Genomic DNA, 61,587 nt, shown 5'->3' on the forward strand with positions numbered 1-61,587 from the left:
CCCTGTGTAGCACGGCACTCCTTGCGCGCATCAGCACTGCGCATGGCCAGCTCCACACGGGTCAGGGAGGCCCGGGGTTTGAACCGCGGACCTCCCATGTGGTAGGCGGACACCCTAACCACTGGGCCAAGTCTGCTTCCCAGTAATCTATATTTTAATAAGCACTCCGGGTGGTCATCATGCACTCTAAACTTTGAGTACCACTGATTTGTAGAAACTTAAAAAAAACACCAAAAAAACCCATGACCAGTTGTCAAAAATTATAGCACTCTTCCCTAAACAAAGCTTGATAAATACTAAAATTTTTTTCCTGTCTAATCCATTCTCCAGACTCTGTTGGCACTGGATATTAACTCTTATAAGATCACAATTTACCAGTCAGTATTTTATTGTCCTTAATATTTTAGACTAACCCCTGATGAGATCCTAGAGATGCTCTAAATATCAACACACATTTTTGCAAATTGTCCCTTCCATTGGGTTACTTCAGCAAGGATTTCCACAATGAACAATGCCATATATTGATCTGATTTGTTACCTTAAAGTAATACTTCTTAGCCTTGTCCCAAATTATAAGACAGCATCGTACTTGGACAAAGTATGGATTTCTTCTGTATTTACTATGTTAGGCGACCATACTTTTGCTTGGATCTAATAGATGGGAATATAATTTTCTCTGCAAAAACAAAAGAAAAACACCATACACACATGAAGAAACAAAACAACCCCGCAGAGTAATTTCAAGTGGGAAGAGTTTGCTAGCTTGGTGGATAAAGACTACACATAAATGGGAAATGCAGAAAAGGTGGAAAATAAAACTTCAACTGCATACAACATAGTTTACATCTATCTAGTGGTTAATTCTGGTTTTCCTGAGTAACAACAATGTGCATTACAGATGAGGAAAAGAGGTCCAAGATTGAGTGGCTTATCCAAGATGCTTCAGGAGTGAATTATTAAGGATTTTCTCTTGGTGCTAGGGCAGCCAGGAGTCAAATCTAAACAGGGATTCCCAATAGGAGACTGATAGGCAAGTCAAGAAGTAGGCCTCAGGGGAGAAAGAAGACCCAGGATTCTCCCAAAGAGGTTAAGATCCTGGAAAACGAGGAGGAGGACTTTTTAAAAAATTTTTCTAACGTTAATCTATTTTACCCTGGGTTTCTCCGTTCACACTTTTTCTTTTCCCAAACAAAAAAGTCACTTTGGATCTGTTAAAGTTGCTAAAACGTCAAGTCTAAATACATTTGCGATTATCTGGCAATCACTGCCCTTTTACTTCCATAAAGTTTCTTATTTCCAAAGTTTCGAAATTTCCTGCACATTTGCTTCACTAGATCCTTCGCAGAATTTCCATGTGTGGGAGGTGGAATTTCCTTCAGTCCCAGGCCCTGGCGAGATGTTGGGGAACCAAGGACCTTTTCCTGAGCGTGGCAAGCGTTCGCGCGCGGGCGTGGGCCAGGCCAGTGGGTCAAATCCGCCGGACCGGGCAGCCCTACTGCAGAGGCCTGCAGCGCGTCCGCCCCTGGCGCCCAGGCAAAGGGTAGGATGCCCGTTCATCCTAACCAGGGACCCCCAACGGCCACCTTGGGCGGGTAGGCGGGGTGGGCCGCTGCGCCTGGTTGGGGCGGCGGGAAGCCCCGCGTGCGAGCGGAGCGCGGAGAGCCGGCGGGTGTCGGAAGGCCGCGCGGCGGGAGAAGCGGGGCGGGCCGCGAGCAGGCCGCGCGCGTGCGGTCCTACGGTCCTACGGACTGCAGGGGGCGCTGTGCGCGCCCTCGGGCCGGCCGCCGACCGCAGCTCTTTTTAAAGGGCCAGCAGGGCACGTGGCTCGGGACGCAGTTCGCGGCCGCCCGGCAGGAGCTCCCGAGGCTGGGCGGCTCCCGTTCCGCCTCCGCCGCCCAATCGAGCCAGGCCAGACAGGCCCGGGTTCCGAGCAAGATCGGCCCGAGTGAGGGGACGGCGGACAGCTATGGCCGAAGCGGCGCCCGCTCGGGTAAGCGCTTCCCCGGCCTGCGCGGACGCACAGGCGGACTCGGCCGCCCGCGGCCCCGGCCGCCGCAGCCGCGTGGGCCAGCGCGAGGGGCTCCCGGCCGGGAGCTCAGGGGACTCCGGGCGGCGCGCGAGGGCCTCGCGGCAGCTCGTCCTTCTCGTTCGCCACTTCTGGCTCATTTCCTGTCCCCGCGCTGGGCCCGCGTCGGGCTCCCTCGATCTGACTGTCCGCCCTCGTCTTGGCGTCAGGGTGGGTCTTTCAGGCCGACAGACTGGGCGGCCCAAACGCCAGGCCCCACCGGGCGGGGCCGCGACGCGCCGGTGCACCGCCGTCAGGGGACAGGCCGCCCCGGCCGCGCTTCGCGGCCCTGCCCAGCCGGGCTGTATAGTAATACTTAAAGACGATTATAATACCCTACATTTGAACAGAGTAGCTGTTTTGCTTTTTTTAATTTTTATTTATTTTTACCCCATTCATTGTCTCATGTGAGGTGAGGTGCCCAAATGTCCCGGAGACAGAGAGGAAGCAGGGGTCGCCAGCCTTCTGGGACAGCTGCAGAGCCTGAGGCCCTCAGGGAAGGGACTGGCCCAAGGTCACACGCCTAGTTGATGCTCGAGCCCGACGCTAGGCCAGGACTTTTGAATTGAAACCACTTAAAAAATACTTAATATTCTTCTTTTACCGAAGGAGAAAATGAATGTTTACCAAGGGAATTATATAGGTGTTTTTGTTTTTCTTCTTTAAAGGCTAGTTTAGATTTTAGAATGTTGGCCTGATAGTGTACAAATACTGTCAAATTCGGATAAAAATGATCTTTTGACCTTTTCTAACATGCTTGGAAACAGTTGTAGAAAGCTAAATAAACGGTGTCTGTCGTTATAAATACATCTCAATGAAGTTTTTGTAGTCCTGATTTTTCTATATGCTTTTTAAAAGAGGGAATCCTCTTTTTCCCTTTGTTTGTTTGGTGTGTGCTTCTTTTTTGGGTTCTCTGAGTGCAAAGGAGAGAGCGGTGGTTGGGGCACCTAGTAGGCCTTTCTGTCCCTGTACTGGTAAAGTCAGCAGCTCCAGCCTAGCCCAGTGCCCACTTCGTTCTGACTGTTCCAGGCCACCCTGCTCTTTTCCCTCTTGTAGTCCCTGAGAGCATAAGAAACTTTCCAAATAGGAAAAGGTTACCCTCGACTTGTTAGCATGTCTTATCACCCTGTTGTTTATTTTTTTATTTTTTTAAAGATTTATTTTTTATTTATTTCTCTCCCCTTCCCCCCCCAGTTGTCTGTTCTCTATGTCCATTTGCTGCTTGTTCTTTTTTGTCTGCTTCTGTTGTCAGCAGCACAGGAATCTGTGTCTCTTTTAGTTGCGTCATCTTGCTGAGTCAGTTCTCCCTGTGTGCAGCGGCATTCCTGGGCAGGCTGCACTTTCTTTGGCGCTGGCGGCTCTCCTTATGAGGTGCACTCCTTGCGGGTGGGGCTCCCTGCGTGGGGCGGCACTCCTTGCGGGTGGGGCTCCCTGCGTGGGATGGCACTCCTTGCGCGCATGAGCACTGCGTGTGGGCCAGCCCCACACGGATCAAGGAGGCCCAGGGTTTGAACAGCGGACCTCTCATGTTGTAAATGGACGCCCTAACCACTGGGCCAAGTCCACCTCCCTGTTGTTTATTATGGCTATTTCTATACAGGGTTTTTCTCCTGGAGGAGGAACCACACCCAATTTTTTCTGTATTCCGGTTTTACCTTCACTATGATAGGCATTCAATGAATGTTACTGAATGAACTTATTGTTTAATTGTTTAGTATTCCATTTGTTCCATAAATATTTATCGAGAATCTGCTATGTCTGAGGCACTATTAGAACTGGGAGTACAACTGCCAATAACAGATACCCCCATGGAGTTTGTGTTCTCATGGAAGAAACCAGAAAACAAGCAAACAATGAAGGGAGGAAACAGCAGGCCATGATAGAGGCTAACAGAGCTCCTACTTTAGCCGTGTCAATCATCCAAGGTCCCTATAAGGTACTCTTTGAACTGGAGCCTGAAAGTTGAGTGAGAGGCATGCAGATTTGTGGAGAAGTACTAATGCAAAAATAAAAGAGAGCCAGCTTGGTGTATCCTAGGAATTCATGCAAGGACAGCATGGCTGAAGCATGGGAGGGGGGGCCGTAGGATAGAAGATCAGAGAGGTAGCCTGGGGTATGGTAAGATTGGATTTTGTTCTAGTATAGTGGGAAGATCTTAAAGGGTTTTACGTAGGGGAGTAAAATGATCTGGTTTGTGTTTTTAAGGGATTATTCTGACTAATCTGTGTGAAATGTTGATGGAGAGAAGGGATGGAAGTGGGGAATCAGATGGATAGTCCTCCAGTGGCCCAGATGAGAGTTAGTGGTAGCAATGGAGATGGAGAAAACTGTATGGATTTGAGATGAGTTTTTGGAAGGAATACTGACGGGACTTGATGGTGATTTAGCTATGAGGGATGAATGAAATGGTTGCAAAGCTTTTAGTAACGTGAATCAGGTATTGTGTCATATCCTGTACAGGACTGGGACTATTACAAATGTTCAATGAAGGCTTGTACATCAGGTACCATGGTAAGCTGAGGCACTCCAGAGATTCTTTTCCAAGGCTCTGGAGGACAGTGAAGAAGATGGAGGAAAAAAAGCACTGTAAACTGTTTTCTGCTGCAGGCCCAGCTAGAACCATCACCATCAACATCATCATCAGCATTATCATCTTAGCTGTGCTAACAATAGAGCTCATATTTATTAAGTGTTTGCTGTGTGCTAGGCATTGGGCTAAGTGCTTTTATAAGGATTATCTCTTAATTTTTACAATCCTGTTCATGTAGGTACTATTATTATTTCCATTTTCTAAAAGGGAAGTGAAGTTAAAAGATGTTAAAAAACAAACAAAAACTCTTGCCCAAAGTCAGGCAGCCTGAGTGGCAGGGTTGTGTTGCACCCATGCTCTCTGAGTGCAGAGCTCATGTCTTATCTGCTGTCTACAAAGCTGCAAAGGGAACTAAGACTAAAGAAGGAAAATCATTTGTCTGACACTGCATGTGCTTGTTCTCTTTGATCATATTTTTCCTCTTTTTGCCCCCTTGCTAACACCTAGGTCCAGCCAGTATCCCTCTCACTGAGGCTCCTAACTGCTATCCCGGCTTCACTGTCCATCCCACACACTGCCACCTGAGGCAGATACCATTCTGGGGTTTCTTTGTGAGGTGGAAATTTTGATTGTATAATTCTAACATCCTTTTTCTCTCTTCTTGTAAATAGGCTTCAGAGAGGGACAAACCAACAGAAGACCAAAGGCCTTCGACGCCTTCTCTATCACCTCAGCCGGCTGCTGAGAACAACTCCTACCTGTACTCCACAGAGATCACACTGTGGACTGTGGTGGCCGCCATTCAGGCCTTGGAGAAGAAGGTGGATTCCTGCCTAGGTCGCTTGCTGACTCTGGAGGGGCGAACGGGGACAGCTGAGAGAAAGCTGGCCGACTGTGAGAAGACGGCCTTGGAGTTTGGGAACCAGCTGGAGGGCAAGTGGGCTGTGCTGGGGACCCTGCTGCAGGAGTACGGGCTCCTGCAGAGGCGGCTGGAGAACATGGAGAACCTGCTGCGGAATAGAAACTTCTGGATCCTGCGGCTGCCCCCAGGCAGCAAGGGGGAGGTCCCCAAGGTAACCCCTTGAACATCCTGGGGTGGGGGGCCAGAGAGGCCGGGGCTGTGTGTGTGTGAGCGTGTGTGACACTTGTGGTTCCAGGTGCCCGTGACCTTTGATGACGTGGCTGTGTATTTTTCCGAGCCAGAGTGGGGAAAGCTGGATAATTGGCAGAAGGAGCTCTACAAGCACGTGATGAGGGGGAACTATGAGATGCTGGTCTCCCTAGGTAAGGCTGCGTAGGTAGAGATTTGGCCTCTGTCTGCAGATTGGTCTCCTACAGTCTGACTTTGGTTTGATTTCTGTTACTTGGGACATCTCCACATTTGTGTGGGCACCTGGGTGTCTGCTGTCAGGTCCTAAGCTAGCTCTCTCTCCCCATTCTGTACACAGATTATGCCCTCTCCAAACCTGACATCCTCACCCAGATAGAGAGGGGAGAGGAGCCTTGTCTTGAAGACCAGTGTGGCCAGGAGAAGGAGAATGAGAATGAGGCAGCTCGTCCACAGAAGATGGGTACTGGTGAGTATGGGAGCAAGATGGCAAAAGGCTGGGAGCAAACTGAACCATGTTCCCAGCTTACCCTGGGCTTCTTCCTTGTCCCTGGAGCGTCTCAGACAGTCCTAGGAGGTCAGGAAGGGGTACATGCCCTTAACCCAAAGTGGGGCATGCTCAGTCTAAGGCCACCCTAACTAGGAGTGGTTCCAGGGCTTTCCTCTATAAAGAGGATAATAGCACTTGCATCACATGATTGCTGTGAGGCTTAACTGAGGTGGTAATCGTGAAGCACATACATACTGAGCATGTAAATGGCACCTGATTATTAGTAGTATACAAGCAGTAGCAGCAGTGACATTAGCTTTGCCTCCACCTCCTGGTATCTTCAGTTGTAGCCATGTCCATTCCTTGTCTCAGGAAGCCCCAGTGCTCTCACTCCCTGCCACATCCCTGTTCCCTACCTCCAACCTGTAGTTGTAAGGCCTTTTAATGCATTGTCTTCCCTTTGTGGAAATGGTGAGGAGAGGCCAGGGCATGCTTTGTCTCCATAGCTAGTGTGGGATAGGACAGTGGTTCCCAACATTGACTGCATATTAGAATCCCCGGAAGAACTTTTTTTTTTTAATAAAATTTTTTTCTTAAGATTTATTTTTATTTATTTAATCCACCACCCCCCCTTGTTGTTTTGTGCTTACTGTCTGCTCTCTGTGTCCATTTGTTGTGCCCTCTCTCTGTCTGCTTATCTTCTCTTTAGGAGGCACTGGGAACTGAACCTGGGACCTCACATGTGAGAGAGAGGTGCTCAATCGCTTGAGCCACCTCCTTTCCCTGTTTTGTTGTCTCTCATTGTCTTTACTCTTTGTGTCTCTTGTTGCATCATCTTGCTGCATCATCTTGCCATGCAAGCCCATTGCACCTGCTCACCGTCCTGCTTGTCTTCTCCAGCAGGCACTGGGAACCAAACCCAGGACCTCCTATGTGGTAGTTGTGAGCTCAATTTACTTCAGCCACATCCGCTTCCCTAAAATTTTAAAAATACTTGAAAGTTGAGAGACTAGACAATGAACCTCCTAATGATCATCCCTTAGTTTCAACAATGATCAAGATTTTCCACATTTGCTTTATCCATCTCTTTTTTCCTCTTTTCAAACTATAACCATTGTCACACCCACAGAATTTCATCCCATACCTAATCCAGGTTGCATTTTTCCTGATTATCTCAAAAATGTGTTCCATGTGGATCCTAATCCTAACAAATCAAAGTAAATACTACCTTTGGTTTATATGTCTCTTAAGTCTCTTTTAGTCTATAAAACTACCTCCACCCCCCCCCTTTTTTAACAGCTTTTTGAGGTATAATATACAGACCGTACAATTCAGCCATTTAAAGTATACAGTTGATTATTTTTTAGTTAATCAGAGTTGTACCACCATTACCACAGCCTAATTTTGTAACTTTTTCATCCCCCCCCTCCAAAAAAAAACCCCAATACCCTTTAGTAGTTACTCCTCATCTCTCTATCTGCCATCTCCCAGCCCCTGGCAAACACAAATCTACTTTCTTTCTTCCTGCGTTTGCTTATTCTAGACATTTCTTATATATGGAATCATACAATACGTGACCTTTTGAGTCTGACTTCTTTCCCTGACTGTGTTTTTGTTTTTTTCCCCCAAAAGTGGCCTGTTTTATTTATTTATTAAATATATTTTTAAATTTATTTTTAAAAGGTACCTAGATCACACAAAATGTTACACTAAAAATAATAGGGATTCCCATATGCCCCACTTTTCCCACATCACCAACTTCTTTATTAGTGTGGTACATTCGTTACAATTGATGAGTACATTTTAGAGCACTGCTACACAGCATGGATTATAATTTACATTATAGTTTACCTCTCTCCCAGTCCATTTGGTAGGTTTTGGCAGGATATGTAATGTCCTGCATCTGTCCCTGCAATATCCCTTGTCATGTTTTAAGAGTCTTATGGTTGAATAATACTCCCATGTATAGATTTACCACATTTTGTTTATCCATTCTTTGGTTGATGAATGGTCTCCCTTTTAAATGTCATTTTTTGATTTTTTTAAAAAAAGATTTATTTATTTATTTAATTCCCCCTCTCCCCTGGTTGTCTGTTCTCTGTGTCTATTTGCTGCGTCTTGTTTCTTTGTCCGCTTCTGTTGTTGTCAGCAGCAGGGGAAGTGTGTGTGGCGCCATTCCTGGGCAGGCTGCACTTTCTTTCACGCTGGGCGGCTCTCCTTACGGGCGCTCTCCTTACGGGCGCACTCCTTGCGCGTGGGGCTCGCGGGGTCCACCCCTGCGTGGGGCGGCACTCCTTGCGCGCATCAGCACTGCGCATGGGCCAGCTCCACACGGGTCAAGGAGGCCCCGGGGTTTGAAACGCGGACCTGTGGTAGACAGACGCCCTAACCACTGGGCCAAGTCAGTTTCCCCTTTTTTGATTTTTTAATGTCCTTTCTCTTAAAGTCTTTGTCAATTCCACATTCTGGATTTGGTGTCATTTAATATGTTCTATTTTTTGTAAACTGGTAGGTAAGGCCTAGAGACTTACTAAGATTCAGATTCAGAGTTTTTTGCCAGACTGTGTCAGAGGTGGCACTGGGTACCCCCTATTATATTGCATCAGGAGGCACAAAAGTATGCTTGTCTTTCTATTTGATCCTAGGACTGATCAATGGGTTCCAGTGTTGTCAGCTTTATTCTTCCATTATAAAGCTCAGCATCATCTTTTCACCTTATGATTTTTTTTTTTTTTAAAGATTTATTTATTTATTTAATTTCCCCCCTCCCCTGGTTGTCTGTTCTTGGTGTCTGTTTGCTGCGTCTTGTTTCTTTGTCCGCTTCTGTTGTCGTCAGCGGCACGGGAAGTGTGGGCGGCGCCATTCCTGGGCAGGCTGCTCTTTCTTTTCGCGCTGGGCGGCTTTCCTCACGGGCGTACTCCTTGCGCGTGGGGCTCCCCCACGCGGGGGACACCCTTGCGTGGCACGGCACTCCTTGCGCGCATCAGCACTGCACATGGCCAGTTCCACATGGGTCAAGGAGGCCCGGGGTTTGAACCGGGGACCTCCCATATGGTAGACGGACGCCCTAACCACTGGGCCAAAGTCCGTTTCTCACCTTATGATTTTAATAGCCATTGATGATTGTTGCCTGGGTTTGTTAATTCCTTAAAGGTTTCAGAATTATGAGTTTCTGTCATTACTTCTGCACTTAGTAGCCAACATACTTTTTGTTTGTTTTTGTTTTTTTCTTCTTCACTGACATACTTTTATAAAGAATAATTTCCTTAATAGCTCTTGTGAGACTGAAGTACAGTCTACAGAAAAGGTAGGATAGCTGCTTAATTCTTTCTCTTTGTATCAGTTTTCAGAATGATAAGTTCGTGTCTTAGCAGACTCAAAGGTGACCAGTGATTTTTTTTTTAGTATCATTATGAATTCATAAATTGTTGAATATTTTATATGTGCCAGCCCTTTTCAGCCATTGTTTTCGTGTTTAAATTGTCCCATTATTAGCCAGTAGGAGCCCCTTGAAATTGGTAAATAGGTCATTTTGATGTGACCTCGGTGGCTTTCAGACACCATAGTGTTCTAGACTCATCTTGTGTAGTTCCTATGTCAGACCTGGAATCAAAATTTCTCTATGGAGTTCTGATTCCTTTGAGTGAGAAATGGTATTTAGGGGACACAATACAAGTGTTTAGACCTAGAGATGTTAGTGCGTAGCGTTACTTCTAGGTCTTTTCAGAAAACATGTATGTAAGAAAAAAGAAATGATATTTTATATTGATATATTGATATTTCCAATTCAAATTTATCTGTCTTTGATTTTATACTGGTCTATTACTTTTCTTTTAGATGGAAATCTTAAATTCCTAACTATAACTAGCATAATTACTTATTTGTATTATTTGAAATCCAATCCTGAATTTTTGTTATCGTGCAATATCTTAAAATTTCAAAATAATGAAGCCAACATTACTACTAACAATAAGACTTTTGAATGGAATTTAAGATTTCTTTGCATCTTTTTTTTGTCCTCTGAGTACATCCCACTAGGGACTTATTATTTTCTATATGTGGATATATCACCAACTTGATAAACAATTAAGTTCATTTATTTCAGTTTATTTATCTATATATATATATTTTTAGGAGGTACCAGGGATTGAACCCTGGACCTCGTACATGGAAGCAGGCACTCAACCACTGGGCTACACCCACTCCCCCAGTTTATTTTTAAATTTTTAGAGATTGCTCTTCTTTCTTTTTGATTTCACTTTTTTTTTTTTTCTGGCCCCCCTCCCCCCAATCTTGATTTCACTTTTTAATATATAGGGTATTTTATGTTTGCAAATCAAAGTTATTTAATAGGATACATTCAGGGAAGTTGTGTATCCACCCTTGTTCCCTCTCCCTATAGATTCCCATTTTCATTAGTTTTTGTTCAAACTTCCAATGGTTCTTTTTTGAAATATAAGTAAACTCACAGATATACTTGGTTTTCCCTATCGCTCTCTTACACAGTATTACTTCATATCAAAATATAGAGATCTTCCTCATTTTTTTCTGTGGATACTTACATCTTGATGTGGTATACCATAGTTTATTTAACCCCCCATTGATGGACATTTGGGTAATTCCCAATGTTTTGCTGATAATAGATAATGCTCCAGTGAATACTTTGTGTGTAAGTCATTCATATTTTTGCTGGTGTAAATTGAAATAGATTCCTAGAAGTTGGACTGCTGGGTCAAAAGATAAATGAATATGTAATTTTGTGAGATATCTTCATAGGTTTGAATTATTCTGCATTCCCATCTGCTTTGTCTAAGGTTTCCTTTTTTCCCACAGCCTTGCTAACAGAGACCTTGGTTAGATTTGTAGGATTTTTGTTAATTTAATAGATAAGGAGTAGTAATTTAGTGTAATCTTTTTTTTTTTTTTTATGGCATCTCTCTTATTTGCATGGTTGGATATCTTTATGTATGTTAAGGGCCATTTTAATTTTTTATTCTGTGAACTATTTGCTCATATCTTTTGCCCAAGGACATCTTTTTAAAAATGCATACTTCCTTGGCCCCACCCAGAAGTACTGATGAGAATTTTTTTTTAATAATTTAAAATTCCATTTTTTTATATCAGTAATACAAGTTACTCAGCTAACACCAAGATAATAACTACAGTGATAACTCTGCTTGAGTCAGTAGTTATACTCCCCATTTATTTTTGTTCATTCCTCAATCCTGAGGGATTTGGGACAATGTCCACTCTTACTGTTCAGGCTGAGAAGGGATATAGCTATTATGGGGCAGAGGAATAGAATTATTTTGCTTGCAGTTAAAGATACTCCTTGCTTTGGGGCTGGGGCTAGTCCATCATACTGGGGAGAATCTTGGAAGTGGCCCCCAAGTGATCCTTCTACAGTCATCCTGGTTGAGGGCTTGGGGTTGGGAGTGACCGTTGTAGTGTTCTGAGCCTGGATTCTCTACCTTGCTGTTATGACTGTCTGTCTGCTGCTGTTAAGTAATAAATTACTGTATTGTACAGTAGCCTTGGAGACTTTGCACCAGAATCTGCTCTGTGAAGTTCATTTAATTACAATACCCTGTGCTTGATCTGATGCCCCAGGATCCCGGTTGCTGTTGATTGAGCCTCCCCCAGAAGAGCCCTCCCCACAGGAGGAATCTGCTTGAACCTCCAGGAGACTCCCAGCCACCTGAAGACCTTTATGTTGTACTCAGTGTCCTTGATTTGCATTCCTCAGGCCTCCCTCCATATCCAGAGCACGTCCCCACCCCAATCAGCCCTGCCCAGGAGGAGCCAAAGGACTGGCAGGTCCCCGATCACCATCGAGACTCAGAAGCAAGAGTAACCGCATGTGAGCCAAGCAGCGGTGAGTGAGGACAGTTCAAGGCAGCAGTATAAACGGTGTCACAAGGCAGTACATGGTTACCAAACAAGTGGTGCTGAGAGTAAGTGCTCTAGAAGCTCGGAGGTAGGAGACATGGGTGGGACTAGGTCGGGCTGAGTGGGACAGGCTTCCTGGAAAGGGGATCCTTGAGATAGGCCTTAAAAGGAGTGAAGAGCATTTTCACCATGAGAAAATGGCCCAAACAGAGGCGTGGTTAGGGGCTGGATACACCAGTTTGGCTGGAGTGAGTAGAGGGTCACACAAGGGCAGGTATTGGGCCGCCTTAGGTTTTATATGATGGGTACATTAAATGGAGTGATAAATGTCATATGCTTTGCACAGTGCCAGCATATTGCAGTTCCTCTTTCTGAAGTCCTATTAGGGGCTCTGTGACTTTAGTCACCCCTTCCACTATTTTCTGTCTCCTCTAATTTAAAGGCCATTCCTGTCCATTATTTAATTTAAAAAAGGAATATAACTCAGAGGACACATAGCAAAACATTTTAGAATAATCCAAAGAGTCTTGTTTTCTATCTGAAGACTGGATGCTTTGCTGCCTTGGCTTTTACTGTTCCCCCATTCTTTCTCTTTTCTGCTGGCCTGACATTTCAGTCTGTGTGGGTTGATTTCTCTCCTGTTATTTTATTTTTATATTTATTACTATTTCATTTCATTTCATTTAATTATTTCATTTCATTTCATTTCATTTCATTTCATTTCATTTCATTTCATTTCATTTCATATGTGGGACTTCGTACATGGAAAGCAGGCACTGAGCTATATCTGCTCCCCCGCTGTTATTTTTATGTATCTTCTCCATTTGTTTGTAAACTCTCTAAGATTGGAGGTGATCTCTTCTCCCTTCTGTCTATACCTCCTTCTCCAGGCTGTGTGTAAGTTCTGCTCATGGAATAGGAGAGATTAGACTTTGTCATATAGGAAGGCAGTCATCAGACCTTGGCTCCAGTAGGGCCTCACAATCCCTCTGTCCTTTTGAGGCCCATTAGAGTAACAGTCAGATGTTGAGGAGCAAGTTGTTAGCATTGACCCACATGGGTATTGGGATTGTTGCCTTCTTTGTTCTCTTCTCCCTTCTGAAGCTGAGGTAACCCCTTTTCCTGACAGGTGCTCGTGCATGTCCAGGGCCTGCTGGGGAGATGGCAGTCCTGCCCCTGCAGAAAACCAGTGTCACAGAAAGGCCTAACAGGATTCTCTTTCTCATAGGGCCTCCAGCCAGCACCAATGTTTTACCCTCAGTTAAACAGGAAGAAGAATCTTCAGATGGCGAGTCACCAGCAGCATCCCCTTCCAGGGAAGTCTTGCCTGACATGGGGCCAGGTGAGTGAAGGGAGGAAGCACCTGTGACCTAGCAGACTCACAAAAGCCCCACAACTTCACTCTAATCTGGCACTGGGGGGTGGGAGCTGGCCATGATAGACCTGGTAATGGACTTCTTGAGGTTGCCTCTCCCCACCACTTAGATATTATTTTGCCAGGGGCTCTGGGGACTGAGATCAGTTTATAGTCCTGGTCTTTTTTCCCCCCATTGCTGTCTGGCTTGGCTGGGAAAGTACAGCTTGAAAACAGGCTGCATTCCACCAAGTTTGTGGTCTTAATGATAACAGAATGAACATTCACATTATATTGTTTCGGCCTTATAGCAACCCTGTGAATGGCCCAGTTTCACAGTCTCCAAATGCCTTACAGTTAGTATGTGATGGACCTTGGATTTGAATTCAGGGCCTCCCCCGCTAGACTCTTTGCATCAAGCTTACATCCTGATGAAAAGGAAAAAAATGAAGCAATTTTGCCCGTTCTGCCTTAAGACAGGTTTTCTGCTGTGATAGAAAGGGGTGCATACAGATATCTTCTAGTTACTTTGGTCCCTGCATAGGAGGGGAGGCAGAGATGAGATTTGGGTCCATCTTGGGTGTGTTGCATGGTGGGAGACAATGCTAGAAATGAGATTCAAATGAAGAGATTGAGGAGCTTTGGCCTTCCTATAGAATAGGGCCTGAGACCTTCATTAATCCTTAACTTCAAAAAAACCTCTGTTAGTCCATTAAAATGCAGTGAAGTTTTACCCAAAAGTGTAGGTGGTTCCTATAGACTCTTAATATTCTGTGGCCTTAGGACTAAATTAAAAACAGTTGGGCCATTTCTAGCATAGAAATAAAGTTTTTATCACAAGTTTATTTATGAACATTCCCAGGTAAGCTGCAGTGAGCAGAGAACCAATAAAGTCTTGCAGCTCAGATACTGCTCTCTGGAGGCTCACCAGTTAAGGGGCTCACTCCTCCACAGCAGCCTCCTGGCATGTTAAATTCATGCTTCATAGGATTATAGTTTATTGTAGGCATGGACTTCAAAAGTTGCTCATACAGGCTGAAGATTTTTGTTTTAAGTATACAGAGGGCAAGGTTCAGCTATAAGCTTTAGAGCAGCTGAGCTGCTAGGTGCTGGGGGCATTCAGAGAAGAAAATGGAGCTATACGGTCAGAAAAAGCTTCCAGGAGAAGACCAAAGGAACAGCACGAGGATTTGTAAGAATGCCCAGTATTCCAAATAGGGCTCACTGGCCAAGGATTTTCCTTTCTACCTTAGGGACCCGTGATAGCTGTCTGCTGAGTCCTCAGGTCTCAGGAGCTGGCACTTCACTGGGACCTCCATTTCTGCCTTAGCCCCTCCTTTTCACTGCTCTGTGCTGGAAGTTCCTTTGTCTCAGTCCCATCTCATAGTAGAGTGAAACCCACAATGAGGAAGTACACAGGGTGGTCCTTTGTACCCCTTCATTGACTTCCCACTAGCTGGGATCAGGTCCTAGGTACAGCCTGCCTGTCGCCAGAGCCTAGCATCTGGTGTGTAGTGAGTGTTTGATGCAAATTTAAGTAGATGAGTAAATTTGAATGTGGTATATCACTTACCATCTCCAGGCCTTGGACTTAGGGTCTCTTACCACAGTATGGAGTCAACCTTGGGCCCAGAGGACTCATAGATCATTTAAAGATCATAAGTAATGTCATCAGAAATCTTAGGGACTGGGGGCAGGGGGAGGAGTCCTTCAAAAACCTGTCATGGTCAGTGTGTCTCATTGTCCAGGATTCCTTGCTAGACTCTGTCTCTCAGTCTTCTTCGTTTTCCCACCCATCTTTTTCTCCACCCTCCATCTCCTCCTGCTATCTCTGACCCTTGGCCTCCTAGGCTCCTGTTTGCTGGCCTTTTATCTTGGTCTCCTCTCTTCTGAGGAATGAACCATCTGAGCCTCTTAGCCATATGATAAGCATGTTTAAATGACAGTGTAAGACTGTGTCTCTTGGTGATGTCTCATGAGCAGGACCCATACTAGGTGCTGTGAGCACTTGAAGGAGAAAGAATTCAGTGAAGGCAGGAGTGGGAGTGGGTGCAGATGCAACTAGAGCTGAGCCTTGAAGCAAGGACTGGGACAGAGTGGCCCAGGTTGGGGAGCCTTTGCAGTGCACTTGGAAATCAATATAGGTTCCTTTCACCAGGTGGTGGTGGTGTGATCATCAAGACAGAAGCACAGTCTGAGGATGAGATGATGCCCCAGCAGCTCTTCCTGGGGCAATCCCTCAGCCAGACCAAATGTAGAATCCCCAGAGGGCCCAGGAACAGAACTGGGGTCGCCAGCCAGCATCATGCCGTGGGTGTGGCAAGGGTGCAGGCAGGGGACCCACGTCCACCAGTTGCTGCAGGGGAGCTGCCCCGCATTCTCCCCCGCCGACGAGAGCGGACCTTCCCATGCCCTGACTGTGGGCAGAGCTTCCGCTTGAAGATTAACCTGACAATTCATCAGCGGACCCATGTGGAAGAGGATCACCGGGAGGCCCAGGACAGCTCGCCCAGTGGGTGGGGAGAAGCCCATTCCACGCTGGAGCCAGGAGAGGTGGTGGTACCTGGCCCTGTCATCCGCTGGCTTCCCAAGGAGCCTGAGGGCCGCCGCTCCCTGGCAGGCCGTTCCTTCCTGGGGCGGAGGCCAGCAGCCACCAAGGTATACCATTGCAGCGAGTGTCTGCGCTTCTTCCAGCAGCGCAAGAGTCTGCTTCTTCACCAGCGCCTGCACACAGGCAACAGTCAGGGCTGGCCCTCCTGTCCCTACTGTGGCAAGTCCTTCCGCCGGCCCTCGGACCTCTTCCGTCACCAGCGCATCCACACTGGTGAGCGGCCCTACCAGTGTCCCCAGTGTGGCCGGGCCTTCAACCGTAACCACCACCTGGCTGTCCACATGCAGACTCACGCCCGAGGCCAAGTTGGCCCACACTGCTTTGCTTCCATGGCCCACCAGGAAAGCCCGCCTCGTTTCCACCCCAGCCGCACTGAGGAGGGCTGAGCCAGGCAGCTCGGCAGCTCCCCTGGGGCAACCCCTGGCAGGACATATTCAGAGTGACAGCACATCCCTTCTCTACCTGTGGGGCTTTCCCCCTTGTGCCAGATGCCTGGTTCCTCATTCTACAACTGGAGAGATTTTTTTCCCCTTTCAGATAAGAAACAGCGGTCCTCCTGGTGACAGAGTGTATGTATGTGATCAGAGGCCTCAATTTCATCTTTCCTAAGTTTGTCTGTCACTCTTCGCTGCTCTTCAAACATTCCTGACTTGTAAAAGATCTCTAAAGCTTAAGGGATGCCAGTTTTTGTGGGGGACTTTGGCAGATCCCATAGACAGTCGAGAGGACCAGAGATTGTGGCCCTTCCAACATGAAGGCAACAGTTTTTGGAGGCCAAGTATTCTAACTTTGTACACAAAGGTCTTCCACTTGGTATCAACATGAGAAACAGCAGAGTGGATAGACAGCCTGAAGAAAAAGCACTCGAGTTTGATTTTTCTACTTTATTTTGAAACCTTTTTTTCTCTTAATGGAGGTTTTCTAGTGCTTTTGTTAAGTGCTATGTATTGTTGAAAAGGGGACCAAGAGTTACTGAGGAAGGGCAGGAATTATTCTGCCACCTCCTGTGTATGGGGTAGGAGGGCTGGAAGAGGAGCTGAAGTCTAGACCAGTCTGTGACGTTGATGGGGAGTACCTTAGCTGATACCCTGGAAACAAGGTTGTTTCGTGGCTTAGGGTGATGGCTCATTTTTCATAATCCTTCCCCCAAAGGATATTCCTGTCCATTACTTAGTTGGGTTGGTTATCAGTTAGAGAGCGACCCTAAAGCCCAGAGCAGCTGACACTTCCTCCCAGGGTCTCACTGTCGTTGACTGCACACCATAAGATAGCTTGGTAGGGGGTGCAAGGTGAGCCCAGGAGCCTTCTCTCTGAGAGGAAGACCCTGGGCTTGATGAGGCTGGTCAGCCATCCTGGGCTGTGGGACCTTCAAACTTGCTTTATCATGTCAAGAAGGAGGCTGCCACCAGCTTTTGGGTGGTTTGAGAACTTTGGGCTCTGTGGCAGAGGCTAAGATGAAATCTGGATGAATCTTTTAACCACCTCCAGCCTCTCCACTTCTGTCAAGGAAGACAATGACCCCAATGCTTCCTTCCTAACCTTAGGGTTGTCAGGGTCTTAATTTGGAGGCATTAGGACAAAGGTGAAGCCTGTTCTGATTATTCTTCTCAAGTTCAGGTCTCCCTTTCCCCTCCATGTTGATCTTCTGTTCCTTTACCCTGTTGGAATCCCTCAGGAAGGACCTTTATATTCTTGCGTGAATGAAAGTTTCCACTGGGTTCAGAGTAAGGTAGACTTTCCCTTTGGGTTACCTCTTCCAGGAGCCCATTGTATTTTCATGAAACAAATTCTTAACCCAGGCATATGTTCAAACCGTGGAAGTTCCAGCAGTAGTATCAAGGTCTCTAGGAGGTCTTTAAGACACCTGGTGTTTCTTTTTTATTTTGTTTTTTAAATTTTTTAATTATTTGTAGTGTTTCTTAAGTCATACCTTGTTGGGTGGTACCTGTAGACCCATGCTGGGTATGGGTGATTTTGAAACTGGAGTGATGAATCCCCAGCTACCGTGATAGTTTATTGTGCCTAACTTGTCTGGCACTGAGAAGTGGTCAACGTTGAGGTCTGATTCTGGGTGCCTGGGTGGGCTTTGCCACTTCATGTTGCTCTCTTCTGACCCTGGCACCCCACAGAGTTGGGGGTAGATGATTAAAAACATGCACATTGCCATCGCCTCTGGGCTATGGGGCAAGGGAGAGTGTCATACAAGTCAGTGACAACTTAGCCAAGCCCCGATGGGGTTGGGAAGAAGAGTTGCCACCTTTCTTTGCCGGTGGATATTGCTTTGTCTGCTCTGGCACACCTAGCCCTAGCCACCTGCCCACAAATCAGAGTTGTTGGGGTGTCAATAATTTTTTGGACAGGATTTGGTAAAAGCCCAGTGTAGCTGGTTTAGAGCTTAACCCTCAGAGCTGTTCCAGGCCTGTTTTTCTAATGCTAAATGTTCTAGTAAACACAGGTGCTCTAAAAGAAGCACAAACCATGATGAATAATTATGCAATTCCATTCCATTCCATTTTTTTCTCCTTTTCCCCCCAATCATTCAGTGTGCTTGGCTCTGAGCTAGGTTTTGTGAGTTTGCCAGTCACTCAGGTGTTTAAGGAACGTTTCTTTACGATTGGAATGATTGGAATGCGGCAGTGCAGTCCCGGCGGTGCAGGAGCAGAGCGGCGCTCTGGACCGGGAGGTTGGGACCTGGCCCTGGTTTGGCCCTTAAAAACTGTGAAGGTGGTGGTTTCTTGCTCTATTAGGTGCTCAATAAATATGCTGGAATAAATGAGTGCGTGCATATCGTCTGGTTCCTGGGAGGTCAGCGGCTGTACAGGACAGTAATCGCTGGCGACGCGGGTGGGTAGCTCGGTAAGGTAAAGGCCGCAGGGCCGGGTGCTGCGTTCTGGGCGACGGGCAGCAGCCCCAGGGCCGGCGCTCGCACCTGCCAGTTGCCGACAAAGCGCCGGCGGGCGCTGTGAAGGCGGGGCTTCCCGGGCCAACCAATGGGGAGCCGGGTCCGGGCCCGGTGGGGCGGGGCTGAGGGCCGCAAGCGTCGCTGCCGGTGGGCGGTCTCAGACCTCGCGCCTTGCTGCGGCGGTGCTGCTGCCCCGCCGGCCGGAGTGCGAGAGCAAGCCGCGCCGTGTGCGGAGAGGGCCGGGAAACCGACCCTGCGTGTGGCGGTGGTGACTCCCCGAGGTACCGGCGGAACGGCGCAGGACCATGGCTGAGGCAGCTCCGGTTCCGGTAAGGGCGGCTCCCTCGGAGGATCAGGGGCCCTGGAATCAAGTCCTAAATTCTCCAGGAGGATGTCCTGATCCCTGTCCCCCAAACCGCGCTACCAACTCCTGGAATGGGGAACGGGGGCGGGACCGGAGGAGTTCAGTCTGCGGGTGGAGGAAGACACGAACGCATTAGGCCGACCGCGTTTGAGTGGAGATGTCCTTTATCCTTTCTTGACCCCAGTTTCTTCGTCCATAGGATAGGGAGGTTGGACTTAACCACAGATTTCCGAGACTCCTTCTATCCCTGACATTCAGAGAATCGGGCTCCGAGTCACACTTGGGATGTGGGTTGGGATATGTGGGAAATGGACTGTGAAATTCCTCGTGTCAGAGCTTCCCTTCCTGCACCTGTCTTTTACCCACTCTAACCCCCTGGCTTCCCCGTCCCGCACAGCCTCTCCCCTTTCCAGTTGACCATCCCAGGAAGACACTCTGCCCCTTCTCATCCAGTGGCAGCATCTGGGAGGATGTATTCACTCTGGTCTAGGCTCTCTGCTTCCTCACGAGGAGCCAGAGTCTTAAAGGTCCCGTAAAGGTCTAGACCTGAGCTGACTCCAGTGAGGATGGCATTCAGGTACCTGTGCACTCTTCTGAAATTCCTGCTGTTGCCGCTGGCTCTGCTGCAGGGTCTGCATTATAGAGAACATTTGTGTTTTGACCATCTCCTGGCCTGAGTGACAAGAACTGTTGACACGAGAGTTTTCTCTGTCTCTGATGGTAGAGAGATCATCTCCTGGTAGAAACAGCTTGAAATGGTTTAGATACATTCTTGGATGCCAGATTTGTGACAGGCCATTGCCAGGGTGGGAATAAGGATGTTTGTCCCTAATCTGTGAAGACTGTGCCTGCTTCCTCCAGGCTATACCTTGTGGTTCTCATCAAAGGCCTGACTGGAAGATGGAAAGGTCATGTTTTGAGAGGAGGAGGGAGGGAACAGGTACCAGTATGTGGGGGGGCACTTTGCTGAGTACTTTTTTGGGGAAGATGTGGGGGGGTTCTAAGGTACACAGAATTTAATTAATCTTAGTCATTGGTTCATGACATACTCTGATCATTGATCCATGGCCTTTATATTTGTCTTTTTTTTTTTTTTTTTTGAGGTCCTGGGGCCGGGGCTTGAACCCCAGACCTTGTATGTGGGAATCTGGCACTGAACCACTGAGCCACATCGGCTCCCCTATTGTCTTTAACAATATAATATATGCCAATGTCATACAGCCTAAGTGCTTTCCCATATCCTTAGTTTATTTAGTCCTCATAGCAGTCTTGGGAGTCAGGGAAGTTGTGCTGTCCTCATATAGTAAGTGAGAAAACAGTATTTTGGAGAACTAAAGTGGCTCTAGGGAAATGGACTTGGCCCAGTGGTTAGGGCATCCATCTACCACATGGGAGGTCCGCGGTTCAAATCCCGGGCCTCCTTGACCCGTGTGGAGCTGGCCCATGCGCAGTGCTGATGTGCACAAGATGTGCCCTGCTACGCAGGGGTGTCCCCCGCGTAGGGGATCCCCACACGCAAGGAGTGTGTCCCAAGGAGAGCCGCCCAGTGCAAAAGAAAGTTCAGCCTACCCAGAAATGGCGCTGCACACACAGAGAGCTGGTGCAGCAAGATGACACAACAAAAAGAGACAGATTCCCATGCTGCTGACAACAACAAAAGCGGACGAAAGAAAAACACGCAGCAAATGGACACAGAGAACAGACAACTGGGGTGGGTGGGGGGAGGGGAGAAGGGGAGAAATAAATAAAAATAAATCTTTTTAAAAAATTAAAAATAAAATAAAGTGGCTCTACCCCAAATGGCACAGTATTCAAATGGAAGGATAGGTATTTGAATCAAGTTTTTCCAGTTCTACCTCTAGTAAAGTTCCCATTCTATTTCAGCTGCCCCTCACTAAGGCATTCCTGAATTTCTTATTTTGTTACTTCTAGTAATACATGATGCCTCTCCCACTTCTCATAGTTAGGATATTCTTTGCTCTGTTACCTTGTTTGACTGCTCTCAGGTGCTGGCTGTCACATTTCTCTGGCTGTGGTTTTCTGACAGCTTGGACCTGGCCTCCTAGTATGGAGGCTACCATGGGGCGGCTGGTTGACAAGGCATCTGGGTCACAAGGCCTAGTATCTCAGGCAGGGCAGGAGGTCACACACTGGTGAAGTCAGAGCTAGGGGGGTCTTACTTCTGATCCAGTATTGGGTGTGGGGTACTCTAGAATAGGTGAGGGCTGACACTGCAGTTTGGGTCTGCACTGATCCCCAGGGAAGCTTTCTAGATTTGAGTGTCTCACTAAGTTCCATCCCGAGACCTGGGTCCTGCTGCTGGGCTGTGTTCCCAGGTGAAGAAAAGGAGGCTGGTTAAGTAATTAGCTCTGTTAATATAACTATTAAATGGTAGAGCTGGAATTCAAATCTAATATACTCTCTGTCCATTTAAGATGCTAATGTTTCATTATTTAATTGCCCCAGGTCTTGGTTCAAGATATAGGTGCTCTGTATGGCCCAGTGTCTGCTGTCTTTGACAGTCTTCCTGGTGGGGTTTGTTTGGGCATCTGGCCAATGAGCCTCTGGCACACAGAGGAAGTTTCTGCCATCCCAGAGGACCTTGATCTTCCTGTAGGTGGGGAACTTCTTGAGGCCCCTTTCCTTTTCGTGGCTAGCCAAATGACCTGCTAACTTAGCTCCTCGTGTCTAATCTCAGGGATGGCATACAGGGACTGACCTCCAGGAGGTCCAGATCCAGTCTGCAGAGATCTCCCTTCTGGCCATCTTGGCTGCTGTGCAGGCCGTGGAGAGGAAGATGGAGTTCCAGGATTCCCGACTTCAGAACTTGGAAGGGCGAACAGGGACAGCTGAGAGGAAGTTAGCTGACTTCAAGAAGACAACCTTAGAGTTTGGGAACCAGGTGGAGGGCAAGTGGGCGGTGCTGGGGACCCTGGAGAACATGGAGAACCTGCTGCGGAACAGGAACTTCTGGGACCTGCGGCTGCCCCCGGTCAGCAAGGGGGAGGTCCCCAAGGTACAAAAATTGGGATATGGGTAGAGAGGGCCTGCTTGGGATTTGGTAAGGTCCTCAGGCTCATAGGCCCCTAATGCTAGTCACCAGGAGCTTGGAAAAGTATAACCCAGGAAAGAATGTTTTGTTGGGTGGCTTGTGTTTGTTGGGAGGGGTTGCCTCAGCAATGGTTGTGCCTCCAGCTGCAGAATGACCTCTGAGGTGAGAACTGATTCATATAGGGGAAATCACTAGAGCGTACCCCCAAGAAGCCTACATTTGGAACAAAGGGTATATATGTACCTTGAAGAATGGGTAAGAACCCACAAGCCCTGATCCTGAACCCTTTTAGCCACTAGTCCCTGTACTTTCTTTGAGGCAAACTTGATGAAGGTGAGTTTGCATTTGCCCAGTGGTTTGGACAGGGATGCCCTCTGGTTTGGGGGCAGGGAGAAAAGAGACCTGCAAGCTGGTTTTAGCTATTCTCTGAAATGTTTGTAACTCATGGAGGATATGGGTAACCTGTACTTTTAGGTGCCTGTGATTATTGAAGATGTGGCTGTATATTTCTCAGAGCATGAGTGGGGCAACCTGGAAGACTGGCAGAAGGAGCTCTACAAGCATGTCATAAAGGGGAACTATGAGGGACTAGTCTCCCTAGGTAAGACGCTGGCCCCTGGGAGCTTACAAGCCCCAAATCCTTGGTTTTATTCCATTATTCAGTCAAATAAGACTCTTGGATATGAGAGCTGGAAGCACTTTTAGATTATTTGATTAGCCTTCTGCCTTCAGGCAAGGAGAAGGTATCCCTATTTTCTGTTTTTAGGTTTTATAAAATGATTCACCCAAAGTCTCATGGAGATGAGTATGAATTTTTTCTTCACATTTCCATCTTTCCTGTGGCACCAGGGAGGACTCTTATCTCCCTTATCAACCTGTTAATTTTCTCTAATTCATATTTGCATCCTCTAAGACTCGCTGAGTTGTACTGCACACTGAATTATCAAGAAACTCCTGAGAGTTCAAATGAACTCTCAATCATGAACCTGCTCTTAAGGGTGTCCTAGGTCCAGAAAATGAAGTCTGGACCCTGAACATTAAGTTCTTCAGGCTGTCGATAAAGAGCAAGTGTGTATGGGTGGGTGTACCTGCATATGAGTGTCCTTGTGTAAGATATATTTTAGTCTAGGAGATTTTCATACCTCCTTCCCACTCCCATTCCATTCCCGCTTGCATACCTGATTCTTTCATTGCTTTGGGCAGGTAATCTGCTGGCTTTCTGTCCATTCTCGCCCCTCCTTGGGATGCTCAGGCCCACAAAGCTTCCTCTTTTGGAAGAGAAGTGCAGTGTGCTGCTGGGACGAGGGGTGAGGAACAATGCCAGACTTAGGGGAGGGAGAGGGGAAGCACATGGAAGGGAGGGTGGCAGGGGGCAAGCGCTGCTAAGTGGGTGGTGCACTATGCTCAGAGCTTCCCATGTATAACTTTCTCTCTTGGACCTTAGTTTTCCCATCTCTCAAATGAGGTGACTGGTCTAGGTGATGGTTGGGTTACTACAGGCCTTCTTGGATTCTATTTCTTCCCCTGTGAAGGCAGCAGGAAGGGAGTTTTTCCTCCTGGCTTTGTCACCCACACTTCCAGACTGGGAAGAAGTGGGAGGCTCAACTCTGTCCTGAACTCAGTGCTGTCCTCCACACATTTTGAAGGGAGAGCAGGTCCTGCTCCAAACCCTGGCAGGACACCCTCTCCCTGGAAGGCCTGCAGAGGAGTGACCCATCACTGCCTTAGTGATAGACTACATCACTTTTCCTCCTCCAAAGATCATGCTATCACCAAACCAGAGCTCCTGACCCCAACAGAGAGGGCAAGAGGCAGGCATCCACAGCCTGTCCAGTGTGGAAGGGGGTGAGAGCCCTGGCTGCTGCAGCACGGGTGAGTACCTCAGGACCTCCTGACTTCTGCTTACTAAGAACAGTTTGTTGTCAGGAATCCCCAGTTGGAGAAACAGAGGCAGAGGGTGGTGAAGTGAGCTGCTCGAAGTTACAATGAAGGCTGTTAGGACCTGACACCCAGGTGGTGCGTGTGCCACTTCCCATATCACTTCGACCCTTTGGAGCAGTCTCTGTGGCCTGAGACCACCCCAACTTGTTGGGAGGGGCAGGAAGGCAGACTAAGAATTGGGAAAGGCTGTTGTAGAAAGTGCAGGATGCGTGAGAGAAGAGAGTGGGCTGCCTCCTCCATGAGGTCCTCCCTGATCCTATACTTTGTCCCTGTCTCTCAGTGCTGACTCAAGTATCTCTCACTCTGCCTCTTCACTTCTCCATCTTCTGCTAGACTTTACTCTCCTTGAGGGAAGGGACTGAGTGTTGCAGTGCTGGCCCTAGCACCTAACACAATGCCTGGAATGTTCTAGGGTAATAAGTAACTACTCCAGGAATAATAACCAGCATAGGAGCTCAGTTTTCTTTCAAATAATAGCATTGGATCAGATATATTATTTTTAAAATGTTTTTTGTTTGTTTGTTTGTTTTAGGTAAGGAAACTTTTATTCAAATTACAGCAGGGAAACATAACATAGAGAAAATTGGAAGCAGTCTGGTTGAAGCAGAGAATGGGAACCCTGGAGCCTTGTTCTCTCTGAACACAAAGGATCATGCCAGGACATCCATTTCTTGTTTTCTAGATTGTATATTTTATTTGGGGAGATTGGGTTTATCTTTGAAGCAGGTTCTTTGAGTAGGTGAATTAAGTCAGTAAGCTCAGAGCTGAATAGTGAGAAGAAGGTGGGCATAGCTAAGGGTACTGAGTGGCTGACGTAGGACTGATGCTAAAAGTATTAATAGCGTTTTCCAGACAGCTGTGGGGATGGGACACAACAAAGGTTGAGCAGAGGCAAGTAAAGGGGCCTGTATGCTGCACAATGAAGATAGCAGCCTGGTCATGCTGGGAAGCAGTGAGTGAGAAGGCTGAGTTTGCAGAGTGTTCCTCTTGTGGTTTCGTTATTTGTTTCTGCTGAACACTGTTATTGGAGGAGCCTGGAGGTGTTTGGTGACATGCTTCCTCTCCTGTGGTGCAGGGAGGGAAGCTGGGGCCCAGGGACAGCCCCTGGCCCCCAGACTGGACTCCTATAGTAGAAGGGGGCAGGACTGAAGCTTTGTTGAGAGGTTGTGGCAAAATGCCTTGGTCCCTGGGGCTGCAGTAGCTCCTGGCAGGTGCAGAGCAGGCAGGGTCTGACTGAGGACCCCTGGCATGTCTCTTGCTGTACATTGGAGCCAGGGTTGCTTCTGAATGCAGGCTCAAGTGAGCAGTGGGAGGTGAAGGAATGAGGGGTCTTGAGGGAATTTGGGATCTGCTTTGGGTCTGAGAGGTATCTGCAGTTTTAGCAGTTACTTTCTTATATGTCTCCCTCGGCAAAACTTTCCTACATTCATAAGAAGAGAAGTTTGCTTCTTCCTGGCAGTCCTAGACTTAGACTTGCTCCCAGGAGCTGCTTCTCCATCCTCTGACACAAACCTGTGGTTCCTGTGATGATGTAGTATAAAACTGCTTTATTGACTTAAGGGTTCCACAGGTGTGCTCCTCTTGCTCGGAATTCTGAGGAAGGTAGAGAAGTGGATCTGATTCAGTAGGTCTAGAGTGAGTCTGGGCATCTGCAATTTTAACAAGTTCCTCTGGTGATTTTGATGCATATCAGAGTTTAAGAACCAAGCTTATTGGATCCCTTTGAATAGTGTCTAATCTGCCTCTAACCTTTGAAAGTACATACATTCTATTTTTTTTTTTTCATTAGAGAAGTTGTAGGTTTATAGGAAAACCATGTGAAAAATACAGCATTCCCAGGGAGCATATGTAGCTCAGTGGTTAAATCCCCAGTACCTTCTTCTCAAAAAAAAAAAATTACAGTGGTCTCATATACCCTGCCCCCCGTCCCTCCATTATTAACACTTTGCCTTATTAACACTTTTTGGTACCTTTGCTACAAGTGATGAAAGAACATTGCAATTGCACTATTATACATTAAGGTGTATTTTTCTTCCCATGTACTACCCTATTATACCCTTACATTTGTGTGGTGTCTTTATTATATTTCATGAAAGAACATTTCTATAATTTTATTGTTAACTATAGTTTATTGCTTACAATAGCATTCACTCTTGTACAGTTCTGTGTTTTATATTTTATTTTTTATTCTACTAACATGCATATGACCTAAAATTTCCCCTTTTAACCACATTCACATATATAATTCAGTGCTGTTAATTACAGTAACAATGTTGTGCTACCATCACCGCCATCAATTTTCAAAACTTTACAATTAAGCCAAATAGAAATTCTGTACAAATTAAACCTTAACTCCCCATTCCCTACCCTAACCCAGCCCTGGTAATCGATATTCTAGATTCTAAGTCTTTGATTTGCATATTCTAACAATTTCATATTGGTGAAATCATATAATATTTTTCCTTTTGTGTCTGGCTTATTTCACTCACCATAATTTCTTCAGGTTCATCCATGTTGTCACATAAACCAGAACTTCATTTCTTTTTAATGCTGAATAATATTCTATTACATGTCTCTATCATATTTTGTTTATCCATTCATCAGTTGATAGACTAGGGTTACCTTCTTGCAATTGTGAATAATGTTGCTATATACATTGGTATGCAAATATCTGTTTGAGTCCCTGCTTTCAATTTTCTGGGTATATACCTAGTAGAGGAATTGCTGGGTCATATGGTAATTCTATACTTAGCTTCCTGAGGAACTGCCAAACTGCACCACTTTACCTTCCCACCAGCAATGAGTGAGTGTTCCTGCTTTTCCACATCCTCTCCAGCACTTGTAATTTTCTGTTTTTTTAATAGCCATTCTGGTGGGTGTGAAATGGTATCATTGTGGTTTTGGTTTGCATTTCCCTAATAGTTAATGATGTTGAGCATCTTTTCATGAGCCTTTTAGCTATTTGTATGTCCTCTTTGGAGAAATGTCTATTCAAGTCTTTTGCTCAGTTTTTAATTGGGTTTTCTTTTTATTGTTGAGTTGGAAGATTTCTTTATATATTCTGGATATTAAATCTTTATCAGATACGTTGTTTCCAAATATTTTCTCCTATTGAGTAGGTTCTTTTCACTTTCATTATAAAGACTTTTTATACACAAAAGTTTTTAATATTGAGTAAGTCAAAATTCTCATTTTTCTTTTGTTGCTTATGCTTTGGGTATAAAGTCTAAGAAATGAACACCTAACACAAGATACTGAAGATGCTTCCCTACATTTTCTACTTGGACTTTTATGTCTTGGTTCTTATATTTAGGTCTTTGATCCATCTTGAGTTAATTTTTTATTTTTAGAATAAGATAGGGGTCCTCATTCTTTATTTGCATGTGGAGATATGCTTTCCTCTCAGCACCATTTGTTGAAGAGACTGTTCTCTTCCAATTGCATGTACTTGGCAGCCTTGTCAAAAATCACTTGGTGGGAGCAGATGTGGCTCAAGCAGTTGAGTGCCTACCTCCCACACAGGACGTTCTGGGTTTGGTTCTGTAGCTCCTAAAGAAGAAACACAAACAATGAACAGATAAGCAAAAACAACAAGTAGACAATGAGCAAAAACAGTGAGCAGGCAACTAGCAAAAATAATGAGCAAAACAATGAATAAAAACAAGCAGGGAGTAGATGTGGCTCAAGCAGTTGAGCACCCATCTCCCACAAAGTCCCCAGTTCAGTTGCCAGTGCCCCCTAAAAGGAAAACAAACAAAAACAAACGAGCAAAAACAATGAGCAAAAAAACAACAAGCACAGACAATGAGCAAAGACAACAAGCAAAAACAACTGACAAACAGATGAGCAAGCCATCTGTGGGGGGAGGAGGGGAATCAATTGGCCATGGATGTGATAGTCAGTTTTTGAACTCTCAGTTCTATCCCATTGGTCTGTATGTCTATCCTTGTGGCAGTACCACACTGTTGTGATCAACTCTAGCTTTGTTATAAGCTTTAAAGTCAGGAAGTGTGATTCTTCAGACTTCATTCTTTTTCAGGATGTTTTTTTGGCTATTTAGAGCCCTTTACCCTTCCAAATAAATCTGATAATTGGCTTTTCCATTTCTGTAAAGGGTGCTCTTGGAATCTCCCCCGCCCCTGAGATGGCTCCCTCATCTGTTTGCTCATGTATTTTTGCTAGTTGTTTTTGCTCACTGTTTGTGCTCATTATCTGCTCATTGTCTGTATTTTCATTAGGAGGCACCCAGAACCAAATCCAGGTCCTCCTATGTGGGAGGTGGGCTCTCAACTGCTTGACCCACATCTGCTCCCCATGCTCTTGGAATTTTGTTTGGGATTGCATTGAGTTTGTAAATCATTTTGGGTGGAATTGACATCTTAACAATATTTAGTCTTCCAGTCCATGAACATGAAACGTCCTTTCATTTATTTAGGTCTTCTTTGATTTCCTTTAACAAAGTTTTATAGTTTTTCATGGATAAGTCCTTTATATCCTTGGTTGAATTCAATCCTAGATATTTGATTCTTTTAGTTGCTATTGTAAATGGATTAAAAAAAAAAATTCCTTCTCAGACTGCTCATTACTAGGGTACAGAAACACTACTGATTTTTGCATGTTAATCTTGTACCCCACTGCTTTGATGAACTCATTTATTAGCTCTTGTAGCTTTATTTTAGATTTTGGGGGACTTTCTATACCTAGGATCATGTTACCTGCAAATTGTGAAAGTTTTACTTCTTTTCCAATTTGGATGCCTTTTATTTCTTTTTCTTGCCTAATTGTTCTGGCTAGAACTTCCAGTGTAATGTTGAATAACAGCGGTGACAGTGGGCTTCATTATCTTGTTCCAGATCTTAGAAGGAAAGCTTGCAGTCTTTCACCATTGAATATGTGCTAGCTATGGCTTCACATATGCTCATTATCATGTTCAGGAAGTGTCCTTCTATTCCTGTTTTTATCAAGAAAGGATGCTTGATTTTGTCAGATATTTCTTTTGCATCAATTGAGATGATCATGTTTTTTCCTCTGTTTTGTTAATGTGGTGTATTACATTAATTGATTTTCTTATGTTGAACTACCCTTGAATACTTAGGATAAAACCCACTTGATCATGGTGTATAATTCTTTTAATGTGCTGTTGAATTTGATTTGAAAGTATTTTGTTGAGGATTTTTATATCGAGATTCATAGGAGAAATTGGTTAGCAATTTCCTTTTCTTGTACTATCTTTATCTGGCTTTCGTATTAGGGTGATGTTGGCTTTATAGAATGAGTTAAGTAGTACTTCCTCCTGTTCAGTTTGTCTTGGAAGAGTTTGAGCAGTATTAGTATTCTTGTTGGAATGTTTGGTAGAATTCACCTATGAAGTCATCTGGTCTGGGCTTTATTTTTTGTTGGGAGGTTTTTGATTGATTCATTCTGTTTACATACAATTGGTCTGTTGAAATTTTCTGTTTATTCTAGAGTCAGTGTAGGTTCTTTGTATGTTTCTAGGAATTTGTCCATTGCATCTAGTTTGTCTAATTTGTTGGCATACAGTTGTTCATAGTACCCTCTTATGATCCTTTTTGTTTCTGTGGAGTCAATGTAATGTCCCCTCTCTCATTTCTAATTTTAATTATTTGTGTCCACTCTCTTTTTTTTTTTGGTCAGTCTAGCTAAAGGTTTGTCAATTTTATTATTCTTTTCAAAGATCTAACTTTTGGTTTTGATAATGCTTTGTTTTCTTAAAATTCTTTTTCACTTATTTCTGCTGTAGTGTTTGTTATTTCTTTCCTTTTCTTTGCTTTAGGTTTAGATTGCTGTTCTTTTTCTAGATCTCTCAGGTGTGCAGTTAGGTCTTTGATTTTAGCTCTTTCTTCTTTGATTTTAGCTCTTTCTTCTTTTAGCTCTTTCTTTAGGATTATAAATCTCCCTCCCAACCCTGCCTTCACTGCATCCCATAAATTTTGATATGTCATCTTCTCATTTTCATTTGTCTCAAGATATTTACTGATTTCTGTTGTAATTTCTTCTCTGACCCACTGATTATTTAAGAGTGTGTTTTTTAACTTCCGTATATTTGTGGATTTTCCATTTATCTGCCTATTATTCATTTCTAGCTTCATTTCACTAGGTCAGAGAAGATGCTTTATCATTTATCATATTATTCAAGTTCTCTGTTACCTTACTGATCTTCTGTCTAGATGTTCTATCAATGAGAGTGGTGTGTTGAATTCTCCAACTATTATTGTAGAGATGTCTATTTTTCCTTCACTTTTGCCAGTGTTGCTTCATGTATTTTTAGTCACTGTAGTTAGGTGCATAAATGTTTGATTGTTACATCTTCTTGGTATATTGGCTCTTTTATTAATAGATAGTGTCTTCCTTTGTCTCTTGTAACAGTGTTTGACTTAGTCTATTTTGTCCAATATTAGTATAGCTACCCCATTTCTTTTAGTTACCATGTACACAGAATATCTTTTTCCATGTTTTCATTTTCACCCTATTTGTATCTTTGGTACTAAGGTGAGTCTCTTGTTATATAACATATAGTTGGATCATGCTTTTTAATACATTCTGCCAATCTGTATTTTGACTGCAGTTGAGTCTGTTAACATTCAGTGTTATTACTGTAAAGGCAGTACTTATTTCAACCATTTTGTCCTTCGTTTTCATATGTCATCTTTGTTTGTCTCTCTTTGCTTTTATTGCAACCTCCTTTTCAGTGTAGTTAGTCTTTTGTGATGTATCTGATTGATCCCTTTCTCATTTTTTGTTTCTGTATATTTTAAAAATATTTTCTTTGTAGTTACTTTGGGGTTTGTATTACACAACTTACCTCAGTAACCCACTAATTTGAATAGATACCAACTTAGACTCAGTAGTGTACATCTTCTCTGCTCTCATATCCTCTTTATGTTGTTTTTTTGTCCCACATTACCTCTTTTCTTTTTTAAAGATTTGTTTTATTTATTTCTTTATCTCCCCACCCCTTGCCACTTGCACTCACTGTCTGCTCTCTGTGTCCATTTGCAACACCTTCTTCTGTGTCTGCTTGTCTTCTCTTCTCATCTTTTTTTTTAAAGATTTATTTATTTATTTCTCTCCCCTCCCCGCCAGTTGTCTGCTCTCTGTGTCCATTTGCTGTGTGTTCTTCTGTGACTGCTTCTATCCTTATCAGCGGCACCAGGAATCTGTGTTTCTTTTTGTTGTGTCATCTTGCTGCGTCAGCTCTCCATGTGTGCAGCACCATTCTTGGGCAGGCTGTACTTTGTTTCATGCTGGGTGGCTCTCCTTATGGGATGCACTCCTTGCGCATGGGGCTCCCCTACGTGGGGGACACCCCTGTGTGGCAGGGCACTCCTTGCACACATCAGCACTGCACATGGGCCAGCTCCACACGGGTCAAGGAGGCCCGGGATTTGAAGCGTGGACCTCCCATGTGGTAGGCGGATGCCCTATCCATTGGGCCAAGTCCGCTTCCCCCACATTATCTCTTTATATTTTTGTGTGTCCCTTATCAGGAAATATGACTTTTTCTTGTTCAATTGTATTCTGGTTCATAAGAATTAAAAAGTACAGTTATACACTGCAAAAACAGTACTATGGTTTTTGCATTTACCCTTTTAGTTACCTTTACTGAAGATCTTCCCTTCTTTCTTTTCATTTCTTGTAGGGCAGGTCTTTTTGTTGAAGAAAACTTTCAGTTTATCTGTGAATATTTTAAACTCTCCCTCATTTTTGGAGGACAGTTTGCCAGATAAAGAATTTTTGGCTGGCAGTTTTTCTCTTTCGGTACCTTAAATATATCATACCACCACCTTCTCACTTTAATGTTTTCTGAGGAGAAATCGGCACTTAGTCTTATTGTGGATCCCTCATATGTGACGACTCTCTTTTTTCTTCCCTCATTATCTTTGGCATTTGATATTCCGATTAGTATGTGTCTCAGAGTAAGTCTATCAAGGTTTATTCTGTTTCGAATATACTATACTTCTTGGACATGTAATGTATGTGTTTCATAAAAGTTGGAAAATTTTTGGCCATTATTTCCTCAGATATTCTTTTCTGCTCCTTTCCTCTTCTTCTTCAGGGATACCCATTATGTAAATATTTGTGTGCTTGATGCTGTCACTTAAATACCTGAAACAATGCTCAAAATTTTTTTCTTTTCTTTCTTTCTTCTTCTAACTGTAGATTTCAATTATCCTGTCTTCTGGTTCACTGATCCTTTCTTCTACCTGTTCAATTCTATTGTATATCTCTAATGTGTGTTTTTTTTACCTAAAGAAAATTTTAATATGAAGAATATACATTTTATGCACTTATTATATCACAGTAAAACAGAGGCAGAGGGGACATGCGGAAGCAGTTGATTACTCTGCTGAACACAGGCATTATTTATACTCATACCAAGACTTCTAACATGAGGTTACTATTTCCTTATATTACTACCATTCCAATATTGTATTGTTGCCCACTAGTTGCCATCTCCACCCTTTCATTTATCACAAGATTCATAAAGGGATTAAGTCTCCACAATATTCCTTGGACATGTCTGCCACCATTTAATTCAATTATAACTTCTTGTCCATAAATTTTTTCAACTTGGTTGCGTCATCCTTGCTTATGGTGCCTACTCAGTGGGCTCAGTGCTCTAGCGTATTTTTAATCTTCATTATTATGTCTTTCATCCTTATAATTTGTTCTATTTGTTTTTAAACTTTCAAATTCTTCTTTATGCTAACACATCATCATCTTAATATCCTTTTGCTCTATGTCCATATTTTCCTTCATCTCCTTGAATTGATTTAGAAGTTTTATTTGAACTTCAGTTGTTCCAAATTCTGTGTCTCTTGTAAAGTTTTAATTTGTTCTCTTTACTGAGCCATATCTTCCTATTTCTGAGTATGGCTAGTAATTTTTTAAATTACTTTTATCGACTCATATTCATAAACTATACAGTCCATCCAAAGTGTACAATCAATGGCATTTGGTATTATCATAGGCTTTGTAATTTTTGCTAATGTCTGGTCATCTGGTTATTTAGATGTGTTAACTCTGAGGGTAAATGTATCCTTTTTGCCTATGGTTTTATTGTTGATTGGCTTTATGTTCATGCTCCTATGTGGGGAGCTGCCCGGAGCTACGCGCATTTGCGGTCTCCAGCAACATGGCAGTTTTCATAAGTACGCCTACTCCACCCCTGTGCTTCCTCCTTCTTCTTCCCCTTTCCCCAGTTTCCCGGGCAAAAAGTGTCACGCCACGCAACAAGATGTTGAAGCCATAACCAGCATTGAAGTCTCGCAACCTATAGCAAGTGGTGTAACAGCATTTTATTGCCTTATATGGAAGAGCTGCTTCATCAGCCTATCACCCCCTGCTAATAGCCTCCCCTTAGTATATATTCTGATGCTCTACCCTCAATAAATGGAGACTTGATCAGAATCCTGTCTTGTCTCCGTTTCTCTCGCCTCTTGTCCCCTAATTCCCACTCCCTCTTTCAGGTGCCGGTTCGTTTGACCTGCGGGCCGGGTCACTCCTGATGCTTGGTTCAAATTTTTCTGTACCTTTAGAGTTGCCTGTGTTTAACTGTTCAGATTTTCTCTGCTTTTCTTCATCTGTTTCTTGCCTTGAATACACTGAACAATTTTGAAGATTGCACTTTTTGTGCAATTGTTTCATCTCCAGGAGAAAGCTTCCTTTCCTCTGTTCCTTCTCTGGCAATCTTGATCTGTTCTGTTTGTTTTTGTGCAGAATTTTCTTCCCAGCTTCTATGGTTCGTTTTAATTCTCTCCCTCAATCGGTGCCCCCTATTCCTTACACTTTTTACTTCTGGCACTTGTCCTGTCTTACAGAAGTTCAGTAGATACACTCTTCCACCTCCTTTTTTTTTTTTCTGTGATGCTCTTCTGCCTCCAGTTTCTTCCCTGTTATGGTATCCCATCCTGAGGACCCAAATGGGGTTAATCCAGAAAGGTGAGTCAATCCAGACAGGTCTGTTTTGAGTTTGTGTGATCCAGTGTACAGAGACCATATTAAGTGTGTGTACCTCTTGCCAACAGTTCTGCCAGAGTCTCACTCTCCCCCACCCCTGGGGGCCGTTTTGTATGTGGCACTCTTAGCTGCTTGTGTTTTGCCTAGGTCTCTGCAGACTGGGTCCCTGTGCCTGCATACGCGTGGAGTTCTAACTTGCTGCTGTGAGTGGTTCTATAGTTTGCCTCCACAGCAAGAGGGACTGGCCCATGCTGCCTGGGTGTGACTCCCAAGCTGTGTGGGACCAAGTGAGGGCAAGGGGTCTGGACTGGTGGGTCCAGGACAGAAATCACCTATTTGATCTTAGAGATTATTTTTCTTTTTGATTCAGCATTTATGGAATCCTTGTACAGCCTCTATTGTCTTCTCGAATTCCAAGCAAGTACAATTTGTCCTTTTATTAGTTGATTCTGAAGGGAGAGTTTTCCAGTGGATGTCTTATATCACCATGTTGATGATGTCACTCCTCTGCAATTTATTTTAAACCCTGCTTATGTTTTGTTTATACAAAAACTTGAAAATATTCTCACTAAGAAATGAAAAGATTGCAAGTAAAGCTCAAGGCTCTTTCTCTTCGGCCATGCTACCATCCTCGTCCCCTCCCCAGGGTAGCCACTGTCATTATTTTGGTGTCTAACCTTTCAGGCTTTTTTCTGATGCATTTGCATACATGTATGTAATACCATACAAAAATAAGTGTTTGTTAAAAAAACAAGCATATTATTTTGCAGCTTGCTGATTTCACTTAATATGTTAAGAACTTTTCATGTTGATACATTTTTTGTGACCATTTTTTGTTTTTTGTTTTATTGTAGTAATTTATATTTAACATGAAATTTGCCATTTTAACCATGTTGGTACACTTTGATCTACTTCATTCCTTGAGAGCCTGGGCTGACTGTGTTAAAGGGCCTTTGTTTCCAGGGTGCTGTTAAGTGTGGTGTGTCGAAAACCAGGCACATGTGGTCAGGCTGGTTGTCTTCAGAAAGTGGCTGTCAAAGGTGCCTTGGTCTTCCAACAGAAACAGAAGAGCTGTGTCCCTGGGGTCCTCAGTAGAAATCTGCACAGTGCTGAGCTCTGTGGATAGCTGTGGGATATTTGTGGCATGGGATGTTCTCCATTCAATCATTTATTTAACAAAAATTGTGCTTACCCTGTGTCAAGCCCTGGGCAGGAGTGAGGAGCAGTGATTATTCTTTACTCTGACAGGTCTTAAAGATTGGTGCAGACTGTGAGGTCACTTACCCACAGTCACTGTGTTACTCAGGATTAAGATTTTCTGTGTAATACAGACTAAAACAATAAAACAAAACACAAACAGTAGCTTAAACAAAATAGTGATTTGTTTCTCTCTCAGGCAGAGCTGGTTTGGCAGCCCACAGTGTCAGAGACCCAGGCTCCTTCCTTCTTGTTGCTTTACTTTTCTGAGGGCGTGGCCTTGTTGCCATGGAACGAGATGGCACACTACCATGTCCATAGCCATTAGGAAGGAAGCAAGAAGGGGGAGTGGGGGGAGGACACCCGTTCCCTTGAAGGGCAACACATTTTTTGTGCAATAAAAACATGTTTAGTACTTACGTATTTTTAAATATTGACCCCTTTAAGCCTCATAACCTTTTGTTTCTTCAAGTTATAAAGAAACTGAGGCACAGGGAGACTAGATACATTATCAGAGGTCATGTAGCTGTCAGAAGCAGACCCCCTCGCCTTCCATTAGAACCTGCTACATGGCTACCTCTACTGGCATGGGAGACCTGGTTGTCTTTATTCTAGGTGGCCACATGCCCAGAAAAAAAACAAAAAAATGTTCTGTTACTGTTGAAGAAGAGGTAGATAGTACTGGAAGATGACTACCAGTCTCTGTCACAGCTCTCCTGACAGTTGCAGTGCTCACCTCCAGCTCCCTGTTTCCTTGTCCAGGGTACCATTTCACACTCTCTGGTTCTCATAAATTCCCAGGGCCTGCCTGGCGTTTGCTGGGGTCTGTAGTTCTGGTGGGAGTGCCCTTGTGGTACCTGGTCCCAGACGTAGATTGTGAAAGGGAAACAGCCCAGTGACATCTAATGCATTCAAGGCCCCTCTCCCTGCCTTAGAAACAGGCCCCTTGGTATCTTCTCAGGAAGTTCTGCCATGGATGAAGCAAGAGGAAGAGGCCTATGGGAGGAACCAGCAGGTCCCAGAGGAGATCTCTATGCACCTCTACTCAGGTAAGGATTGGTGGGCAAGGCTGCAGGCTGAACCCCTATGCTTTGGGAGACATGTGGTCCTGGAAAGGCCTCAGAGCACCTTTCTGTGCCTTCTTCTGCAGGAGTGTCCTGAGGGGGATGCTGTGAGCTGGCTCCGTGCACCTTTTTATCTCTCTGACCTTTGGGCATTGGCTGTGTGGTCTCTTTCCATACAGTTGCATTTAATCATTCTCTTTTTATCCCAGAAAACTGTTTCCTGACTTCATTTTTTTTTTAATACCTCTGTAGCCACTGTGGAGCTGGGCACTTCAGGGATTCATCAGTGTATAAGACCCACGTCTCAGCCCTCTAGGAGTTTCTAACTCAGGAGGAGAGAGAAGACTTAGCACAGATAAACACCATAAAAGAAGAAGAGAACTCAACTGTTTTCAGAGTCAGAGAGCCCTTTGAGAATCTGATGAAACTTTTGGACAGTATCCTAAAAAAAGCGTATGTGCTTACAGTTTGGATGAAAATTTAAGGGATTCTGTGGCCAACTGTGGTATATGGGATGTCTCCTCGCATGGTACTATTGAGAGTGCCATCAAATAGGAAATGTCACTGGGCTGGTCTTGGGAGGCTCTGTGCGAGAGCTGAGACTTGAGAGAGGCTTGAAGGGTGGGTAAGAAGCAGAGAAAGCTAGGAGCACTCTAGGTGGAGAGGACCGTTGGCACAGAGGCATAGAGATGGGGCTGAACAGGGTTCTGGTAGAAACGGTAAGTAGATTGGCAAACTGGGCAGAAGGTACTAGGAGATCAGGTCGGCTGGGGCCAGAGCAGAGGGTCATACGCAGATACCAAGAGAGCAAAGGGTGGGGTGGCCTGACTCCAGAGCTTAAGGCAGAGGCGACTTAATGGCTGTGCCCTTCTCTGTCCCTTCCCAGCACAGGTGTGGCTGGTCAGCAAAGAGAAGAGCCAGGAGACAGATTCTGAGGGACCCAAGTCAACCTGGGTAGTGGAAAGAGGATGTGACAAAGAGGGCTTAAAGCCAGATACTTGTGAGGCTCTGCCTCAGCCAGGGGCCCCACCCAGCAAGCCTGCCCCCAATGGGTGAGGCGTGGGCTCCCTCCCTCTCGGCCCTCAGAACCAGGCCATGGCAGCAGAGGGACAGGGCTACCCCTGCACCGAGTACAGCCAGAGCTTCCGCCGGAAGGAGCAGTGGGCGCAGCACCAATGCACCCATCACGTTCCACGGCCCTTCACCTGTCCTCAGTGTCTGAAGAGCTTCACACAGCGGGCCAACCTCACCAGCCACTGCTGTGTGCACACGGCCAAGCGCACCTACACCTGCGCCCAGTGCGGCAAGAGCTTCATCCACCAGTCCACACTCACTACTCACTACCGCACACACAAGGGAGAGAAGCCGTACCCTTTGCCGACTGTGACAAGCGCTTCAGCCACCTGTCCACGCTGCTGGAGCACCGGCGCACGCACACCTGCGAGAAGCCCCACCAGTGCGCGCAGTGTGAGAAGCACTTCATGCGCCTGGCCAACCTGACGGTGCACCAAAACGTGCACTCAGGCAAGCGCACCTTCAAGTACACCCAGTGCAGCAAGCGCTTCACGCCAAGGCCCAGCTTCCTGCGACACCTGCGCAGCCACTCCCAGGAGAAGCTCTATCCCTGTGGCCAGTGTGGCAAGAGCTTCATCTGTCACATCTGGCTTGATCGCCACCAGGGCAGCCATGCCAGCCAGGTCTCCCGGTATTTGGCAGCCTGTGAGAGGGGCTCCCTGACCAAAAAGCCCCCCAGGGGACCCCTCAAAGGTGCAGTGCAGGAGTAGCCCCCAAGTGATCCTAGTCCCGCACCCAGGTCAGAGGGTGCCAGGAATGAGCTGGACCACAGTGGGTGCAAAGGAGGCAGACAGCCAAGGGGGGTTGATCCAGAGGGCCTAGGGACATCCCCATACGGTTCTCATTCCTGTGTGAAGATGAGGAATGTGGGTTAGCACCCTAAGGGCCCCCTAGAGGGACCACTGAGGCAGAGAGGGATTGCTGTCCCTTGAACTCAAACCATTTCTCCTGAGGGGAGCTTCAGAGTATTTCTGTGATGGCGACTAGGTTTCCCAGGGACTCCAGGGTGGACAGAGGGTCAAGGGACTTCTTGCTGCAGCATGTCAGAGCAGCCTGCATGGAAGCAGCGTCATAGGAATCAATTCCAACCTTTGGTGAAACCTTTAGGGTCTTGGGCCTCACCCTGCAGCACTGTCTGGGTTGGGGTGTGGGGTGGGGAAAGAGAATGGTTGACTTAATGGAGTGATTTTGGGAGACAGTTCCCAGGTAGGAGATGAGTAGTTACTTGGTACTCCCAGGGTGGAACCTTAGGTTTGCTCCCCTTTGTTTATACCCCTTTGGTTTCCCATGCTAACCAGGCAGGTTCTAAAGTGCTTCCTGGGAAGTGGTGGTATGAGTGCCTCCGTGGCTCAGGAGAACATCTGCTCTGCAGGCCATCCCAGCCTTTCATTTTAATTAGTGGCTCCCGAGTGCCCCTCAGATATGATTCTGAGATTCTTGGTGAGGCATAAGACAAAGCGAACCCACCTTTCCCCTCCATTACCTCAGAAAGGCAACTTCACAGACCACATTGCCACAGAAGGGTCTGGTCTGGCTATGGTCTGGCTCTCATGACCAGAACCTTGGGCCCAGAAAAGGTACTATCCAGCTGGTATAAGATTTGCCCTTTGAGGCATCGTTGGGAGCATGAGGCAAATGGACCTTTCTGAGGACCCAACTTGTTCCCGGCCCTATGCCAGCCACTGTGGTAATACAAAGAAAACCTAGGCTTCTATCTTAAAGGCCTCGTTGTGGGACTGTGGAGGGCTTATCTACCATAAATGATCACTGGGGTCCACACGGAAATACCAGCACATGGTATGGGCAGCAGTAAGCATTGCAGAAGCACTTGAAAGTCAAGGAAAAGGGGAGGAAAGAAACCTGGCCATAGCCTGCCAGCTGCTGAGGAACCTCCCCTCATCTGACTGATTTCAGTCCAGTAATGGGCTGTTCAGGTAGTCTTTTTTTTTTTTTTTTTGGGTGGTTGGTTAGTTCAGAACCACACCATTTTGACAAATTGAGTTTCTTCTCAGCTCCTGGAGATGTCAGCCAAATTGGCTCCGGCTGTGGCCCTGACAATTAGAAATTCCCCAATGTTGCAGGCAACCCCCTCAGGATCTCCTAGGTTTTCAGAGCCCTAGCTGTCAGATTTGCTCCTGTGTCTCAAAATCTGCCACGCACCCACCATCCCCCATCCTACCCCCAGACCCTGTGTGCATGAAGGGTACACAAGACCCAGTGTAGCTGAGGGGTATAAGCATGTATGTTTACAAGCACTAGCATTGGAGATGACTTACCATTTTCCTCACTTTAGAAGGCGCATGAGGAAAAGTCGGTAAAACTGGAAAATGGCACTTGGGAAAATCAGGAGGTTTCTTGCACTGCTTCCTGAGCTTTTGGTTCTGTATTTTGAGTGTGTAATAGGAAGTGTTTTTTATTGGCAGCTCTGTAATTTGCCATAATCACAGCTTCTGTAAACAAGAAAAATGTTTATAAGGAATTGTAAATGCCCCCTCTCCCCCTTCTTATCCTGTCAGTTTGTGCTGTGGTAACTATCTGATTCCAGATTCAGATGATGACTGATGAATTAAAGTTATTTTCAGTTCTGCTTCCATTTTGAAGTTCTGGAAAAAAGTACTAGATGGATTGAAATCCAGTACAGGGGTCCAAAAAAAAAGGCAAAGCCATGTGGACTATGTGACCTACCTGGCTAGAAAGTTAACCTGAGCTTGCAGAACTTCAAAATGGAAAAAAGTACTAGATGGATTGAAATCTAGGACACTAGTTTATTGGACTTACCCCACTCAGCTAACATGGAGGTGAAGAAGGTCAACCACCACACCAGGGAGCCAAGAGCACCTGCAACTGAAAGCAGGAGGATTGCATCCAGTATCCATGTGGAATCTAAGCCCCCTCTTGATATACGTGTGGAGTGGACACAACCGTTCCAAGGTCCACAGGATGGAAGAATAGAATATGGATTAGAGTGGACTTACTGATATTTTATTCATGAATTCTTGTGATTAGTAATCGAAGAAAATGTGGCATTGGTGTGGAGAAAGTGGCCATGGTGGCTGCTGGGGGTAGGGAGTGGGAGGAAGAGATGTGATGTGGGGGCATTTTCAGGGGTTAGAGTTGTCCCGGGTGGTGCTGCAGGGACAGTTACCAGACATTGTATGTCCTCCCATGGCCCACTGGGTGGACTGTGGGAGAGTGTGGGCTATGGTGTGGACCATTGACCAGGAGGTGCAGCGGTGCTCAGAGATGTATTCACCAAATGCAATGAATGTCTCATGATGATGTTGTTGTTATGGGGGGAGGAGTGGGGTGAGGGGGGTGGGAGGTATTTGGGCACCTCGTATTTTTTGAATGTAACATTAAAAAATAAAGAGAGGAAAAAAAAGTTAACCTATAAGCTCCTGGAGGGCAGGAGCCTTTTCTCTTCTCTGCAGGACCCTCAGCATTTAGCATGGTGTGCAACACCTAGAAAGTGCCTCATGTTTGCAGAATGAATTAAATTTTTTTCATAAGTTGTGCCATTTTTATTGTCAAAGTTCTAATACCAATTTAAGCAATACTTCTTTACCACTTTATGCCTTGAATAACATTTATACATTCACTGTATTTCTTGAACTCTAAGATGCCATTGGTTCTAAGAACATACCCCTTATTTATGTTTCACTAAGAAAGGAAAAAATGCATCCATTTCACAATGAACACTCTATTGTCAAGGTAGGAAGTAAAGGGCATTCTGACTATAAAGATGCTCCCAAAATGAGAAAAATACTTGTGTGATAAGCTTTTTTTGAAAAATGGTAACTATCTAGCTACTTAATATTTGTGATAAATAAGATCAAAAGATTCATTTTTAGACCAAGGTCTTAGAAATATAACAGTGAACCCAAAACAGGGTTTGGTCCTATCTAGATGGGCTACCAATAATTCAAATCACAGACTGCCCTTGAATTTGACATACGAGCCACCACTTCTTCAGTCACATTCAAATGCCAGTGGAACTCCATGAGCACATTAAGTATAATCACAGTGGCTCAATAATTACATTCAACAATTCAATTAGGATTCATTAAACACTGGTGATGCAGAAGGCATTGTGGAGCCCACAGATGCACCTGACAGCATGGATTCCCTCCAGGCGCTGAAGAACTGCTACACTCAGGTGAATAACTACCTTGAATAAATTTGAAGCAGCAGTTGGAAGCTACATTCCATTCTCATTGCACCCGTCTAATTACCTAGGAATTTTCCTCAACTCTTCCCTCGTTCGAATAATCAAGCTTTTTAAAATTAAACCTCCTAAATCTCCAATCCTTACCCTCTTTCCCATTCTTACTGTCACTTCTACTTACTTTGCCCCTGTCTAGCTTGACTTTGGGCTAGTTACTTGATCTCTGTACTCAGTTTTCTCATATGTAAATGGGGATATTCTCAACTTCAGCATTTTTTGAACATTAATGAGAAAGTACATATAAAATGCTTAGAATATTGCCTGGCAAAGTGTTAGATATTACTAGTGTTTTTATGCTGCTATTACCAAAAGCTTAGTCAAGGCTTCTTATTTCACTTTAGACCATAGCAAAAGACCAATTGTTCTCCCCTCCATCCACTCAACAACTTGAATGTTGTCTAAAACATGTTGCCTATTTAAGACTCTTGTGGCTCTCTACAACGTACATGATGACACCTGAGCTCCTTAATGTTGTACCCAGCTTTCTACATGGCCTGATCCCACTCACCTCTGTAATCTCTTTTCCTGCCACTCCCTCCTAACACTATGAGCTCTAATAATATTTAAATGTTTGTCATGCCCTAGAAACTGCGGTATCATCCCTCTGTCTTTACTCATGTTCCAGAATGCCCTTTACCTGGCCTGTATCTGCCATCTCTTAATTCTCAACTGGGTTGCCAGCAACATTTAGAAAACCATTGTTGAACCCCCAGAAAAAGCCACATGCCCTTCCCCTGGGCTCCTGGAGTACATTGTGCATATTTCCATCTTAACATTTACCATGTTATATGGCAATTTTGCACTTATGGCCTTATTTTCTTCAATGCACAAGAACTTTCTTGGGGTCAGTCTTTGTGTTTATAGCACTCAACATAGTGTCTCACTTAGAGTAGGTGCTCAATTGGGAATTGAACTCCTTACTGCCAAAAGTATTCTGACAGCCCAATCATATAGGTCCCACACCTCTCGTTTTTAATCAATAGCTTCCCTTTCCTTCATATTCTGGAACATGCCTACTCACAATGTATTCCCATCCATCTTTGGTCTGATAATTTCCACTTGCCAAAACCTTGATTACCAAGGTCAAGTTTATTAAGGTCCCAGAAGATTGTATTTTAAGAATAGGAGTAGAGTTACTGCTCTCCTTGTTATGTAAGGACAAATTGCTTTTGATCCATCCTACTGATGGTGCTCAAGAAGAATGGTTTTGCTAGATCAATAACTGGATGCCAAATACCAGAGGGTGTGTTGATCTACTTCAGTAAAGAAAGCACATCTGCGACTTCAGCTGTTATTGGGTTATGACCAGGATATTATCTACCATGATCCATTTGGCTTTAGCAAGGACCGTAAAGAATTAAATGGTAGTGTAATGGAGTCTACCAGCCCTGCATCCTTCAAATTCTTTGATGGTTGTGTTAATCTCTGTAATTCCTTCTGGGTGTGGTATTCCTTCGGATTTATTCTTTTGGCCAGAATGAGGGAAGTTTTGGGGTATTCAACTTAGCCCTTCCTAATATAATGGTCCTTATTCCATAAGTCTTGGGATAATGTAAAGGTTCTGCCAGCTGCTAAATATATTTATTCCCATTATATATCTGGAGACTGGGGAAATAACTCTAAGTGGGTTCACAGACCTACTGAACCCACTGGGAGAGGGATTTGAGCCACAACTCCATTTATTACCTGGCCTCCACAAGTTCCCACTCCTAACTGGAGAACCAAGAAGGTTTCAGTATAAGCTCAGACCCTGTATCTAATAATTCTTGGGAAGTCTGGGCATCCACCTTTCCTCAGTGCAAACTTCTCTTAGCAAATGGTGCAATGTCTCTTTGTAAAAGAATTAGGGGAAGATTTATTGTACATATTGGAGGGGGATGTTGTAGAGTTCTTTTTCCAGGGGATCAACTTTCCCTTCAGTCACTGGGTTCTTGATTTATAAACTGGTTTAGATCTGAGAACTCAGTGGGGGATAGAGATTTTCTATTGCAGCCTTCAGACAGCAGACATGCTTTTGTTTCATTTTTAATTTTACTAGCTGAGTAAAACCCTAGTTGGCTGTCCATCTCTCTCTCTTTTAGAACACCATGATCTATTAACCATTGCCATATATCACTGTAAGTCAAGGCACCTTGGTTACTCCAGCTTTGCTGCTGATTACAGTAATTACATTTACCTTTCATCTGAAGGTGAAGTACTACCACCTTGCCTCTGCCATTCTGGAATTCCATAATTCCCATGGACACCAGGAAGCCCAGGCTACAGGTAACAGTTGCCATAGAAACACCTGTGTCTCCCCCACCAGTGTATCCCTGCCAGAGAACATGGGTTCTCTGATCTCACATAGTAAAAATGTTCTAACATCCCCACCCCGTACTCCCCAGAGCTTTCTGATCCCTTCCTCATTACTATGCATTTCTAGAATTTCTGTTTAATTTACTTTAGTCCATTGTTACATCCAAGTTTCAAAGAGCCATTTCAGCAACCAGGTATCCTTTCCAGAATATTGAAATCTGGGTTTTAGTGAACACACCCAGGTCAGTGAATTCTCTCCTATCCAGCCTTATAGCCACCCCTCCCACAAAAATCAATAACCACATGGGATGCTCTGATATTGACTGGCATACATTAAAAGGCCCTGGAATTTATTTGGCATATAAATTATTTCCTCCTTGAGTGGAGATGTACTTCCCATAGGCTGAGACCTGACCCTGGTTATTGGCCTGGGGCCATGGGGGCAGAGGCACATCTTGAGGAGAATAAGTCTGGGTACTTCTCCAGGACAAGTCATTGCATGACCTCCAGATAAGAATAGACTATTCTATTTGGAACAAGTAGGAGGTTACTTTTGCTATCCAGAAGATGCAATGGAATTTATGAGTGCAGGCATCTCAGACTTGTCTGCCCATATTTCCCCATTCAGTCTTCAGGTCCAACTGTTGTTGTGGACTCTGACTTGGACATAGGAAACGTTTTGATATTATACATCATCTCCTTCATACCTTTACCACTCTTTCACCTTTCAGTATAGTCTGCTCTGTGGAGATGTGTCTTTTTCAAGGCTACCCTAAAAGGCCTTCTGGCTTTCAGTTTGCCTTAAGTTGCCAATTGGCTATCCTGAAACTACCAATTTATTTTTGCGAAGCTTTCAAAGTTGTTTATAGCATTTAGCTTATATGCAGAATCACTGAAATTGCACAGTTCATATTTCATACTGTTCTAGTTTGCTAGGCTCCCAAAATGCAGATACTGTGAAACAGGTTGGCTTTTTTAAAAAAAGTTATTATTTTTAGGAGGTATCAGGGATTGAACTCAGGACCTTGTACATGCAAACCAAGCACTCAACCACTGAACTACACTGGTTCTGCAAAAATGGAAATTTATTAACTTACATGCTTACAGTTTTGAGGCTGAGAAAAATGTCCTAATCAAGGCATCATCAGGCAATGCTTTCTCCCTGAAGACCATCTGCCAGCAATCCTGGATTCTTCTTTCAAATGGCAAGGCACAAGGCTGTGTCTTCTGGTCTGTCCATTCACTTCTGGGTTTTGTTGCTTCCAGCTTCTTGCTTCTGTGGCTTTATCTTCCTTTTGCCTGAATTACATTCTTTTATAAAGGACTCTGGTAAGAGGAGTAAGACCCAACCTGAATGAGGTGGGTAACATCTTAACATTAAAATCCTATAGAGTGTAGCTTGGTGGTTAAGTTCCTGATTTCCATGTCCAGGGTCCTGGGTTCCATTTCCAATATGGAACCTAAAAAAAAAAAAAAAAGGTCCTATTTACAGTGGGTCCACACCCACAGCAGTGGATTAATTTCAAGGACATTCTTTTCTGGGGTAAATATAGCTTCAAACCATCGTTCATGCATGTTTTTTATTCTCACCAAAACAGTGGAAACACAGCACAAATGTAACTCAACTGTTTTTATTTCACCTCTTGATACACATGCGTTCTACCAACCCTCTCTACCTTACCAATGAGTTAAAAAGAACTGAAAAGAAAGGGAACTATGGGTTGCCCTATCTTTCCCTTCCTTTCTCTATTATCATTTTCAGTGTAAGAGGGTAGCTAATCAAGTAAGATGAGTTAGAGAGGATATGATAAGTTTTCTTGGTCATTTGTATTTCTTAGAACACCATTACCTTCTTTCTGTGTTTGAAACAAGTTCTGGTTTCAGTGGAAAGTATGGACTCTGGGGCTGTCAGTGTCCCCATTTTCTCAGTCATAGATGGACCATGTTTACCTTGTGCTCAAGTCAAGTCCCCTTGTACTTCCATGCATTGTGGTATCATAAACACTACCTTGAATGGGGCAGCCAGGAACAGAGTAGGACATGTATTTTGCACTCCCTGACGGGAGAAGGCATTTGAACTTGAACCTGGATTTCTTGATCTGCAATCAAACACCCTAAGCTCTAACTACACATATTGTCAGGTCAAATTGCCACCTTTTCTCCCTTTGAGTCACACCCAGTACTCCTGTTGCTTATTAACTATTCGCCAGACCCCTCTCCCAACACCTATACACCAATATATGTGCAACGATCATCCTTGAACTTGGTCTTGTCAAGAATTCCATTTGATGCCTTTTATCACGCTGTCATTTTCACCTGGAATTCCTTTTCCCACCTCCCTTGTTCATTAAGTAAACTCCTCAAAGTGTAAAACATATTTCAAGTGTTACCTAGGGAATATGTCGCCAAAGCCCCCCACTTCTGTGTTCCCACAGCATCTAGTTTACACCATGTTCTTTGTTACCATGTCAGGCATTTCTGCTAGACTGTTATGCCCCAAGGCCAGGACAAGTAGGTTGTTAGGGTTAGGCACACAATAGGCACCTAACATGTGCTTATTGGGTGAATGAATGATAATGATGAATACAAGTGTGTGGCTTCAGGTGGCCCTGTGTAACAGAAGCACAAGTTGCTAATCTTCCTGTACATAGTAGACTCAAATTAGGGAGGCACCAGGGTTATAGCAGTGGCCTCCTTTGGCTACTGCTGACTTTGTTTGGGGAACAGCACCAGGGTTATAGCAGTGGCCTCCTTTGGCTACTGCTGACTTTGTTTGGGGAACAGTCTCTCCTCCCCATACCATATAGACCTGTATTATGAGAGGGAGAAGCAACTCCACTGAAGGTGGGGGCAGAGACATTTCTTGAACACTGTTTTTAGTTAATTGTGGTAACCAAGAAGGGACCCTATCCTCTGGCCAAAGTGGTTGGTCATGGATGGACACAGGTCCCAAGTCAGAGCTATTAAAGTCCTTCCTTAGGACTTTCCAGACGCAAGCATTTTTTTCTCTGATGACCAAAGTGTGAAGATGTGAACCTAGAGAATGTTGGAGACACAGTTTCATCTGCATGGAGAAGCTGGTTTTAGAGAAGGTGATTTAGGAGAGAACCGCAGGGGAGTGGCTGCAGCTCAAGTGGTTGAGTGCCTGCTTCCTATATAGGAGGCCCTGGTTTTATCCCCCAGTACCTCCTAAAAACAAATGAAAAAGCCAACTGTCATTGGGGATCAGCTGTAGCTCAGTGGTTGAGCACCTGCTTTCCAGCCTAAAAAAGGAAAAAAAGAGAGAACCAGAGAAGAAAATTGGAGGAAGGGAATCCTACTGGCTTTTTTTTTTTTTTAAAATACTTGTTTATTTACTTATTTCTGCCCCTTCACCCACCCTGCTGCTGCTGTTTTTGCTGTCTGTGTCCATTTTCTGTGTGAGCCTCTGTATCTATTTCTCTCTTTTTTGTCTTTTCTCATCTTTCCCTTCTCTAGGATTCACTGGGATTTGATCCTGGGGACCTCTGATGTGGAGAGCAGTTCCGTATCAGCTGCACCACCACAGTTCCTGGTTTCTGCTGTGCTTCACCTTGACTCTCCACTTCTCTCTTTTGTTGCATCATCATCTTGCTGTGTGACTCACTTGCATGAGCACTGCCTTGTTGCTCTGGCACTTGCGTGGGCACTGGCTTGCCACACAGGCGTGCTTTCTCTTCTACCTTTTCACCAGGAGGCCCCCGGGATCAAACCCAATTTCCGCCATATGGTAGGCAGAAGCCCCATCACTTGAGTCACATCCACTTCCCCATGATGGTTTTTGAGTCCCTAGAAGCCAACTTTTTTTTTTTTTTCATTTTTATTGTTCCCCTATAAATTCCTTCTTTTATTTTATATGAGCCAAAATTTAATTTCCACCATTGTCCACCAGTGCTAGTACAACACAACTCTAAAAGTGAAATCTCCTGGTAAGGAGCTGCTATATAAAAGGGGGTATAGCTCAGTGGTAGAGCATTTGACTGCAGATCAAGAGGTCCCTGGTTCAAATCCAGGTGCCCCCTGGTTGTTCTCTTTCTTTTCTTTTACTCTTAGAACTGATCCTAGATTTTGCCCTTTATAAGAGTAATTTGCGAGAAAAGATGATAAGAAACAATGAGATATTCTTAAGGAGTTGAAAAAGTGGATTCAGGGTAAAGAGAATCAACAGCTGTCCACTAGAGGGAGAGATGTGATCAGAATGAAACTTGAAACAAAACAAAGTCTTGTTTGTCACTGTAATGTTTGGCTTGGAGTAGGGTAAGATAGAAAAAAGAGAGTCTAGATTATTGCAATAATGATGTAATGAGCTGAGTTTGGCTGAGGATTATTCCTTTTCAACAATCTACTTCCGTCTGGAGGTACACTATTCCCACTGCTCCAGCAAGCTTCTCTTTCCCTTTTCCAATACTGTGGATAAGGACATCAGTGTGGAAGTATAGCAATATTGTATCCATAGGTGTAATTGTGTCCAGCTAAATATCTGACCTATGTGCGACAAATAGGGGTAGTGGACCATTGAGGCAGAAGCTGAGCTCGTTGCTGTGGAGTGTGGACAGACTCAGGGAGGAAGGGAAGATAGCAAGCCCAGCTTCCCACAGGTTGAGCAGTGACCTGACCAACCTCCAGGAGAGCCTCAATTCAGGGGTAAACATCTCAAAATATTTTGTCACCCAACTCCTTCCCACCCAAGATATCCCAGGGACATTGCTTCTTTCATACAGCACAGCTGCAAAAGCCCAGATCACTTAACCTCTTGCCTCTCTCAACCTCAATTTTCATCCATAACCATAAAAAGATTGTCTTGAAGTAAGCTGGAGTCCCTTCCTGTTCATCTTTTAATTTTTTTTTTTACAAATTGATTTTATCAACACATTAATAAAGCATAAATCCATCCAAGGTATACGATCAATGGCATTAGGTATAACCACATAGTTGTGTGTTCATAACTTCAATCATTTTTAGAGCATTTTCATTATTCCAGTGTGTTAGTCGGGGTTCTCTAGGGTAACAGAAACAGCAAGGGGTATCTGTTGATAGCAAGAGATTTATCAGAGTCTCTCACGCAGCCATGCGGATGCACAAGTCCAGGTTCCACAGGCAGGCTGCAACCAGGACCTCCAGTGAAAGTCCAATGAAGATTCTTGATGAGTTCTAGGAGATGCTGGCTGTCCAAAGACAAGCTGAGAAATTCTCTCTCAATGCTGGAATCACTTCCCCTTTTAAGGGATTCAACCGATTGGGTTAAGCATTACTCACTGCTGATGGCAATCTCTCTGACTGATGTAATTTAACCAGCTATCTATGATTTACCACTGCAGTAAAGTCAATGGTAACTAAAGTCCATCAATGCCTTGTATTACAGTTAGCCCAGTGCTTGCTTGACCAAGCAACTGGGCACAATTACCTGACTGAGTTGATCTAATAGCCTAACCATCACAATAATTATTATACTAAAAAACAAAAAACAAACCAACTGAGGCAGGTTAGTATAGGGAATGAGGGAAGATGAGAGAAGACATCCTGCCACAGCTGGGACCTGATGGCAGAGAACATGGCTTGAGATCCCACCCGGAACGCCCTTCTACTAAGAACAAAGTCAGAAAGACCCTGCCTACACCCTAGCCACAAGGTCCCATTTGGAACTCTTTCTGGGGTCAAGGGGAAGCCCTGGATACCTCCAAACAAAAGGCCCCCTCACTGGCCCCTGAGAGCTAACAGACAGGGAGCGTAAGGCAACCAATCAGAACAGCAAACACCTGGGGCCCCTCCCCAACATTAGGAAGGGGAAGGAAGAAAGGTCTTAAACGAGCTTAATTGGGGCCCCATGCGTGACTTATCCTGTAGCATGCCGCAATCCATATCTCAGATTGTGTACTTACCCTTTCTTGTTTCTTTTTTTTTTAAAAAAGATTGATTGATTTATCCCCCCCCCCCCCCATTGTTTGCTCTCTTGTGTCCATTCACTGTGTGTTCTTCTGTGTCTGCTTGTATTCTCATCAGGCGGCACTGGGGAGCTGTATCTCTTTTTGTTGCGTCATCTTGCTTTGTCAGCTCTCTGTGTGTGGCACCACTCCTGGGCAGGCTGCGGTTTCGTGCAGGGTGGGTCTCATTGCACATTGTGCAGGGGCCACTCTTTGCGCAGGGGGCAACCTTACATGGGGATATCCCTGTGTGGGCCAGCACTCCTTGCATGCAGCAACACTGTGCGTGGGCCAGCTCACCACACGAGCCAGGAGGCCCTAGATACTGAACCTTTGGACCTCCTAAATGGTAGGTAGGTGCTCTATTTGTTGAGCTACATCCACTTCCCTCGTTTCTTAATAAACTCTTTAGTCCCTTGCCTACCCTATGGTGTGTCCTTAAATTCTTTCATATTACAAGGCCAAGAATCTAGAAACCCAGAGCATTCTGCTAACATACTTGGTGAGCCAGGCAGGAGACAGAGGCAAGTGGCGCCCCCTGACACCTCACAAAGACTGGTAAGTGTAGGCTTTTAAGTTAAAGCCTGTCTGCGCCCTGTTTTGTTTTATTAGTGAGGCCCCAGAGACTCTCCCTGGGCTGTGCCTGGAGGTTTGTACATTACTAAGCCCCCAGGAGGCCCTGTGAGTCCTGTTAATCCATGACCTCTGGGGCCCTTGAGGCTGTTTGTCTGTAAGCCGCAGATCAGTCTCTGATTCTTAATTGCTTCTTAATGTCCAGTTTAACTGCAAAACTTGGTCCATGGCAGTGAGCATAGAATGAGCCCTCTCTCATGGCCACTTTCTGAGGCCTCTGCAAGAGTAGGCCAAAAGATGTGACCTCTCTATACATAATTTTTCTGTCACTTTTACTGAACCTGTGACTGGTGCAGGGGTTAGTGTATGCTCAGGAGACTTGAATCTCTGGACTGTTCATGTGCCAGCTGGGCCCTAAGCCTCAGCAGCATTGCAGCACCTACTCTCCAGTTCATTGGACTTACCCAGGTCAGCTAACAAGGAGGTAGAGATGGTCAACTACCACACCAGGGAACTGAGAGAGTCTATAATTGCAAGCAGGAGAATCCCATCCATCAGCCCTGTGGGATCTAAGCCCCCTCTCAATTTAGAGGTGGAGTGGGCATTGCCATCCCTGGTTCCTCAGGACGGAGGAATGAAATATGGATTAGAGTGGGGAAAACATGTATAAAACTGTACAATGCAAATTGTAAACCATAATGTAAATCATTTACTGTGATTAGTAGCAATGCCTCAATACTTGTACAACAATGTACCATCCACATGTAAAATGTTATTAATAGGGGAGCATGGAAAAGGGGGAAGGCCTTGGGTATATGAGAATCTCCTTTATTTTCTGTATGACTTTCCATAACCTAAAGCTTCTTTGAAGATTAATTGGAAAAAAACCTCCCTGGTTCAAAGATATCATGCAAAAGTATTTAATGAATAAACAAAAATATATTTAAATGATTGTTAAAAAATAAATAAAAACATTTTTCTTATGGGGACGTATTGGTGTGGGTATGATATAGTTAGTAAATAATACACAGTATAGTGTGGACTTAGTCAGGGGACTGTGGTCTTCTCCTGACTGGCAAAGGGGTCTGTGGAACAAAAAAAGTTAAGAACCCCTGCCTTAAAGAGATGAGGAAATGCACTGCCGAACTGGTCAATTGAAATTTACTCAGCCGAAGGACAAAAACCCAGCCTTATTTCAAGGAAAGCTGGTAGAGGCAATAAAAATACCTTCTGATGTATCCTAACTCTAGAGAAGGACAGATTGTCCTAGGAACTCACTTTTTTAGCCAGTCCACCTCTGATATCCATAGAAAGCTGCAGAAACTTTCCCTGGCTCCCCAAACTTCCATTAACTCCCTTTTAGAAATAGTTTTTTCAGTTTTCAACCATTGCGACTATGCTGCCAAGACGGAGAAGGTGAGAAGCGGTGGGAGCAGGGTCTGGGACTGGCTCCCCATTTAGCTGCTGCCCTTAAAGGCAGTGTCACCTCAGGGCTACCCGAACCCAGGCTCCACGTCAGCAGGCCCCAAGCTCACCACCCGGACTACCAGGGCCTTGCCCCAGGGGAGGACAGACAGACCTGAAGCCGTGCATAGCCATTAACCAGGAGCCTCGGGTGACCCTTGAGATGGCAGGTAAGATCCTTAATTTCTTAATTAACATGGGAGCCACTTATTCAGTCCTGAACTGCCACTCCAGACCTCTCTAGCTTCGATTGTGCCTAATAAGGGGAGTGAATGGGGAATCAAGATCTAGGCCATTTGCTAAACCTCTCCCCTGCCTCCAAGCCATGATTTAAAGGATTCCTGGTGATGCCAATTCTGCCTCTAACTAGCAGTGCTCCAAAATGTATTCATCAAGTGCAATGAATGTGCCATACTGATGAAAAAATTTGGTGATGTGGGAGGAGTGGGGGTATATGGGATCCTCTTATATTTTTTAATGTAATATTTTCTATGATCTATGTATCTTTAAAAAATTTTTTTTTACATCTATTGAAAAAAAAAAAGGTTCCTGGATATTCTTAGCTCCCTATATAGTCCCTTCCAACACTCCAATCCTTCCAACGAAAAAGCCTCAGCGGGCTTTACACCATGCACAAGGTAGCTAATGGGATGGAGCCCCGAGAGCAGTCCCAATTCGTGTCTTTTAGGGCAGGGTTTCTCTGGATCCCTCAGCTCCATACTGAGTAGCTGCTCGGGGATTTTTCTGGAGGAACAAAGCTGAAGGATCCTATGTGAGGTTTATGCTATGGACAGACACTGGGAGCTTTGTGTGAAGGTAATTCTAAAGTCATGTCTTTCCCTAAACTAAGTGTGTAAAATCCTATCTTCTGTTCTAATCTGTGCTTGCTTTAACTTTGTCAGTCTGCTCGTGCCTAGAAACTCGTAAATCAGATTTGGGGTTCACTTGCTACAAATTGGTAACGGTAAAAAGTAACCTAAAAATGAGTCTTTAAATGTGAATATCATCTTGCAATTGGACTTGATGTATTTTTAAAAATCACATGGAATTAGTTCAACGGGAGAAGCAGAAAAAACTTAGCAACATTGTTACTAATAAAATAGTTTTAGTTGTGCAGTTAATAAACAAAAATGCTCAATTTACTTTAAGGTGAAAACTTACTAGAAACTGTAACTGAAAATTAGCATTATTATATAGATGCCTTTCTAGTAATTAGTTTGGTGCAAAAGTAATTGCAGTTTTGCCTTGCTGAAATTTGCCATCCGATATTGGCATACATTCTTAAATAAATGTGGTAATGTTATACATCATTTTAATGTGCATTTCTTGCTTTATGCTTTTTTGCTAATGGCTCTTTACTTGCTGTTTATTTTATATTTATTTTAGACTATGGAAATGATGTTAGACAAAAAGCAAGTTTGAGGGATTTTCTTATTTGAGTTCAAAATGGGTCATAAAGCAGAGGAGACAACTCACAACATCGACAACGCATTTGGCCCAGGAACTACTAACAAATGTACAGTGCAGTGGTGGTTCGAGAAGTTTTACAAAGGAGACGAGCACCTTGAAGATGAGGAGCGTGGTGGCAGCCATCAGAAGTTGACAACAACCAATTGGGAACAATCACAGAAGCTGATCCTCTTAAACTACAAGAGAAGTTGCTGAAGAACTCACCATTGACCATTCTACGGTTATTCGGCATTTGAAACAAATTGGAAAGGTGGTAAAGCTTGATAAGTGGGTGTAAGAAATGAAGATTAGTTTAGTTTTCACATAAAGGAAGAAAATATTGATTAATGTAACCTGGCAGCCTACTGCCTCAGTTTCCCACTCCCGGGTTAAGCAGGAAAAAATAAAACCAGCTTAAGCCCGTCCTTTAGGCAGTAAAAAGATGCCCAAGAAAGAGCGAAGTCAATACCAATTCAGCACTAAATTCCATTCCTTATTTGGCAAAGGGGAGCAGATAAAAACTAATGGTTGGAATGTGATGGGGGAAGCGGTTAATCACAGACTTTTGCGCAGGAAACTTAAATCTTCTCGGATAGGCTGTAACTTCTGAAGTATCTAATCTTTGGAGAAACAGAGGAAGGGCTTGCGTGCTGGGCTTAGAGGTATAAATTGTGTCATTTTTCTTTGTTCGGCGCGCCAGCCACGTTTTCTGCTTGTGCGCCCCTTCTTGCTAGATTGAGAATAAATTATTTTCTTCTCCACAAACGGGTAAACCTTATTTTCTTCCAGAAGACGATTTCTTTCTAACAGTGGGTGCCTCATGAGCTGACTGAAAATTTTAAAAAACGTCGTTTTGAAGTGTCATCTTCTCTTATTCTTAGAACAACAGTGAACCATTTCTCAATCAGATCGTAACATGTGACGAAAAGTGAATACTATACAACCAGTTTAGGGGTTGGACTGAGAAGCTCCAAAGCACTTCCCAAAGCCAAACTTGCACCAAAAAAAAAAAGGTTATGGTCATTGCTTGGTGGTCTGCTACCTGTCTGATCCACTCAGCTTTCTGAATCCAGTACATCTGAGAAGAATGCTCAGCAAATTGATGAGATGAGCCAAAAACTGCAATGCCTGCAGCCGGCATTGGTCAACAGAAAGGGCCCAGTTCTTCTCCACAACAATGCCCAATTGCATATCACACAACTGCTTCAAAAGTTTGAACGAATTGGGCTACTAAGTTTTGTCTCATCTGCCATATTCACCTGACCTCTAGCCAACCGACTACCTCTTCTTCAAGCATCTCGACAACTTTTTGCAGGGAAAACACTTTCACGACCAGCAGGATGCAGAAAATGCTGTCCAGGAGTTTGTCAAATCCCAAAGCATGGATTTTACTCTACAGTAATAAGCTAACTTATTCCTCATTGGCAAAAATATGTTGATTGTAATGTTTCCTATTTTGATTAATAAAGTTGTGTTTGAGCCTAGTTATAATAATTTAAAATTCATGGTCTGACACCACAATTCCTTAGAAGGATAATATCAGAAATTGCTACATCTGGATAGATTTAGCCTAGACCTACTATTGTGATGGTAATTCTAAATTAAACTTACCTTTCTTTATGGTTTTTCCATTCAAGCCTCATCCTCCTGTATGCTTGCTTTTGTGATGGTAATTCTAAACTGAGTTTGCCTTTGCACATTGTTATTTCAGGACTGGCCTCATTTTGTAGCATGGCAACTTCTGCCCCCTATGGTTCAGGAGAAGGCAAATTTGACACACCCCTGTCTCCCATCTTTCCACTGCTTTCTCCCATGATTATCCAGGTGTGGGCTAGATTGCTGCCTGGGGGGATTCCCCAATCTCAGGGTTGGACATCCACCTTTCCAGTCCAGCGGCCACCAGAGTCCTGTTATCTCTGAGAACTGGGGAGTGGGGACCTCCCGTATTAAGTGTCAAGAATTCTGAAAGCAGCAGGTCATGAGGAGAAACCAGTTTTCCCTGAGACTCAATGACCTCAGTGAGTATACACTGGAATTAGTGTTGCTCATCCAAGGTCTGTCAAAGTCAAAATGGGAAATAAGCAGAGCTCCAAAGAAAAAGAAAATGTCATAAATTGTATTTTAAAGCATTGGGAACAATTTGGTTATAAGCCAATAATTAAAAGGAACAAAATTCTTGTGCAAAACTGCATGGCTATAGTACAAATTAATTAGAACTAGCCCTCAAAGAGACCTTTTGAATATAATGTTATTTTACAGTTAAACTTATTTTGTAAGAGAACAAAAATTATAAGGAACATTAGTGAGTTGTGTCTTTCTGTGTCTAACTATTTGTGTCAGCATGTATTTTCATACATTGGGATGCTAATTAAATTCTTAAAACAATGCTATTCAAATTGTTAAAAATTGCCAGGTGTAGCAGTTTGATATTATTGATCAATTCCAAAAAGATATATTGGATTATGATTGTAAATTGGTCTTTTCCTCTGGGCATATTAGAGTGTATTGGATTCAGAGGTTTTACTTTTACTTGATTAAGGCCTTGATAAGTAGAGTATTGCATCCCCACCCCCTTGGAGGGTGGGGACTCACAGAGAAACCACACTGCAGAGAAGGGAGGTTGGAGTTTTGAGCTGGAGCCCAGGATGTAAGCACACAGAGGAGCAGAGCAGCTGAGCCTGGAGAGAGTTGAGCCCTGGGGAGAGAGACCAGAGGCAGTTGCCTGAGAGTCTACAGTTGGACTTGTGAAGAGAGCAGGACAGCTGAGCCTGGAGAGAAACAAGTTCTGGGAAGAGAGGAACCCCAGAAGCCTGAACTCTTGGCAGCCATCTTGCTTCAACATGTGGCAACAGACTTTGATGAAGGAAGTAACTAATGCTTTATGTCCTGATAACTGTAAGCTTCTACCCCAAATAAATACCCTTTATAAAAGTCAACAGATGTGTGGTATTTTGTATCAGCACCTCTTTGCCTGACTAATACACCAGGGAATTAAGAATCATAGTTTGTCCTGTAATTCCCCAATTTAAACCTTTTAACAGCCTTAAAATAAGAATAATTAATAATCCAATTGTTGAATTTCAGTTAGTAAAGGAAAAAGTCCTTGAAAACTATGGAAATATCTTTTCTAAATTATAATTAAAACACATTAAACAATTATAATATGTTCCAGAACCTAAATGTCAGTATTCTTTTAAAGTGACTCACAAGTTCAGAGTTTTATTAAAGAGATTTTAGCCGCCTGTGAAGGAAGGAAAAAAGAACATTTCTTGCATAAACAGTAATTGTTTCCATTTTACTTATCTCAGGTGTAATCTCCCTAGGTTTATAGAATACCAATTAAATAAATTAGCATGACATTTATTAAATCTTTAAGATGATGAAAATTATAAGTTCATGTTTAAGGAAATATAGATCTGTCCTAAAGTGAAATGACTAAATTTCACAGACCAGAATGAGGAATATAAGACAAAACTTAATTGGATAAAGTAAATTTCATTGGTTGCTTACTGTAATTTAATAAGCTTATTTATTTTAAAAAATTATTTATTGAGCAGTTTTATTGAGAAATATTCATATACCATATGATCTATCCAAAGTGTACAATTGATGACTTTTTAAAAAAAATATTTATTACCACCCACCCTTGCCACCTGCACTTGCCTTCTGCTCTCTGTGTCCATTCTTTGTGCGTTCTTCTGTGTCTGCTTGTCTTCTCTTCTCGTCTTCTCTTTAGGAGGCACCAGAAACTAATCCTGGTACCTCTGACTTGGGAGAGAGGCACTCAATTGCTTAAGCCACCTCAGCTCCCTAGTCTTCTGCGTCTCTCACTGTCTCTCCTTTGTGTCCCTCTTTGTTGCATCATCTTGCTATGCCAGCTCTCTGTGGTGAGGGCCAGCTTGCCTTCACCAGTAGGCCCAGGAATCAAACTCAGGGCCTCCCACATGGTAAATGGGAGCCCAATTGCTTGAGCCACATCTGCTTCCCTAATAAACTTATTTAAAGGTAAAGTAATGAGTCTATGTGTTTATGGTTAATTATTGTCTAATCTGAATTATTATTAGACAATGATTGTCTAATCATTGTCTATCTGAAGTACTTAAATGGCTAATTCCAGGAAATTATTATTAAATAGAAACCTAATTCGATAGTATCTTCATAACAGAAAATCTTGTCAGAGGCCACCTCAATCTGCATATTAAAGTGGTGGTAAGGTAAGATAACCTTAATTCCATTGGAAATCTTAGATTTTTATAAAATAATGGAGAAAGTAGTTTTTCCTGTACTCCTAAAATAAAATACCCGTTAATTAACATAATCATGGTAAAAGTATAGAAGTAAAAAGTAAAGTACTAAATAGTTAAGTTCATTTGATACATTATAAACTTCATTAGAAGTACTTAGAAAGTGTATAAAAAAGGAAGACTTCAGTATTGTCAAACTCTCTTGTACATTCAAACCAACCCCCAAATACCCTGCATAGTGCCTCTCCATTTGAGTTATTGTCTAGGTTGGTCATTATGACCCCCAAAACTGTTAAGGTGTCTGCCATATCTCTGGTTATTCTCCTGAAGTGGATGGAGGGTGTGTTGCAGTTTCTGACTCCTGCAGCAGCTGGTGATGGCTTGATATGGCCAGATATATGATGGACATTTCCTCCAGACTGTCTCTGTTTCATAGTGCCGAAGAGTGCTATGCACCAGGCTGGCAAAATACTGGAGACTCTCTCTAGGATTAATGTTGCTGCAACATGTTGCCTGTGTGAAAGACATACCAAGTGGAGAAATAATGATCAGAGTAATGTAAGTAGAACTTAAACAAATACAGTTGACATTATGCCCTGCTGCCATGGAGAGACAACATGTATGGTACTGTACACTTGGACCTTAGATCTATTAATTGCAACTCAAAGAAAAACTTGTGCATTAACTAGTATTAAGTGCTGTATCTATATACCTGATGAATTCAATGTCTCTTCTGTTCTAGATTATATGCAGAGAGATATTGAACATGTTAAAAGCCTTGGTAAACTTTATTCATTTTCTAGTTAATGAACGTGCCTATAAGATAAAGGAATGGCTCTCTTAAATATTGTCTTTATTTTGCTTTCCATATGCCTATCTTGTTGCTGCCTATATTGTCTTTGTGAGGCATACCTCTTCTATGAGGCATATCTCATACCTCTTCTAGCTGTCCTAGGCATAACCATTGCCTTGGGAACTGGGGTTGGCAGTTTATGCCAAACCCAGAAGGTCTATCGCAATCTCTCCCTAGAATTAACCAACAGCATAAAAGAACTCAAGGAATAAAGCTGCTTCCCACCAACTTTGGGAGAATGCAGACTCTGGAGGTACCTGACCTTTCTTACTTTCATGGTACAGTATGTCATGGCTGGTCCCCTTTTTGGGCCTGCTTACCACCATCTTCTTTATCCTTTCAGTAGGGCCATGTATCTTAAATTCTAAATTTATTTCTTCTAGAATCAGTGCCCTTCCAGAACAAGACATTAGTCATGCAGGGATTTCATCCAGTTCCAAACATGGTGCTGGGCCCTTCTTCCCTCAGCCTTAATAGACTAGCCAGAGGGTTTTACACTCTGTCAGGCAGGGACAAGCCTCCTAACCAGCAGGAAACAACTACAGAAGAATGGCCATCACCCTTCAGTGCAAGATAAAGGATATAAACTCTCTGAGGGTGGATTTGAGGCAGATTAGTATAAGGAACAAGGGAAGAAAAGGAAAGACATCCTGTCACAGCTGGGACATGACATGAGCCACACTCTGGGGTCAAGGGGGAGCCCCAGATATCTCCAAACAAAAGACCCCCTCATTAGGTCCCTGAGAGGTAACAGGCAGGGATCGTAAGGTTGTTTCCAATTTTTAAAAAAACATTTTAAGTAACATTGTCATGAACAGTGTGCTTATCAAAGGGGCTTTGCTGTCCATGCTATGATTTTCAAATTTTGTAACATCTTAGGGACAGTACTGATAGTGAATGTTTACTTTGCTCCAGGTACTTATCATATCTCACTTAATATCTGTAACAGCCAGAGGGATAGGTACCATTGTTATCCCCACATCAAAGGTATGCAAACAGAGGTCCAAATTAGTTGAATGACTTTACCTAGGTTTTCACAATTAGTGGTAAAACTTTGATTTAAACTCAGGAAGGCACTCATACTCAGTTCTCTTTGACTCCAGGGCCCTTGTTAATAGCCACTAAATCATAGTGTTGTTTTTTTTATGGAGGCACCAGAAATTGAACCCAGGACCTTGTACATGCAAAGCTGATGCTCAACCATTGAGCCCTGCTGGGACCCTTGATTACACTTATACTCACTTCATTATCTTCCTAGGAGTCCATTTTTCTTTCACACAATAAATCAGGTCCCCTAGAGACCAAAATTCACATCAGCTTTATCCCACTGTCCCTCCTCACCCAAAGACTTGGGGTGTCCTTCCTTAAATAGGGACAATGAGGTGGTTTGTGATTGAAGGTCAGCAGAAGGAGTTATAGGAAATAACAGTTGCCAGTGAAAAAGGTCCTTGTGGGTGTCTCCCAAGAGCAAAGGTATCCAGTGGGACCTGGATGTTGGGGTACACATACCTATACAACATCTGTAATGTGCAGAATTCCCATACATCACCTCACCACCAACACCTTACGTTGTTGTGGAACATTTGTTACAGATTATGAAACAACATGATCAGACTATTACCACTAGCAAAGGTCCATAGTATACACTTGGTATATTTTTTCTATACATCCCCTAGTATAAACACTATGGAATAGTACTATATATTCATTATAGTTCATGAGAGAACACTCTCATATTTGTACTGTTAACCATAGTCCATCTTCTACCACGTGGTTCACTATGCCTTGTACATTCTATCCAAAGTGTACACTCAGTGGCTCTCACTTTCATCAGAGTTCTGCAGTCATTGCCCCAGTAAACCTTGGACTGTTCTCTTTAGACCAAAAGATAAAAGAAAAATTCCCATACCCCTCATCCCCATGAAGCAATCCATTTAGGAAACTCAGGAGTGTTCCAAGAAGACAGGAGCCCTGGGTGTGACTGCCAGGAGCAATTGATTAGATTACGGCACTGCCTAATGGGTGGTGAAGTGAATGGCTGACAGTGAAGTCTCCTGCAATACTTTACTTCTTAGCTTCTTAAGGAGTCAATACAATGGTTCAGGACAATCAATGCATTGTTAGAGCCTTGGGTGTGGCTGGTCATGTGAAAATTTAGTAATAGAGAAACTTATTTAGGTTTTCTATTACTTAGCTGTACATTATGAAGGTGTCTGGCCCAAGCTATTCCATTTTTAATTTTAGAAAGATTTTGGTGTAAAGGAAAAAGATTAGATGGCAATTTCCTTAGCAACAGGATTCAGAAGTGAGGAGTGATTTTCACATTTATCAATTGTTGACACCGAAGTCCTAGGACAAGTGAGAGGGACAGATAAAGATTGGCCTAGAAGAAAAGGAAGAGAAATGACACAGGAGGCTTGTAGATCTAAGAATAGCTGTGATGACAGTTTTTTTGCGGTAGAGGTTTTATTGTGTTAAGCTCAAAAGAGCTCAAAGAACTCTTCTCAGGGGTCTTTGAGGCCAAGGCTTTGTTCCCACATGTTGGCTCCCCTAGAATATGGAGTTTAGGGCAGCTTCAGTCCCTATTGTCTTTCCCCCTCTGGAACCATGAGGACAGCCTAGGACGCCAGGGGCAAACTAGCAAACCATGGCATCTGTATTGGGTAATAAGGTGATCTGAGGCCAGAAAGAGCTAAACAACTATGAGAAGGGTGAAGGCCCCAGACACTAGACATTTGGAGAAAGTCAGAGAAGACTTGAGAGGAAGATGGAGGCAGCAGAAGAGAAAGATTAGAGATTATACTGTGGGCAAGGAATTTCAGAGTTTGAAATTTTGGAGGTGGGACAGGTTCTAGCGATGACCAGGTCCAAGGTGAGTTCTTTGGACAAAGTGACTCTGAGATCAAAGGACTGAGGGGTCAGG

At 44.0% G+C, this 61,587-nt stretch overlaps 2 protein-coding genes, 1 non-coding gene and 1 pseudogene across 3 annotated transcripts; all 4 read left to right on the forward strand.

The window, feature by feature from the left end:
- Positions 1-1,745: 1,745 nt before the first annotated feature.
- Positions 1,746-18,820, forward strand: ZNF783 (zinc finger protein 783). The gene is made up of 7 exons (XM_004484252.3): positions 1,746-1,990; positions 5,267-5,668; positions 5,753-5,879; positions 6,044-6,172; positions 11,940-12,068; positions 13,311-13,424; positions 15,595-18,820. Exons 1-7 carry the CDS (start codon positions 1,967-1,969, stop codon positions 16,431-16,433), a joined length of 1,764 nt encoding a protein of 587 aa, XP_004484309.1. The 5' UTR covers positions 1,746-1,966; the 3' UTR covers positions 16,434-18,820.
- Positions 18,821-19,037: 217 nt separating this feature from the next.
- LOC101428965 (zinc finger protein 783-like) lies at positions 19,038-41,131 on the forward strand. Its single transcript, XM_071215525.1, has 6 exons — positions 19,038-19,230; positions 22,025-22,329; positions 22,840-22,966; positions 36,446-36,533; positions 36,801-37,001; positions 37,435-41,131. Exons 1-5 carry the CDS (start codon positions 19,038-19,040, stop codon positions 36,862-36,864), a joined length of 777 nt encoding a protein of 258 aa, XP_071071626.1. The 3' UTR covers positions 36,865-37,001; positions 37,435-41,131.
- On the forward strand, positions 37,644-38,332 carry LOC139439045 (zinc finger protein 436-like; annotated as a pseudogene).
- A 6,979-nt stretch (positions 41,132-48,110) lies between the features above and the next one.
- TRNAC-GCA (transfer RNA cysteine (anticodon GCA)) lies at positions 48,111-48,182 on the forward strand. Its single transcript has one exon. It is a non-coding gene; the product is annotated as a tRNA-Cys (tRNA).
- Positions 48,183-61,587: the final 13,405 nt, after the last annotated feature.

This window comes from Dasypus novemcinctus, chromosome 5, assembly GCF_030445035.2.
Source record: "Dasypus novemcinctus isolate mDasNov1 chromosome 5, mDasNov1.1.hap2, whole genome shotgun sequence".
In the NCBI taxonomy this organism is placed as follows: domain Eukaryota; kingdom Metazoa; phylum Chordata; class Mammalia; order Cingulata; family Dasypodidae; genus Dasypus; species Dasypus novemcinctus.

Bases quoted from the DNA above. Each gene is read 5' to 3' on its own strand.
- ZNF783 (XM_004484252.3), top strand. From the start codon at position 1,967: ATGGCCGAAGCGGCGCCCGCTCGG. The intron at 1,991-5,266 runs GTAAGCGCTTCC...TCTTGTAAATAG, and splicing joins CCGAAGCGGCGCCCGCTCGG to GCTTCAGAGAGGGACAAACC. The intron at 5,880-6,043 runs GTAAGGCTGCGT...TTCTGTACACAG, and splicing joins TGAGATGCTGGTCTCCCTAG to ATTATGCCCTCTCCAAACCT.
- LOC101428965 (XM_071215525.1), top strand. From the start codon at position 19,038: ATGGGGAGCCGGGTCCGGGCCCGGTGGGGCGGGGCTGAGGGCCGCAAG. The intron at 22,330-22,839 runs GTACAAAAATTG...CTGTACTTTTAG, and splicing joins GCAAGGGGGAGGTCCCCAAG to GTGCCTGTGATTATTGAAGA. The intron at 22,967-36,445 runs GTAAGACGCTGG...GTATCTTCTCAG, and splicing joins TGAGGGACTAGTCTCCCTAG to GAAGTTCTGCCATGGATGAA.